This window comes from Quercus lobata, chromosome 2 (assembly GCF_001633185.2).
Source record: "Quercus lobata isolate SW786 chromosome 2, ValleyOak3.0 Primary Assembly, whole genome shotgun sequence".
NCBI lineage: Eukaryota > Viridiplantae > Streptophyta > Magnoliopsida > Fagales > Fagaceae > Quercus > Quercus lobata.
In genome coordinates this window covers 29,740,458-29,812,546 of record NC_044905.1, presented here as the reverse complement: position 1 = coordinate 29,812,546, position 72,089 = coordinate 29,740,458, and the positions used below count along the sequence as shown (strand labels likewise).

Genomic DNA, 72,089 nt, shown 5'->3' with positions numbered 1-72,089 from the left:
GAACTCCATTATTGGTCTTTGCAAAAGCTATCACACAGAGAGAGAGAGAGAGAGAGAGAGCTTTGTCAGAAAATCGTACATGTCAGATCTGTGAGGACGATTTGTTAGTCGAATCGTATGTGATATCGTTGTGATTCGATTATTGTCTGAAGAAAAATTCTAAGACCACCTGAAATGGAACGTGTATCACAACTTTTGACGTGGCAGGCTGCAGTGATGAAAAAAAAAGTAATAGATTTATGTAAAAATGACAAATAATCAATTACAATTTAACACATAAAATAATTGTAACAAAAATTGTGTCAATTTACGTGGTAGTAGAGTTATTCTTGTTTAAAACGGAAGGTCATTGTTTGTCGTCTTTTAAAATGAGTTGTAGAAGCGATATCAAGTTTTTGAGGACAAAATATGTGACATAACAAATGCATTCCATCAGGGTTGGCGTTACTTAATGGCCAGGGTGAAATGAACCCCCGACCTGCGATTTTTTTTTCATATTTAAATTTTTTTACAAAAATTGTTTTGACTCTCATAAAATAAATTTCTGAACACTCTTATCATAAATTTTGTTTAAATCTAGCTAAAATAAACTTGAATAGGATTATTTAAATGTTATTTTCACAATAATTTCACAATAAAAGTTAAGTGATAAGTTGTAACTAGTTTTTATTTTGACTCACAACTAACATCATTTTTTTATATTTCTTTTTTGCTAATATATCACTTTTTTTTTACCTATTTTTAACAACTTGCCACTTATATTTTGTGGTGAAATTTTTGTCAAGTGTTGTGTCAACGGCACTACTCTTAAAAAATTTAATTTTATAATAAAGAAAAAAATGTTTCAAAATTTTGCTCATTTGTTAAAAATAAATAAACCTTCTATCTAGGACTCTAGCTTATTTTTCAGTTGACAACAAAATGAAGTTATTTTTCCCTGCACTTTTCTTCTTCATTAGCAAAAATTTACACTACCATTCCAACCAACTAATTTATATTTATATCCGTGATTTTTTTCTTTATTCTCTCTATCTCTCTTTCTCCAATCTATGTTTTCTGAGCTTTTATCTTTGTTTGATCAAGTAGTTTTCTTAGCTTTTATCTCTGTTTGCTCCAATTCTAAGAGAGTGACCATGTGTATGGTTAAAAAACCGTACACTTCAAAAGCAAAAATTTATATCATTTTATTTTTTTTTCTTAGTTCACATTTACTCCTAGTCCCACTCCTAGGTTTGCTATTATTCTTCTCTATCATATATTTTATTTAATTAATATTACTTATATATATAATAAGTTATTATGCATTCAATGGTTGTTGTCTTACTGATCTTCAAAGTATTAATAAATTTTTTAGACTATTACACGATATGGTTGTATTGTATACTAAATTGTATATAATATGGAAGTTGTATATACAAAATAATAATAATAATAATAATAAATAATCATTTTATTTTTTAATCGCCCCCATGATAAACTCCTAGTTCTGCCACTATTGACCCTCCTAAAAAAAATCCCTAGAGCCGCCACTGCATTCCTTGACAAAAGTTGCCAGTGGTGTTACTAATGAAAGAAAATTTTCAACTTTTTTATAATTGTTGGAGGGGAATTTGAATCCTAAATATCACTATTGAAAACACCCAGAGATATTAACTAATTAAGGTACAAGGCTCTTAATCAAAATTTTTGAACTTAATTTCATTTCTTCTACATAATTTAGAAATGCATTTAAAAAAAAAATACAAGGATATACTTAGATTTCTTCAATAAAAAAACTAGGGATTACCACGGGTCAAGTTTGGGTGGGTTTTTGTTCCAATCACTGTCTAATTCAGAAATTATTAACAATGAGGGAGGGAGATGTTGGGGAGATAAACATCTTTGGGGACTATGTTATATTTATCACTCATTATTCTCATAATTATTCAACGTATAACTTTATTTACATGTATATACCTAATAGGAGAGAGAGTGCACTTCACAAATAGATTGCGGCCTCCCATGACTAGATCTTGAAATTGTCAATAAATATTCGGCTTCTCACGGCCAAATGTTGGCCTAAAAATGTTGGAATGGCCTTCCAAAACAACTATTAAGAGATTTTGCTATGCAATAACAATGGCCACCCACGATATATATATAGGGGATAAAGATTCGGCCTCCCATGGCCAATTTTTGGTTTCACGAATGCTAGAATGCCCTTCCACAACAACGATCAAGGGATTTTGCTATGCAATAACGATGGCCATCCACGTTATACATGTCGAGTTTTTGATCAATCAAAACTGCTAATACCATCTAATATCCAACCAATGAGGATCGAGTTTTATTGCGTGAAATCTAATACCATCTTTCCTTTCCAATAACTCTTATCTTATATAAAATTCTAAATATATGATTCATGATTGTTACATCAAGTGGAACCGGGAGATTTAAACCATAGTTTTTTTTTTTTTTTTGTGTGTGTGTGTGAGAATGACATAGTTCTTTTTCTAAAGAAATTAAGACAATTTTCCCCGAGTTACAAGACTTGTGACATTTATATCAAAACTTATATAATATTAAAAAAAAAAATGCATGATACAGCTACTTTTTTTTTTTTTTTTTAAATCAGTAATTTAGCAATAATTAAATCCTATAGGCCATGACAGTATCAATTGACTAACTGTACATCACTACATCGTATTAGTATATATTCTTTTTTTACATCATTGGTTTTCTTCTACTTTCACTTTTTTATTTTTTAAATTCCTGAGGCTCTAACTATATATTGATTAATCAATTGTTATTACTAATTTACATTTTCCAATCTCTAGAACCTCCGATCTGGAAATCATCTAGCCATCGTGCAATCTACTTCGAACATTATTATGTGGTACCCCCGTTGAACTAATTTATGCACTAAATTCATCAATAATTGGGTTACCATTGGGCATTGGCTAATAGATTTTTAGTAACATGGACTTTGACTTGTTTACTGGTTAGCCTTTCAGCTTGACCAATCTTATGCCATCTATATGACTTGCTTTTGTGAGTTTATTATTCCAAATCTGAGCCGTTAAATTGGGAGGTATCTTGCGTGTTAAAGAATTCTTTTCTTCTTAGATTTCTATTTTTTTTTTAAATTTACATACACATTTCTTTCACGGATCTGACACGTATTCATTTTTTTTACTAAGAATCATATATGTGTCGTGTTCAATGCTCCGCGAACACCAAAAACAAGTCAAACTAACTACTAATTTGCTTTGTACACATGCATGGTGTATTATTATCACAAATTGGAATTGTGGACCTGATAGAGAACTAATATACTTGTCTTGGAATATTTTTTAAGATATTTTTAAAAATTATATATGTTGAGCAAGTTGTGGCTCAAATTCAATGCTAAAATGACATATATTATAACTCTTCATGTAAAGAAGATGGTGTTATATATGGTTAGGTCCCAGATGAATGTGTCCTTTGTCTAATGGTGAATGCCACATTAAAATTGTGTCCTACCTGCAAAGGAAGTATAAAAAAGAAAAGAAAAAGAAGAAGGAAAATGAGGGTCCAGTGGGTCTAAATCTCAACTCTCAAGCTTCATGGAGTAATAACTAGGTCCACATAACCAATAAAAGAAGTCCAAGTCATATAAGATCTAACGGCTAACAAAGCATCAAATGAGTTCAAAATAAAGTATAAGTTGGGGGACCAAAATCCCACTCAGCTTTCCCTCACATTTATTCGAGCTAATACAATAGGCTTACATGGAAGCAATTGTGAATTATATTAGCCTCCAAGGCTATAAGCACTTAGCAGGCTTAAAAAAAATTTCCCGTTTGCCCATGATTGTCCTCACATGGATTCCAACCCAAGATGCTTCATTTAATGCATTTTTTTAAGGTATCCACCTAAAATAAACAAAACCTTAGTTGCATTTCTTTTAGTAATCTAAAGTTAATTGTAGGGTACCCCTCCACATAAAGAATGCTAAATCCTATAAGATTGGTAAAAGAGGCAAAGAATAGGAGTGTGGCTCAACTTCAACTTGTTGGGTCATTTTGTTTGCAAATCTATTTATTTTATTTCTATCTGATGCTAATGATGTCTCTAATTTGTGCAGCCTATATATATAGGCAGCCAAGTAACAATTTGGTGTCCACATGGGGTGTGCATACACATCAATAGCCGTCTAGCCCTGCTGTGTACCAATCATACTACTCTATCTCTTTCTCTCAAACCCAACTTATATTTTAAACAATTCTTGTCTCTTTTATTTTTTACTTTTTAATTTTTTGTTAAAAAAAATTGTTGCCTTTAGTATAGTGACGACAGTAAAAGGAATTCCTGGTTTAAGGGGCTGGTGGGAGAAATCCATGGCATGCTTCATTGGAGATTGTAGAGTAGATCAAGAGGAACCTGTTTATGTTGATGATTATATTAGAGGATTCTAACTTTATCTTTACCTTTCTTTTTTTGCACCACCATTTCTTAATTTCAGCCCAATGTGACCAAATTATTATTTTGGGTGGACAACACAACATCCTCCAAACTCAAAAAATGCTGCATTTCAAATCTAACCCTAACAATGATTATAGTTTAATATTTAAGTTTATAGACATTGCTTAGTAATAAAATCTGTCGCATAATTAAATCTTAAAATAGAGTAGATCTTGTTTAATGGAGTAGAGTGAACAAATATTCAAGTCGCTTTTAGCCAAGCTGATTTCAAGTCAACTTTAAGTATTTCCTGTACTCAAGAGTCATGACAAGTAGTTTTAGAAGGCCCCAGATTTCTTCACTAGTCCTTTGATCCAAGCAGCTGATAGTTGAATAACTATTTAGTACACCAACATCCACTTCTCTAGAACCTTATTTTCAAACAACTTGATGCATTCTTATCGTTTTTGTCGAAATTCTATTCGAAATATATATATATATATATATATATATTTATATAAAACTAAGCCCTATTTTTTATTGGTCTGATCGTGGATTTCTATGAAAATTAATTTCCTTGACAAAGAAATGAATTCTATAAGATGGGTGAGTTTCTGGTTAATTATCTTTCATTTTGATCAAAGAAGAATTTTTGAGATGGATATAATTGTAAATAGTTTTGTACTTGAATTCCACATTCTTCTAAACTACAAATTTATAAGACATCAATTTCACTAGTCTATTTTCTCTTTTAGCACTGCAGTTGGGTCGAATTATCTAGAACTTATTGTGGTAGTCTTTTTCAGTCTTGTAAGAATTCATTTTTAAAGGCTCTTTATTAGAACCCTCCAGTCTCCACTTGTATTTTAGATTTATTCATAAATTTCTTCTTCTTCTTTTTCTTCCTTTTTTTTTTTTTTTTTTTTTTTGTGTTTTCACACTTTGCTAGGTTTCCTTTTTATGTCTAGCGAAAGTTAAACACTTTCTTATTGTTGGGTGGGTTTCCTCTGTACAATCCTCGTGTACTTGAATCTTGTCGTTTTATATTTTCTTAATAATCTTATTTATATAAATGGTTAAGTAAAAGAGAAACACAGATTTATAAAATGTATAACTTGCGTCACAGATTCTTAATCTAAATTTCATAGCTCATATCTTTTGAAAAGATTTCATGAAATACTACTTTATTGAGTCATTTCTCTAATCGAGCTTGGTTATTATTTAAAAAAAAAAAAAAAAAAAAAAAAAACTAGTAATTGTTTTAGGTAAGATTCAATTCTAAAACCCATCTCATCCTTAACTAATATTTAGATAGTCATTATTAATGATATTGTAATAATATCCTAATCTTCAATAATTGTGTTACCGGCTTACCGCTCATTTCCCCATCCTTATTTAATCTAAAATTTCCAAATTATGTTGACAATGAATACTATTACTCTTCCAAAAAGAGCAAGAGTCACTCATAAACATTTCCCATTACCTTAAAGCATGGTTCAATTATATCATAATAATGGACAGGTGTCAAGCAATAAAGTCATGTATAAGAAATCTATTATGGTGCCTAATTATGCACGGGGGACAGACGAACACACACATAACCCAATTGTGATTGGTTTGTCTTTGCTCTCGTCCATGTTCTCTGATTAAAAGCCTAAAAAAGTTTGAACACCTAAGCTAATAATAATGCTTATCCAAACCACTATAATATAAGGTAAAAATTATTAAATAAACCAAGCTCTGACATGGACTCAACGAATTTTCACATTGTCTCTTTGGGGTTTCGAATTCACACCCAAGATTGATTCAATTACAGTTTAACCAAAGAGGGGGGAGAAGAATTTGCCAATTGATAGCTACATGTATTTAACATATATTACCCAAAAGTTCACTATAAGGAAAAGCTAATCAACTTGGCCCATTGGTTCATTTAAAAAACTATAAGCACAGTTTGGTTAATTGAATCGTAAGATGTCAATTACAATGTACCAACAATAAAATAGTATTTACAAGAAGTAACACATTTAGAATATTCTAATATTCTTATATAGCTTCTTCCTTTATCTCTGTTCCAATTTGTTGGAACTGAGAATAAAAACTCTCTATATTCAACGTACAATTAATGTACTGATTTCTGTCCTTAAGTGTATGAATTTTCCCTTTTTTTTGAGAAAAGGAAAGGAAGGCATTGGAGGAGTGGGCTTGAGTACTCATAAAAAGAAGGGATCCAAAATGTGAGATTTTTCCTTTGAAAGTTGAACAATTTCTTAAAGTTTACTCGAAAGAAATGTTATAATATAAGACTTATAAATGTATCAACTTTTAAAGATAAATAATAAAATAATTTAAAATTTTATTTATATGTTGATGTAATACCAATCACGTTCATTATTTTGTTAGTTTATAAATCTTTTGCGGTAAAATTGATAATAACTTTAGTATTTTCCTGTAAAAAACAAACATACAAATATAGACAGTCCTTTAACTATTCTCCAATTTTGTCCTTCCTACTTACTGTGCATGCTTTAGCCTTAGAGTTTTAATTATTAAAAAGGAAAAGTAAAAAGGGCCTTAAGTTTCATATAATTAAACTAGCTGCTAAATTGGCAGTAGCACTGACAATTAGTTATTTGCCATAGCCAATTCAACATAACACTAGAAATAATATATACTTCTTTTTGGTTCCCTTTTAGATCCATGTATGGTACTACTCCTACTACTAGAATTCTAAAAAACGTATTATATATATGTATCAATGTATGCTATTTTAAAAGATAAGTTGATGGATTATAAAATAAAAGATAGGTTGAAACTCTCTAGTGATTAGGGAAGAGCATATAAATTAAAGTGGTGGGGGTAGGCATCCTGTGTGCAAACATATCATATATTCTTAGGGGGCAAAGAGTTGCTTAAGGTGGAAAAGATGCAAAGTAAGGATTGAAATTAGGTCATTTTACTAATTAATTAATCCCAATATGGATTTAACAAATCCTCTTTGCTTTCCTTTATATTGTTCTCGCCAGAAGGAGGCAACAAAAGCGACTTAATCTGACGTAAGGTGATACCATATTTTATTTTATTTTATTTTATTTTATTTTTTGAGAGAGTTTCAACCTATGAAATTCGCTTCTAATAATAGTTCTTTATCATTGGATCAAAACACCAATCAATTTTTGGTGTAAGCAGGGATTGAACCCTAAATCTCTTATTCAACCATCATAAACTTTACCAGTTGAGTTAACTAGAACCCCACACGAATTAAGTTTTAATGAAATCAAAGTTTTTGTTTTTATAGAGAGTTTTAACTTATAATGATTAAACCAATAGACCAATCAGTTTTTGATATAGGTAGGGATTGAATCCTAGATCTTTTATTCAACCATTAGAAACTTTACCAGTAAAGTTAATAAGTGCTTTTTTTAATAATAAGTTCTCTTTTAAAGATCTAAAAATTTTAGATGTATTTAATATTTAATTAAACTAGTCAGTAACACGTGTAATACACTGAATAGTTTAACATAATATAATTTTATTTTTTACTTTTTATGATTGTGTTTATATATGAAATTATATATTCTAATATTTAAAGAAGAAATGAGTGCAAAGATTCTAATTGATGGTTTAAATATAGAATATAATTTTAATTTAATTAAAAAAATTAAATAACCAATGCAATGTATGAGAAAGTTTTAAAATATATAAATTTTTCTTTCCTTTATTTATTTTTCTTTAAATCCTAAATTGATAATTGATAATATCTTTTTAAAAAGTAAAGTCTAAGTGTACACAAATAAACTAATAAATTATTAATAACAAATATATTTTTCTTTGAAACAAGTGTAAATTATAGCTCATAATTAAATATTTATCATTTTTAACTAGTATTTTTAGGATACACTTTAACAAAAAAAAAAAAAAAAAAAAAAATTCTCTAATAAACTATGAAGAGTTTTGTAACTTAACATTATTGATTAGTCTCTTTTACGAGGAAATCAATGATTCAAATCTCCTTCACCACTAATAACAATTATCAAAATTCTTACTCAAGGAAATCCTTCATATAAAAATCTGGTATGTGTGAGCCGAGAGAGCTACACACACTTAATGGAATAGTGAAATATTCATGTTGAAAACAAATGTAAATTATAGCTCATAATTAAATATATATATATATATATATATATAATTTTTAACTAGTATTTTTAGGATACTTTTTAACCAAAAAAAAAAAAAAAACCAATTATTAATTACTCTAATAAACTATCAAGAATTTTAAAACTTAATGGCATTAATTAGTCTCCTTTACAAGGAAATCAGTTTATTCAAATCTACTTCACCACTAATAATAATTATCAAAATTACCACTCAAGGAATTTCTTCATATAATCTGATATGTGTGAGATGAGAGAACTACACACGCTTAATGGAATAGTGAAATATTTGAGTCAAAAAATCTGAATATTCTTGTTTGTATAATACATACTGTGGGGCCCAATAATTTAAGGGCCAGGCCCAGTTGCTCTTGGAAAATCCGAAGGCCCAAGCCGAGGAGAGCTGTGACCCAAGCTCTACAATACAGCACAAAACAGTTTTGGGAGGCAGCCGAGGACTGGACTGTCCTCGGCAGATCCAGAATCCCATCGGAATAAAGGGGTAAAACTGGTATAGGAACGAATTTGTAAGGAGATCCAAAATATCTTGGGGGAAGTTATCCTTACTACCCTTCCAGATAAGACTCTGCACCTGACAGAGCCGTACTCTGCAGCCTTATCAACCATCCCCAACAATTCTGGGATTAGACTGATGGGACAAATATCAGTCCTGTAAAGATTGACCCTACACGTGGACGAAGGACAGTGAACGCAGACGAGTATAAAAGAAGAAAGAAAGTAAATTGAAGGGGGGGGCCGATTCCACCTCCAAAAAAGGGAGACGATCTGGGTGAGAACATCTCAACAACACCTGAGATTACAGAAAAAACCCATCGTCGGGTAACCGGGGTAAGACCCTAATGGTCCATCGGATCAATTACGAGGAGGCCCATCCCATAGGATGCGACGCCGTAGGGCTTAAACGTTCAAGCTCAAATCCTTTTTCTACACGAATTCCTCTAAAACCAGAACCGGGCGCCGCCCCGTGACCAACGGCTAGCTTTTCAAGCCCACTCTCTACAAATCATATTGTGAGGGATCGTTCATGCGTGAGCCCAACATCCTTATTGGGCCGCCAGAGAATTGTGTCCTTACACATACATACATATACATATATATATATATATATATATATATATATATCTACTTCACCACTAATAATAATTATCAAAATTACCACTTAAGGAATTTCTTCATATAATTTGGTATGTGTGAGACAAGAGAACTACACACGCTTAATGGAATAGTGAAATATTTGAGTCAAAAAGATATGAATATTCTTGTTTGTATAATATATATATATATATATATATATATATATAAAATTACACTCGTACGAACTTAGCTATTGTATATAGTCAACTTGTTTCATGAAATGTGTTTAACCTTGTAAAATATTGTTTTTCCTCTTAATTATATAGCTGCTCCCTATAGGCACTCAAGTCTAGAGCAACCACGATTAACATATATATATATATATATATATATATATATAATTACACTCGTACGAACTTAGCTATAGTATATAGTCAACTTGTTTCATGAAATGTGTTTAACCTTGTAAAATATTGTTTTTCCTCTTAATTATTAGCTGCTCCCTATAGGCACTCAAGTCTAGAGCAACCACGATTACCTATGAACCTATCAAGGTGGATGAGTGTGATATATGATATATATGAGTGTAGCAAGTAGCAACACAATTATATGTACGTACGACTTGTTCAACTTCAAGCACAAACACCGACACAAAGCGCGGGTATAATACGATACAAACATGTCGAAATTATAATGTAAAATCTAGGAAACATGAACAAGACGTGGCGAGAGCACGGTGATTATTATTATTATTATTTTTTTATATACATTAATCAAGTTTATTTCATCTATATAAAATGATACTCTTAATAGAATATATATAAATGCTCTAACATCGTACTTCTCATATTTTATGGGGAAAGCTCGAATAAATATGTTTAAATAAACTATTGGGTGCCATTTCTTTAGTAACAAGTAAGGACAATTAATTAATGTTAGAAGTAGTAATAGAAGAAATAACATATGGCAACATGTCTCTTATCAAAAAAAAAAAAAACATATGGCAACATGTCCAACACACATATCTAATTAGGAGAGTTGAAGAAAGGTTGAAGAAGTATTAGGGAAGTTTATAAAATAAAAATCAAATGGGACAGAAAAAATGTATGAGATATAATGTTAAAAAAAGTACTTCAATTTTCAAGTAAAAGTTGGTGTTTCATGATAGAAACTAGAAAGTTAAATATAGATAAAACTTAAGTCCAGTGCACTTATACATTGGATCCAGTAATATTTTAACTGGTGGTAGGTATTGAATATATGTCAGCATTCTATCAGATCTAGTATACAAAAGAATTGTATCTAAGCCATGTCCGCTAAATAGATGGCCAATTACAAGGTAGCATTTTATGTGAAAAGGGAGTTGATCATCATAAATTTCTAGTTAAAAATTAAAAACATCTGCCATTGTTAATAGTTTAAAAATAATTGGGTGAAGAAAATATGCCCTTCTGTTTATCAAAACCACGAAAACTAATATATATGCATGAGCTAATGAACCCGTGGCTTAATTATGTACGTTGTAGCATTTTCAATTTTTAAATAATAAATATTTATGTGTAACTCTCATGTATATATCAAATTTGTAGAATCGCGATTAGTTAAATCTTTTTAACCAAAATGATAAAAAGGCGTAAAGATTTTATTTAATGTGTAAGAAAAAGAGAGATTCAATTTTACAATTAAAATTTTATTTTTGCAATTTAAAAGTAAATAGAATGTCATATCATTTAAAATAACATGATTATAAATTAACACGATTATGGGTGGGTTACAAATTCCCTCTTACAATTATGGAAGGTGTGAATTGTACTTTTTCTCAAATACAATTTTACTGAAGTTGTAAATTTCTATATTTTTCTCAACCAAAAAAAAAAAAAAAAACTAAACTTATACTTAACCTATAGGTGGTCCAAAAATTTACCCACCAAAATAAATAAATAAATAAAAGAGTGGTGGTGGTCCATCATCCAAACTACACTTTTATTTATATTTTTCTTTTGGCTCTAAACCTCCAATTGAAGATTCACCTAATAATGACTGATGAATAGGACATGTCAAGATATAAACCTCATTCATCTTCAATGGGGACCGTTACTTTCATGCATCCGAGAGGGGCATCCAATTTTTTTTCAATTTGCCAAACTCATGAAAATATACGAAATTCGAACTATAGAACTATAAATTCGAGCGATCGACTTTCATTTCATGGGGACCAGCCTTCACACATAGGTTAACTAGCACCCAACTTTTTTCATTACCCAACCCATGAAAATGGTAGGAAAACACCTCGATAATTAAGTATACACTTTCCAAACGACAACTCATTCAAAGCTTTACTCTTTCCAAAAAAAAAAAAAAAAAATTATATATCAATCTAATTACACTCATTTTTTATTTTGATATGAAAAAGACGAGAAATCATCCATTTAGGGATGACAATGGATTGAGATTATAAGTGTTCTGATCATATGATCCTAATAATAAGGATTTGGAATTCTTCTAGGCTTGAGTTCACATTTTAAAACCCTAACTAGTTTTCAGAAGGGTTTAGGCTATATAACTTAGGTATTTGAACCTACCAAGAGCTTTGTAGGTTAATTAACACATTTTCATTCACAAAGTGTTTAGGGATCTAGAGAGAAAATGATTCTAATTGCGGAGTTAGCAGCATATTGTAACTATCTAATAAAAAAATAAAAAGTTGAATCCAACCAAATTAGTAATTTAAAAGAATTTAAAATTTTCTTACCAACCAAAAAAAGAAGTAATTTTTAGTAGTTGAATCCAACCAAAAAAGAAGTAATTTTTAGTCTTCTTTACACAAAAAAAAGTAAGTTTTCTTTTACGAAGGTAGGTGTAATTTTCCTTTACTCTTTAAAATATTATTTAATTTAGTGTAAAAATACACACTAAAGCTCAAATTTTGTTAAATAGTATTTTAGATATTTAATTTTACGTTAACTACTTTTTTATTTTATTTTATAGAATACTAAATATTTTTAACACACATACACATGGAGAGAGGGGAGAAAGTTTTTTAAAGAAACTTACAATGATGTATATCTAAAAGAGTCTAATTCTTGGATACACAACACATGTTTTAAACCTCTTTAACTCACACTCATTTTCCAATGTGGGATTAACCCACTTTTTTTTTTTTTTTTTTTTTTTTTTGAGAATACTAAATATTTTTAACATACACATACACGAGGAGAGGAGAGAAGGTTAAATACTTAATCCGACACATTTGACATAAATGTTGATAAAATAGTTGGGTAAGTTTGGTACATGATTGGATTTATCAAAAATAAATAGGATGGGTTTGGGATATAATTCCAAAAATTTAATAGAATTTGATATATAAATAGATAGGGGGTTTGGGTTTGGAAAAGTTATTTTAGTACCAAATCAACCGTGCCATTCCTAATTGAATGTCCAAAAAAAAAAAAAATTTGATTTTTTACATTTTTAGATAGCTCTCTTTTCTCTTTGATTAAATATGCAAATCTTTGTTAAGTAAGTGAACAAAGAAAATAAATGGAAGAAACATGATCAAACTCACCTTAAAAAGAATTACTTTAATTATCAAAATAACTTAAAACATGTATAAACTCAAATACTTGCTCATTAATAAATCAAACTCATTAACACCTATATACTTAACAGTGTGTTTGGCAATTTAGAGGGGCATGAGAGGAGACTAATTACCCTTTCTCTTTATTTAGATATTTTTTAAAATGAAGTAGAGAGAAGGGGAATAGACATTCCTCCTTTTTATTTGGATGTTTTAGAAATTAAGTAGCAATCATATAAATTGACAATTTTAAATAAATATATATAAATTGACATCATAAGGGTAAAATATATAATTTAATTTTTTAAAAATATAAATGGAATCTCTTCGTTGCCTCTCCTCCTTCCTCCATCCAAACACATTATGAGACTAATATAATGCTAATAGAACAAAAATTAACAATTTATAGAGCATACTTTTTTTTTTTTTCACAACATTTTTCATAACTAGTTAAGATGTTAAATTATAATTAAAGAAACATAATTTAGTATAGACCAATCACTAATATTACTTTATTATATATGGGAACGAATAATTATTCAATACTTTTTTTTATATAAATATGATAAAATTTTAACTTATGACGTATGTTCCATGATAATTGTTGTTATTGTTGTTGTTATTTTCATTAAAAAAAATGGTGATTATTGTTTATTAACAAGCTAAGATACTGATTGGTTTTTGGTATAAGCAAGATTCAAATCTTATAGTTCTTGTTTGAAGATAAGAGATTTTTACCAATTGAGTTAATTGAAACTCACATAATTATTAAGCACTCTAAGAATATAGTGATGTGATACTTCATTTTTTGGTTGCTGTTTATAATCTCAGTCTATAATTACAAAATGTTAGGGCCTTTTGTAGTTGTACTCTGGTTATGTAATATATTATAAACCCGGTTTAAAACACTAATATTACTATTTTCGTATGTGTTCTAATAAGTATTATTGTTTACTAAATTTTTTTTTTTTTTGGTTGCTTGAATGCATAGTATTTATTAAGAGATATATAGGGTCGGTTTGGATACCGTTTATTTTGTTGAAATTGAAAATTTATTACTGAAATCACTGTAGATAAAAGTAAAAGTTAATTGAAATAATACAGTTGAGTCTATAAATAGTACTAAAAAGTGTAATAAGGCTTATAAATAATAACAAAAATATGTTAAATAATAAAATAAATTTAATTTTTAATCCCTTCCCAAATGCACACATAATTTTTAATATATTTTATGTTATGTGTTGCAAAAAGCTCAAAGTTGGTTAATTTAAAAAAAAAAAAAAAAACTAAATTATTACCTAAAAAGGGATTGAGAAAAAACTAAAAAAGCAAAAGAAAAGAAAAAAAAAAAACAATTTCTAGACACTTTATTACAGACTCCAAGAGTATTATTCCCTCTACTCATGTAATAGGTAGACCCAACACATAGGTCCTATCATGAGCCCACCCCTCATCCTGATACGAGAGAGGGGAGATCAATGCTCCCAAAAAACGTAATAACTTCCCTTAAATTCATGACAGTACTAGGCATTTTAAGGCTATTTACGTGATTGTCGTACTCCCAAATTGATTTCTATAAGATAACACAACAGCAGCCATGTCTGTGGTTATTGAACAAAATTAGGTCAAAGAAAAAGGGTGGAAAAGATCGGGGGCTGATAAAAGAGGACATCAACAATACACGTGGAGAAGGGTCCTACAAGACTTAAACACGTGGAATCCCAGAATGAGGACTCAGCTGACGTGTGTCGACCAGGACCACTGAACCGTTCCCAGAGATTGTCTGCGAAAGAAAAGGAAAAGTTGAACATTTACCAAAAATAAAAATAAAAACACTCCCACGTGTCCTATGGTCCCTAACAAATTAACAATGCTATAGTATATACGCAACCATTTTTCTTTTTTCTTTTTTTAAGAAAAATACGCAACAAAGTTTACCATGCAATTTTAAGTTCACAAGGTTTTAATAGTTATTATATTCCCTCATTATTAATATTACTTTCTTACTTATTATTAAAAAAAAAATTGTCAATTTTTTTAGAATAATAATATGTTCACAACATTTTATAACAAATCCAAATCTTAGGTGACATTGTTATTAGAACATTCACACGTATTCTTACAAAAATTTATGTTTATTTTAATATAAAAACTTACTTTTGTATTTTACATAGTCATTTTTCAAAAATATTTACGTTAAATTATCTGTTCTATTGTCTATTTTATTAGAATATCAATTTGTTTTTAGATTTTTTAATTGTTTCTTTCTTCACATGTTACAACTACCATCTACTATTTTCCTCAATTCTCGTGAAACACAATGAATGAATAAAAAATGCATATGCACAACTATAGTAACCATGTAATTACTATAACTAAGCATTTTTTAATGTTGGTGATTTTTAAGGTGGATTGTCAAAATTTTGCTTTTAGGCTATTTTGCATGGACTACTTATGCAAATGCTCTTAGTGGGTAAAAAAACTAATTTTGTGATGACCAAATTAAAACCATAACACCTTATTATCTGGGTTTTGTTGCTTTTTTTTTTTTTTTGGGAGAAAATCTGGGTTTTGTTGCTTATTGTGAACATGAACATTACTCAAAATTTATTTATTATTGATTTGGTCTATACTTTATACTATTTTGCTGGTCCCCACATCCCCAATGGCATACCACCGTAAATACCCACATTACACAAGGTCAAACTCAAACCCAATTTAAATAAAAGAATAAAAGAAAAAAAGAAAAAGAAAAAAGGTTCCAAGAATTCTGCCGGTTTAGCTCAAGCCAACCCTGTTGCCTGCTTCGAAGCAGACAACGATAGGGACGGCAACAACTAACGGTAACGGAAGCCCATCACCTAACGTCTTCCGTTAAATCCCCGTACTTCACTTTTCCCAATTTTTCCGTACACTCCATCAATTAATTTAAAAAAAAAAAATCAAATCCCACCACTATTCCCCAATGCCGACCGTTATCTTTCTCACGGCACTACCACCACCACCTTTCCGTTACTTTTAACCACACTCTCGAGTTAAATCCCAACCACATTTAGTTAAAGTCTCAAAAAACAAAACACAAAAGCAGCAGCTACAACAACAACAACAACAACATACATTGTCACAACTCACAACATAGTCGCGTAGAGAGTATTATAAGACGCGCGCAAAGCGGTTTTGTGGGATTCTCTTCGTAACGCCGTTTTTCTCCACCTGAGATTCTCTAGAGAGAGAGAGAAAGAGAGAGAGAGAGAGAGGGTGGTTTTGCAAGCTTCAAAGGTGGTTTCGTAACGGTCCGAGGTGGTTTTGCGTTACAATTTGGATCGCAGTCGTTACGAGAAAGAGAAAAGTCGGAGCTTTTCTTGTGTGTAATTAACGGTTTTGGTGTTGTTAATCAATAATTACTAATTAGTGTTAGTTATTATCTGTATATAATAAGTTTAAATCAGGGTCTGACTCTGAGAGACTTGAGAGAGAGAAAGAGTTAGGGAGAGAGAGAGAGAGTGTGTGTTTTTGTTGTGTTTTAGTTTTGTTTCTCTTCTGGGATTTTGGTGTACAATGATGGCGAATCGGGGAGGGTCGTTTTCGCAGGCAAATATTGCGGCGGGTGAAGGTGAAATGAAATGGCGGTTGAGCCGTTAAATTTTTTAATTTATTTTTTTCTTTGGAGTGGGGTTTGTTTGGTTAATTTTCCGGGAAAATGTTGAGAAAATTTTGGTTTTTTGAACTTTGTCAGGGTGTTTGAGAGATGAGCTGTACGTGGAGCTATGGAAGGCTTGTGCGGGCCCACTTGTGGACGTGCCTAAGTCCGGCGAGAGAGTCTTCTATTTCCCTCAGGGTCACATGGAACAAGTAAGTGTTTTTTTTGTGTTTTGGGATCAGGTTCTGTTTGTTTTGCTGGAAAGCTTCTGTCTTTCCCGGAAACGTCAGAATGGATGGGTGTTTTTTTTGTTTTGGTGTTGAATGTTTGAATAGAAACCTGGGGGGGTTTTCCATTTTTGGGTGTGTGTTATTTTTGGTGGGAAATGAAGAAGAAATTAAAAAAGTTTCTATTTTTGAGCTTTGTAGTTGGAGGCTTCAACAAATCAAGAGCTGAATCAGAGGATTCCACTGTTTAAGCTTCCTTCGAAGATTCTTTGTCGTGTTATTCACGTTGAGCTTCTGGTATTTGACTCTCTCTCTCTCTCTCTCTCTGATTATTTTGTTGTGTTTAATTTTTAATTTTGGTTAATTTCTGTTTGGTTACTGAGAAAATGGAGGAAAGAAAATAGAGTGGTATGGTTTCTGGGTCTTACTAAATATAGAAAGCCCAGATCAGCTGGACCAATTGATTGAACTAGGCACAGTTGAATTGGGTTTTTTACTTTCAGTGGTTTCCAAATTACTCAAAGTTTGGGACAAAATTTAAGTAATTCTCCCTATTTGTTGCATTGTTTAAACAAGAAAATAGAACATTGGACTTCTAAAAATTGTTTGTTCGGAAGAACTTATTTTGAGCCTTTTTTTTAGGCTGAACAAGATACGGATGAGGTTTATGCACAGATTACTTTGCAGCCAGAATCAGAGGTAAGAACCAAACGTCTTTGTTTCTGATTTCAACATCTTTTAAAGTTATGGGCTGAAAAAAGTTTTGTGCTGTTGCTTTTGGTTTTGGTTTTGGTTTTGCTTGACTTGTATGATTTTCAATTGTGTAGCAAATTGAGCCTACAAGTCCTGATCACTGCCCTCCTGAACCACCAAAACCAACTGTTCACTCTTTTTGTAAAGTTTTGACTGCATCTGATACAAGCACCCATGGCGGGTTTTCTGTTCTCCGCAAACATGCCACTGAATGCCTTCCCCCACTGGTAATGATTTTCTTTTTTTAGATTAGTGGTTTTCGATGTTCTCTCTCTCTGTGTTACTGATTTCCACAACTGAATTTACTTCAGGATATGACCCAGTCAACCCCTACTCAAGAATTGGTTGCCAAGGATCTTCATGGTTATGCGTGGCATTTTAAACATATTTTCAGAGGTAATCAATTTTATCTGCTAGTAAATCTTGTCCTTTGTTATTCGGGTGTGGTTCTACTAATTTAGTAACAGATGGTTTTTATCCCTTTTGAGTTAATTGAACTGTCCCTGGTGAATTAGATTTAGACATGCTGCTTGAAGAAATCAGACAACCTAATCTATACTTTTGTTTTCATTTAAAACAGGTCAACCACGAAGGCACTTGCTTACAACAGGATGGAGTGTGTTTGTGACATCAAAGAGATTAGTTGCCGGGGATACCTTTGTATTTCTGAGGTATATACTGTACTTTGTTTTTTTCTTCTTGTCTCTTTATTATTCTTTTTTGTTAGATGTCTATTTCCAATGTTTCAAAGCTTTAATTCATTAATGAATTGGTTATCTAGAGGAGAAAATGGACAATTGCGTGTTGGGGTAAGGCGCCTTGCCCATCAACAGAGCAGCATGCCATCATCTGTGATTTCAAGTCAGAGCATGCACTTAGGAGTGCTTGCAACTGCATCTCATGCTGTTTCAACCCAAACTCTCTTTGTAGTCTATTATAAGCCAAGGTATTAAATGTTACTTTAAAAAAAAAAAAAAAGGAACTAGAAAAGACGTCTTTGTTTAATAATTCCTGTAAAGTATATCACATCATTGATTTTATTTGCTTTGGCAAAAATGATTAGGACAAGCCAGTTCATAATAAGCCTGAACAAGTATTTGGAAGCTGTTAACAATAAAGTTGGAGTTGGCATGAGATTTAAGATGAACTTTGAGGGGGAGGATTCTCCAGAGAGAAAGTAAGAAAATTCCAAAACATATTACTATTAGATTGTTTGTTGTGCAAGTTTTCTTAGAAAGATTCTTTTTCTGCATTTTTGATTGATCAGGTTTTCGGGCACAATAATTGGGACTGAAGATATTTCTCCTCATTGGGAAAAATCAACATGGCGATCGCTAAAAGTAATTTATTTTTTCCCATTTTCCTCGTTACTTCAAATTAATATGGCCATCCAATTTCATTATTTTCTTCTTTATATTAGGTTCATTGGGATGAACCTGCATCAATTCCAAGACCTGATAGGGTTTCACCATGGGAGATAGAACCCTTTGTGGCTTCTATGCCTGCAAGCCTAACTCAACCTGCCATGGCAAAGAACAAAAGGCCCCGAACACCCATTGAGCTTCCAACTCATGGTGAGATAAACATTTTTTTTCTTTCATTCCATTTGCACTTTTCACCTGATTAATTGGTTACATTCTAAGTACCTCTTCACTCTCTCTCTCTAACTTTTAGATAATACTACTTCGACTACATCAACTCTCTGGAATTCTGGATTGACTCAGACCCATGAAATGACACAACTTATGGCTGAAGGAAAAAGAAGTGAAAACCATGTGTGGCATCACAAGCAGATAGATATTAACAGCAACAGCAACTCTATTTCAAGGACTCAGACTGATGGGAGCCGGTTTTCTTCTCCCCGTACATGTGCTACTCAGCATTTATTTCAGGAGATGGTGGATGATAGCAAAAGTGTCTCTGCTTGGCCTGCTCACCTAGGCTATTCAACTCCACACTCATTAAAACTAAACAATGATCCATTGCCCGACCCTGTAGAAAAAGCGAAGAAAACTGAAACTGCTACTAGTTACCGAATCTTTGGTTTTGAGCTGATTAGTCACTCTACAGGCTCACTTCCTGTAGAGAATGCAACTGTGCAACCAGTCAGTGTGTCTAGTGGCTCCACAGAAGGACATGTCAGTACCCTCTCAGCAATTGATTCGGACCAGAAGTCTGATCTCTCCAAGGGTTCTAAAGATAGGCAACTGGGACAGCTGCAAGTGCCGTCAAAGGAGATTCAGAGCAAGCAAAACTGCTTTGCTTCAACCAGAAGTCGCACCAAGGTGCTGATTGGAAAATGATTTATTATTTAATAACAAGATTTTATGGCCCTTGTACAAAGTTCTGAAAGAATTTTTTTTTGTTTGTTTGGTCTTCAAATTTGCAAAAGGTTCAAATGCAGGGGGTTGCTGTTGGTCGAGCTGTGGACCTAACCATGTTGGAAGGATATGAACAGCTTATAGATGAACTTGAGGAGATGTTTGATATCAAGGGACAGCTTCGCCCTCGTAATAAGTGGGAAATTGTGTATACTGATGATGAAGGGGATATGATGCTCGTGGGAGACGATCCATGGCAGTAAGTTTCTTCAATCCTATCTGTGACAAAATAAAATATGATTCATACTGAAATGTTTGGCAGTTTCTATATGACATGTTCCATAGTTTTATGTCCTTTCTCTATTGCAAAATAAAAAATATGGTTTCATATTAAAGTAGTGAAATTATTTGGAGTTTTCTCTAGGAAATGTTCCTCAGTCCAGTGATTTTAAATTTTTGTTGTAATTGTCTTGCAGGGAATTCTGTAACATGGTGAGAAGAATCTTAATATGTTCTAGCCAGGACGTGAAGAAGCTGAGCCCAGGAAGGAAACTGCCTATGTCTTCCATAGAAGGCGAAGGGACAGTTATAAGCTCGGAGTCAGCAGAAAATTGAAACATGTCTTTGTTTAGTTTATTTGCATCTTTTCTTTTTGGTCAGTCATTGTTGTTTGTTTGTGGGGAGAGAAAGTGGGTTTATTTTTTGTGCTAGGACATGTTTGAAGTTGGAAGGAGAAAAAGACATACTGGCTAATTGATGGCTCATTTTTAAGAGTTAACATCTTGAAACTCAACAAGCTCATTATGCATTAGTGGGGGAATTAGAGAGTCTAGGCTTAGAAAATCTTGTGCATACTTAATGGGAAATTGTGGTGGGGGTGGCAGTGGGGTTGCTAGTGAGTGGGACTCACACTCACTGTGATATAAGGGTACTGAATAATTAGAGGGGTTTGAGTGAGTGGGTGTCGGCATTCAGTCTTTGTTTATTGTGATTGTAAATAGTGTTATTTAACTGTAATCTTGCTCTTTAGCGAGTGGAAATTGGCATGGTTTCTTCTTTAGCTATATTGGCTCTTTTTTTTTGCATGATGTAATTAAATTACTGGATGGCCTAGCCGGCCGTTGTGTTTTTTTTTTTTGATAGGTAGCCGGCTGTTGTTCTTGTCGCCTTATGCATGTTCAATTATATCTTGATTGTACCATGAAAGGAGTGTACTTGTGATGGTTTCAGGAGATGCTCAAAAACTGTGGGAAGGGTATTATGCGTACCTGTTGGTTTTAGGGGACAATCTACCTAGTGGCGAAGCCAGAATCTACATATGATATATGCACTTACACAAAAGAGATTCATTTAAATACTAAGTGATATTTAATGTAATTATAAAAAATTAAAATAAAATAAAAATCTACAAAAGAAGAAGAAGCTTATTCATGATATTGTAGTTATTTATTGAGATATTTATAACATGAGTGATCTATTTTTTAAATTTTTTTTAGAGCCAAAACTCAAGTTATAAATGAAACTATTAGTAGTTAGATAGGTACTAAGTGCAATATATGTGAATTTCTATTATTTTGGTTAATGTGTTCCCATAAAATGTTCAAATTATAATATGATATGAACAAACTAAAAAAAATTCAATACAAGGCATCTAGTGGAGGACTTAAGGTTCCTCAATGATTCATTTAGAAGTTATGTTTTTTTTAAGACCAAAGAAACAAAGTGACATTTAATAAACCCAAAAACAAAAAGTAGACGGGAGTATTTAATGATAAAGGTATTTTTTCACCTTCTAAAAAAACTGTAGGTATTTTTTAGGCGAGCCAGGGAGGACAACTCTCCCCCCCCCCCCCCCCTCTCCCGGGGGCAAGTGGATGGGGGAATCTACACCATGTGTTATGGGCCTTTTGGCTCCTTCTTGCTATTGCCAATGATGAGGATGAGGCAAGTAAAAAGGTCCATAGGCCTAGAACTAGCAACATCGATGAAAATCACAAATTTGGAGTTGGAAGTAGTGAGAATAGTGGAAAAGATTTGAGGTTAGAAAATGGTGGTGATATGAAGGAGGTATAGTGATGGCAATTTTAGGGTTGTATAGTTGGATTAGATTACTCAGTTCTTTGACACCAAAATCGATGACTGATCGATGAGATTTAGGTCTGACATGTCAAAAACTGCCATCGACCAAAGGTTGTTGTTGAAACCTTTTGAACCTTGTTAGTTTGGTTCTATCTGATCAAATTTAGGTAGGATGTCAAATTTGTGGACACCCCTAGTTGCTACCCATTGAAGTAAGGAATCATGACATATATGTTTGAAAATGATTCAATTTTGAGAGAGTTGAAAAAAACCTATTAGGGAAAGGTCCTCTTATTGCTTTTATGCCCACATCGTATATAGTCCAAACTTTCTCATAATGTTCATTATTGAACTCAAGAACCGCTTCAATGGGCTCATAACCTAGCCCTTAGAAAATACTATAGCCCTAGGTGGGTGAACACTACCTCCTTTCAACCCTTTGAGCTAATTTTAGTGCAAATATGCAAATAAACTATATGCTCATTAGTTTCTCTCATCCAATGGTCCAGGTAGCCAAAATTTAACTTCAGGTGGGCCGGGGTTTGTCCCCCTAGGTAATCACTCCTTTTGAGTTACTTAGGACTTGTTTGGTTTAGGGCTTACTTAGTTTTCATAACTCAGTACTCAATTTTTATAATTCAAAATTAAAATCCATAACTCATAACCCAAACCCCACTATCACTAAAAAAATCTAACACTTTTGTTTGGTCACAAAAGTCAGTCATATATCTCAGTTTTTAACTCCACTTTATGCCAAAATGATGGACCCACCCACTAACAGTATACAAAACATTATGGTTGCTACCCACGTCCCTTTTCTTTTTTGCTCTTCATCCTTTTTCATATTCTTCAATCAGAAAACCCATAAAATGCAGAGTAGCCGATACACCCAAACCAAGCTCTACCACCACCAATGACAAACCCAGAATCCACCACCATCAACCAAGCTCCACCACCACCAACGGCAAACCTAGAAACCCACTACCACAACCTCCACCACCAATAGCCCTCAACACAACCACAACCTCAACCAAAAAATCCGAAAGAATAAAAAATCCAAACCCACCAATAACCCTCAACCAAAACCACAACTTCCACTAAAAAATCCAAATGAATGCACAGAAAACCCACAACCAGAAGCTCCACCATAGCCCAAGCCTCAAACCACAACCACAACAAAAAACCCAAACCCAAATCCTTAGATCGGAAACCCAAATCACGAAAATAGAAAATTGAGGAGAGAGATGAATTGATCTAGCAAAAGGGAGGAGTGAGGGAGAGAGAAAATGCTTACCTAAACTCAAGAGAGAGAAAATGATCTAGCAAAGGGGGGGGGGGAGAGAGAGAGAGAGAGAGAGAGGCTGAGCTTGTACTGATCTGGGATGCTTGAATTGAGAGACTCGATTGAGAGCCATCTCACAGTGGCTCATGGTGGTTTATGGAGGAGCAATGGAGGTTTGGTGAGGAGAGAGCTCTAGGTTGAAGGGGAGGAGAGGCAATGGTAATATCACATGAGTTCTGAACTAATGTGACAACACAGGTTATGGGCCCTACAAACTCCTTATATTTACCATTGTTGCCACTGAGAATTAGTTTTTAGTTTTTGAAAACACCCAATTCCTGTTTCTGGTTTCCATCACTCTAACTCAAAATTTTGAGTTAGAGCGATGGAAACAAGTGTTAAAAACCAATCCAAACAGAAAATTTTTTATGGGACCCACACGTTTTGGAAACTTAGTGATGAAAATTGAGTGATATGATCCAAAATCTTGGTAATCCAAATAGGCCCTTAATAATTAATATGATTGTAAATCCTCCAAATTTGCTAAACGATTTAGTCCACAAAGAAGAATTAACCCTGCACTTAGTAATTGTCATTGATTTCCTTCTGGAAATGGAGGAATAGAGTTATTTTTTCAAGGGGAGCTGGTGCATACAAGAGACCTTGCTATTGCTATATCTTAATGTTTTAAGGAGCATAACAAAGCCCAGAGTATATAGAAAAGAGACCTCACATCTAACGACTCTTTGAGATCAATGGTATCAGGTTTCTATTGGGGTTAACTTCGTGCCTGGATGAGAATCATTATAAAGTGCATTCCATGCCAGAGGCAAACGCCATTTGAAATGCACTTCGAGTAGCGAAAAACACACACACACACACACACATGAACCTTTAACTCCCTCCTTATTTTAGAACTCTTGTGGCTAGAATTAGACTGCAATAGCCCACCTATTACCCCAAGGTTTCAGGAAAAAGCCTATCATAGGATCAATGGTTCCAAGATCACTGGCCTAGCATGTAATCTCTTAGTTGCTGAAAAAAATTAGAAAACTCCCTCCTTTTCTTTTCTTATAAAAGCCTTAAGAGATTAATGTTCCTCATGTAGACATTAGCATCTCTACATCTGCTTTCGTGGGTTCATACTTCATAATTGCCTCCATTAAGAAGAATTTAATATGCAAAAATTCAGAAAACTTACAAGTAAATAAATTCACTCTCAAAGGAATGATAATATATATATACTAGTCAATCTAATTGCTATGCTCTCATAAATCATATGTAAGCATTTGTGTGGGCTCCTAGTATACATAGCTCATTCATGCTCCCTTAAAATTCTTGCCACCCCGTTCTTGCTCCTCACACTATCATTATGTCCAATGACTCCAATCTACTTGTTAGGGAAATAACACCTTTGAAAAATTTCAATTGAGACCTTAAATATAACATATAGGGACACAAGGCACTATTTATCCAAAAGTTTAAGCTTTAAATTTGGGCCTAATTATGTTATATTAATTAATTTATCAACTTTTATAGTGTATATCCAACAATAACAAATATAATTTTGCTCAATTATTTATATCTATCATTAATTTTACATTAGTATCCACAATTAATACAAAAGTGACCAATTTTAAAACATGAAAGTGGAGGTAAAAAACGTGTGTAAGTTAATCATTCGCACTTTTACCAAAAAAAGGCTGTGATTAACGTGTGTAAGTTAATCATTACCTTAAGTTAATATTAACACGTTCTTAAGGGTAAGTTAATCATTAACACAAATCAAAACAAGAAATTTGAAAAACTTACTGTCGGGCTTGTGAGAGTGTCTTGAGTGAGATTGAGAGTTCGAGAGAGAGAGGGAGAGACCTAAGGCTTTGTCGACGCCGATTCTTCTCTATCGACAAATGCCTACAAACCCAACTCAAAATCAGTGAATCAAACCCTAAATATGTTATTGCATATAGAGACAGTGTAAAGTGTGTGTGAGAGAGATAGAGAGAGTGTGTGTGTGTTACTGATTGATAAGAACGGAATGGAGAGGAGGGAGGAAGGGGATTCGGAGAGGGTGGAAGTGAGGGAAGGAGGGGAGTGTGTTGAAGCTTTGAGGTTGCTTGAGATCGTTGAGAGTGGTTTGAGAGTGTTTTGTGGAGTTAGCGTTTTTTTCAATTGTGTTTCGTTGAGGGATTTTTTTATTTTATTTTTTATTTATACTAAAAGTTGAAGCCGCGTTTAAAGAAACGCAACTCCAGACATGTAGAAGTTGCGTTTAATCAATGTAGCTCTATAAATGTCTAAGCTGCGTTTATTAAACACAGCTCCAAACTTGTAAACCAGCTGAAATGCAGCTCCAGACATATTGAAAAAAAAAAAAAAAAATCCGGGATGGGACTGAAGCCGCGTTTTTTAAAACGCGGCTTCAGTACTTATTATGATGCAAAGATTTTAGAATCTACTTGGTTCAAAGTGGGATTTACATACAATAATGTTTTGAATTTACATTACACGTGTGATAATATTACAGGTTATATATATATACATAGAGAGAGAGAGAGAATGACGTCCACGTGATTGGCCACAACACCTAAACAAATGGTGTTACTGGTATGCTAGGATTTACAAGTTGGACTGGATATTTTTAAGTTGATGGTTGTGCATGTATAGCATTTTCACTGCATTCAAGACAGTAGGAGCCTCTGATAGCTATTGATCATGATGCGTACAAGTGCATGTTAAACTTGGAGTCTTGCTCACTGCTCAGTGCTCACCCATACCACATTAAACTCTGATAGCATGAAACCTTAGGGAAATATCTCCCAGAGCTTTAAATTAATATGAATATGCCACTGACTTTGTTAATTAATTCATACCAAATCTCTGACGTTGATGCACTGATCTGTAGTTTTAATTGGTAATGAGCAGTAGTGCATGCACAGCCTTCACTTTAAGTTAAAAGTTTTAACCATGATCCGTTTGGACACCAGATTTCATTAAGTGTTTAGTTCGGTAAATGTGCAAACACAACGGGCGCTCTAGGATTTTATTTTTATTTTTATGGTAGTCATTAACATTATTCATATTAAAATGTCACAAATGCCAAATTTTACACAACTAACCACAAAAATTACCCACATCATCTTATTTATTATTGTGCAAAATGTATTTGTAATTACAGTAATCGTGCAAATATACACGTTATTGTTCATATGCATATTTGTTTTTTAATACTTTATTTACTCATATACATACACACACATGGATGATTCGAGAGAGTAGTAAAAAATTATAAAGAAATAATATTTTAATGAAATATAGTGTAACATAGATAATTTATTGTAGATATTTTTGAAAAGTAGTTATGTAAAATAGAAAAATTAGGTTTTTGTACAAAAATATATAGAAAATTTTGCATTAACTGATGCAAATACTTTAATATACTTAAATATATTATATAAAATCTAATAAAAAGAGAACTTAAATATATATAATATATATTGACGTAATAGAAAATAAGACACACACACCAATACATCAAATTTTACATTTTCCTTATATTAAAACGAAAATTCAACTCATCAAGTTACTCAACTCTAATTTTTGTTGTTGCAATATTTTTATCGGGTGCATAGCATTACTCTATTTCAAAAAAATTTCTTAATACTTTAATAATTTTTATTGTATCTATAGTATCACTCTATTAACAATTTAACTCAACTCAAATTTTTTGCTGTTGTTGCATAATTTTTGTTGTGTCCACATCATTATTTTTGTCATTATTACTTATTTTGTAACTGTGTTTATACTTATTGGTTTTTAATAACTGTATCTTAGGGTGTTCGTTTTTATTTATGGTAGACAAAAAAAATATATTACATATAATATTACAAAATATTATATATATATATATATATATATATAGTCATGATCGTTACAAAAAAGTGCTCTTTAGCTCTAAGGGGAAGCTAATTAAACATGTTATCCAATCATTAATTTTCCCTAGTAATTCCTCCATTTTTTTTAGAGAGTTTCAACTTACAAAAGAATGATAATTCTTTATTATCAGACTAAGACAACAATCAGTTTTTGGTGTAGGTGGGAATTGAACCCCAAATCTCTTATTCAACGACCAGAGAATTTACCAGTTGAGCTAACTAAAACTCAATATTAATTACGTTTATATGTATAACCACTCATAAAATGTGGCACGTACATCCCATGTATGTAATTTTTTTTTTTAAATGATCGTTTTCCTCATGTATGTTTGTTTGTTTGTTTTATTTTTATAAGATAATTAACCAAGAAATCATTTAAATGACGGATAATAAAAACCAAGTTAAAATGTGTACTGAGTAATCAATAGAAATTCTCGAATATTTCAGTTTATATTATATTCCACCATACTAGTACATGGTGATAGTGATTGCTTTTGTTTGCTCCCGAAAATCCAAAACCGTAGAATTTAGTCACAAATGTTTTTTTTTTCCAGGCTCGAGCATCATTACAATTATTGGGGCTGGCCACATTCTTGCGCTGTATACATCATAGAAAACCAATAATGTAGAGAGCCTTGCTCTAGTTTTCTACTCATGCATCCCCACATATATACGAGATCTGAGAAAGAAGCCTGCACACGTGTCGTCCCACATGTGCAAAAGAGTAAAAAAAGAGGTCTTATACCTATACCTACCCAATACACAAAACTATCATATATTATCATTTGACGAAAGAGCCTATTTCACAAGTAATATATTATTTTTCAAATTTGATATCAATTACAATTTAAAGTAACGCGGTATAAATAAATATAATCTTAAACTTGTAATCCAAGCATGAAATTAATCAATTTTAATTAAATGAAGAAATTCCTAATACCATTTCTACAGGCTTTAAGAGAGACGATTGGTAGGTACTCTTTCTTTCATTGTGCACACGCCTATAAAATTATAAATTGAGGCCTAACCACTTGTAGCCCATATAATCCATTATCATACAGCAGCACCTAAAAGAATGGAGGTTCTGAAAGGGAGCAGCACAACCAAATCCACAACTCATGGCTCTCCTCTTCACACACTTGAGTTCTCACGCCTCAAATTCTATAACCGTATGTTTGCTACAGTTTACACATGTGCCATCCTAGCCTTGCTCTATCACCATGCACTTACACTCCTCAACTCCACAACCTAATCCTCCTTCTTCATCACCCTCTCCTTACTTATCTCTGATATTGTTCTTGCTTTCATGTGGGCTGCAACACAGTCTTGCCGCTTGAATTCAATCCATCGCAAGGAATTCCCCGAAAACCTCAAAAGGGTTGTGAAAGAATCTGATTTTCCTGCACTGGACGTGTTTATATGCACTGCAGACCCTTACAAGGAACCACCAATGGGTGTAGTGAACGCGGCCTTATCGGTTTTGGCATATGACTATCCAACAGAGAAGATCTCAGTCTATGTATCAGATGATGGGGGCTCGCAGTTGACTCTCTTTGCTTTCATGGAAGCTGCTAAGTTTGCAAGTCACTGGTTACCTTTCTGCCGAAAAAACAACATAGTAGATCAAACCCAGAAGCTTATTTTGCTTCAAATAATTCTTGGCCGTCTGAGGCTGAGAAGATTAAGGTAATAAAGCATAAAGCTTCCTTAAATTTGCATGAAAATTTTTCATATTATTTATACTAACTTTATTGTTGGTATAATAATTTGACCATTATTTCATTTCGTGATCATAATTGTTTCTTTTTTTTTATCATAACAAAGATGATGTTATGATTATTATAAATTTATAAATCTTATAAACTAATATATTAATTTTTTAAATCTCATTAGTTTAAGAATGAGGCTCTGCTCTCAGAGTGGCCGCGGCGTTTTGAGGGTGGTTGCCCTTCTCTGAATGCTGCCGGAGCCGATGATTATCTTATCTAGCCTCTGTTACGAAACCGCCCTCCTCTCACATATATTAATTTTTTAAAAATAAACTAAAAACAGAACTTAAAAATTTATTTATTATTTTATCACAATTGCATTTATCAATTATTGGTCAATTTGCAAGTATAGATTATAACAACTTTAACATTATTTTTTATTTTTAAGCTTTGATTTTCTCTATATTCCTTGAACATTTTTACTTTGAAGGGTTTTTGGGTTTGTGATAATAATTATCATTCACACATAATTAGGATTGCATCGTGTGTAATTACCCTCAGAAACACAAGTACTCATCTACTCATTTGATTTTTTTTTTTTAATTATTAGAAACAAACGTACACATCCAAAGAAAAGGAAAAAGAGTTATAAGTTCTAATACAAAAGTACACTACAATTTCATTCAAAAGTCATAGTAACCTTTAAGGAAGGGTGAGGCTCATATTGACACATCTACGTACACACATATAAGTACTCATCTTCCCATCTGATTGGTGGCTGATATTGACTCATCTAGTCATCTGATTATTGGGCTCCTACCAAAAAAATAAAATTTAGGCTATTTGTACAAAAAATATTGACAAATAAGAGTTACAGAGTTGTCCTGTCCTTGACAACATGGGTTGGCACAATTCGACCATTCAGCACTAGGAAATGGAATATCTAGGAATATATATAGAGAGTGCCCACAAAGATTTAACTCGTTTGTGTATGTTTCATTTGGGTTTTCATTTTAACACCTCCAATCTATTACTTGTATATATTTTCATGCGTTAAAATGCTGACATTCCTACGTTAATTATGGATATAAATATATATATATATATATATATATATATGAGAAATAGTAAACGTGAAGGAATATGAAAGAATATTTTTCCGTTTTATATTTCATTTGTGGAAAGTTAATAGTAGATGAATCGATATGAATAGCATATTTACATCCTTTAAAACTTTCCCCTATAAGAAAGGTGATTTGATTCCAAATCTTTGATACTACAAAAAAGAACTTCTACCGCACAAAAGCAAGTTTTAGTTGATTACTTATATTCGTCTAAACTTTTTTCATTTAAAGCATCATATTTTCAATAAGCAACTGTAGCTTTATACAATAATAAAAAATATGGGTTTATCAAAAAATAATAAAAAAATATGAAAATATATTAATAAAATAAATTCATCCGAACACACAAAATATTTAGAGAAATTATTTAAGGTAGCATCCTTTAATATAATCACATGGTCATATCATACTATATCAATTTGAATTTGATTTCATGGTGGCTAAATCTTGTAATGGACAAATTGGCTGTAAATGAGATTAGTCATCCGAGTACTAAAATTTTAAAATTGTTTCATTCTTTAATATTAGCTGACTTGAACTCATCATCAAACAATATTACATATTTAAACTTAATTCATTTTCTTTATGAACAAGCTCAATCTTATTCACAAACTACTTGATTAACTTATTCTTTTCTTAATTATATACAATAAGCATTGTGGGGGCCAATTATCTAGAAAGTACTATTGAAACTGTATGAATTGGGCCTATGGCCCAATCCGAGGATATCAACCAATCCGAGGATGGTCAAATAAGGTTATAATGGGAATGGTATAAGAAGAAGAAATAAAAATTGTATGTGATAGTCCAAAATGAGTTCGAAGATAAAAGTCATCCCGGAAACGGAGATTTGAGGTCAGTAAGAATGTCTTATCATCCCGGATATCCTTCAAGGTTGCATCACAACTAAGAGTCAGACATTAGATAAGGGATGAGCAAAAGGAAGCAACAAATATCTTCAAAAGCTACTACATTCACATTAAATGCCTTCCAACTAACTCTCTGGTCGCATTAATGTGAATGTGATACTTGAACAGTGGTCAAGCAACCTTACAGTTACTAGTTGATGGTTCTAGGAGGTGTTGGATGGAACAAGAAGGAGTTCCTGGAATCTAACCTACACGTGTATGGTAGGAATGATACCAAGATTGTAATATATAGCATGGGAAGGTGGCCTAAAGGAGGAGGATTATGGGAAAAAATCAAGAAATTTTTGTAATAATACTGTGAACTCTTGTAACTTTGTTCATCAACAAAACATTATAATATAAGCTCTTCAGGCCATGTCGAGGACAGATTTTCTTATCTTATTTGTGTTTAATGATCTTAAATCAGCAAATTTTATTGTTTTTCTTCTAAAGTAGATCTAGGTCTTTCATCTACGCTCTACAAATTCATTGTTTGGGCTTGTTGGGCTAAAACTCAATCCTATACTGGGTCCAATCCAAATTCAATCCTTACAATTGGCGCCGTCTGTGGGGAGGACTTGATCTATTCTGAAAAAGATTCGGGTACAACGTTTAAGATGGCAAAAGCAGGTTCACACCAGGCAGCGACAGGACCACACCAGGTGGATGCTAATTTACACCAAGCAGAATCAAGGGGTTCTCAACATAGCAATCCACGTAGGAGCCTCGAACAGAGAGGAGATCGTGAGGGAAGTGTGCACATAGCTCATACTAGTAAAAGCCAGTCTCGAGAGAAGAGCCGTGTTTCCCATGCAAAGAATGATAGGGACATGCAACGTGAAATCGTGGAATTGAAGAGGGAATTGCGCCATGCACGGTGAAGACATTCATCGCCCAACTCCGAGCTGTCCTTTGAGGAGACAGATGGCGCTAGTTATAGATGGAGATCCAGAATACCGTCCAGCGAGACTTTCTCCTACGACGAGGAGTATCACTATAGACGTAGATATAAGAGTCCGCCTTGCAGAGGCCTAGGGAACGATGTCATGAACAAGGAGTTGAGTCAGGTTTCCAAGTCACCCTTCACGCGAATTATAGAAGGTGCGAGTCTTCCTCGGCGATTCCATCAACCTACATTCACCATTTATAATGGTCGAACAGATCCAGTGGAACATGTCAGTCATTTCAATCAAAAGATGGCTGTTCATTCTAAAGATGAGGCCTTGATGTGCAAGGTCTTTCCATCTAGCTTGAGCCTAGTGGCGATTAAGTGGTTTAATGGTTTAAGGGCGAATTCTATTGACTCTTTTAAGAAACTTACTCGGGCCTTTGGTGCTCGCTTTATCACTTGCAGCAGGGTTCCTCGGCCTTTGGGATCCTTATTATCTATGTCCATGTGGGAGGGGGAAACTCTGAAGGCCTATTCAGATAGATACTGGGAGATGTTTAATGAAATAGACGGAGACTATGACGATGTGGCCATTAGTACCTTCAAGGCTAGCCTCCCAATCGAGCATGACTTAAGAAAATCTCTGACTGGTAAGCCTGTTACCAGTGTGCACCAACTTATGGATCGGATCGACAAGTACAAAAGGGTAGAGAAAGACCAGATGCAGGGGAAAGGAAAGACTAAGGTGATCCCTCAAGAAAGGAGGGATTTCAGGTCGGACCGGTATAATAATAACCAACCTCGGAAAGATTTTGTTGGGTAGCCAGGATCTGTCAACACCTAGGTGGTTAATGCCATATTCCGAGAACCAATACAACAGGTTCTGGAGAAGATTAAAAACGAGCCGTTCTTTAAGTGGCCGAACAAGATAACAGGAGATCCTATGAGGTGCAATCAAAACCTTTATTGCCAATATCATCAGGATCATGGACACACTACCGAGGATTGCGGAAACTTGTGGGACCATCTAAACCAACTAGTCTAGGAAGGGAAGTTAAAGTAACTCTTGCATCATTCCAGTGGTTGGGGAAGCCAAACGGGTTCAGAATTTCGGGGAGATGCTTCTTCAAGACTCCCTCTTGGCATAATAAATGTCATTTTTGCTATCCTAGAGAGGATCAGATCTTGTCCTTCCAGAGTAATGTCAGTATCTTGTTACCCAGCTGAGGAATCTAGCTCAATGCCTAAGAGAGTCAAGATAGGCATCCCACTGGTGTTAGGTTTTTCAGATGAGGATAAACTTGGAACCATGCAGCCCCATGATGATGCTCTAGTGGTTACACTTAGAATTGGTGGGTACGATATGAAAAGGGTGATGATTGACCAAGGCAACGGAGCTGAGATAATGTACCCTGACTTATATAAGGGGCTAAATTTGAAACTTGAAAACTTAACAGCCTATAGTTCTCCTTTGGTGAATTTTGAAGGTAAAATGGTCGTACCAAAAGGTCAGATCAGATTACCTGTGCAGATCGGCCCGGATGTGGTGGAGGTGGACTTCATTATTATAGATGCTTTCTCTCCATACACGGTCATTATGGGCAGACCCTGGCTTTATACCCTGGGGGCCGTCCTCTACTCTTCACCAAAAGATGAAATACCCATTCGGAGGTCAGGTTTTGGAAATATTAGGAAATCAGTCTACAGCCAGACAATGCCTAGTAGCGGCCATCCAACATCAGCCTGAGACTGAAATCTCGGCCACCGTTGATAATGGCTTATAGTAATCAGAAACTACGGTGTTGCCCTTCAATAGACCAGCCGATGAAGCGAAATGTGAAGATCTAGATAGGGTAATTGTTGGCGATGATTCGGAGAAGTTTTTTTTTCAGGTTGAAGCTTAATTGCCTTTGCAGGAGATGGAACAATTGGTTGAATTCCTTAGAAAAAATGTTGATGTGTTTGCATGGAGCGCATATGAAGCCCCAGGTGTAGATCCAAGTTTCATTTGACATCATCTGAATGTTAACCCTTCCATCACTCCAAAGAGATAGCCACCTAAGCGTCAGTCAAAAGAGCATGCCGAGGCTATCAAAAATGAGGTAGTAAAGCTCAAACAGGCAGGGGCTATCAAGGAAGTTTTCTATCCTCAGTGGTTAGCTAATACGGTGGTGGTGAAAAAGAAAACTGGGAAATGGCGTGTGTGTGTGGACTTCACGAACCTCAATAAGGCTTGTCCCAAAGATCATTTCCCTATGCCTCAGATAGATCAGTTGGTGGATGCGACGGTAGGCCATCCTCGGATGAGTTTTTTGGATGCCTTTCAAGGGTATCACCAAATACCATTAGCGCTGGATGATCAGGAAAATACATCTTTTGTCACCCCCACTGGAAACTATCACTACAAAGTGATGCCTTTTGGTTTGAAAAATGCAGGGTCTACTTATCAACGAATGATGACTAAAATGTTCGAACCACAGTTGGGCAGGAGCATTGAAGTCTATATTGATGATATGGTTGTAAAGAGTAAGGTGGTGTTCAAGCATATGGGAGACCTCACAAACATTTTTGAAGTTCTAAGGAAGCATAAGTTGCATCTGAATGCATCCAAGTGTTTGTTTAGTGTAGGTTCGGGAAAGTTTTTGGGTTACATGGTGACTCACAGGGGAATTGAGGAAAATCTAGATCAGATTAAGGCCATTAATGGCTTGCAAGCACCTCGAAATCCTAAGGAAGTCCAGAAACTGACCGGGATGACTGCTGCTTTGAATCGATTTATTTCCAGGTCAGCAGATAGGTGCGAACCCTTTTCCTTTTGCTGCATAAATGGAAAAGATTTGAATGGAATGAGGAGTGTGTTGTAGCATTTCAACAACTTAAAGAGTACCTATCTCGGCCGCCCATCATGTCCAATCTTGAGGTGGACGAGGTTCTGTTTGCCTACCTAGCGGTAGCCTTTCATACAGTGAGCTTTGTTTTGATACAAGTAGACAGTGGCATACAACGACTAGTTTACTACGTAAGCAAGTCACTTCATGAAGCCGAAGTGCGGTATTTACCATTGGAAAAGGCCATCTTGGCGGTAGTGCATGCTACACGAAAACTCCCCCATTATTTCCAAGCACACATCGTGGTTGTCCTAACTCAGTTTCTGCTCAAATCAATACTTTGGAGCGCGGATTATACCGGAAGGATTGCCAAATGGGGCACAGTTCTAGAAGCTTTTGATATCAAGTATATGTCTTATACCTCTGTAAAGGGCCAGGTCCTCGCTGACCTAGTAGCCGAGTTTACTGAATTTCCTGAAGAAATAGATGTGAAGCAGCATGACATGGATGAAAAATCAGTTGGCTTAATCTCCATACAATATCCCTCACCCTGGAAAGTATATGTGAATGGAGTAGCAAACCAGCGGGGATTCGAAGTGGGGCTGGTTCTGGTATCCCCTGAAAAGATCACCATTGAAAAGTCTTTAAGGTTGGGGTTCTCAATTACAAACAACGAAGTAGAATACGAAACTTTATTGATGGGAATGACGATGGTCCAGAAAATGGGTGGAAAGACAATGGAAATGTTCTCAGATTCAAGACTGGTCGTAGGCTAGGTAAAAGGGGAATTGGAAGCTCAGGATATAAGAATGCAGGAATATTTGGGTCAAGTTAGGTGTATACAAAAAAAATTTGAATTCTTTGACTTATCACATATCCCCAGAAGTGGAAATACCCATGCAGACTCTTTGGCTACCCTTGCCACTTCCTCGGCATAGGATTTGCCCCGAGTGATACTTGTTGAAGACTTATGCACCCCTACCCCAACAAAGAAAGACTTGCTCTAGGTCCATCAAATCAAGTTAGGGCCGAGCTGGATGGATCCTATACTGCTATTCCTTGAAAGGGATATATTGCCTGAAGAAAAGTCAGAAGCTGAGAAAGTACGAAGGAAAGCTCCTCGATTTTGGTTGTCCGAGGATAAAAAGTTGTACAAACGTTCTTTTTCTGGACCATATCTGCTTTGTGTACATCCCGAGGCATCAAAGTCACTCCTAGAAGAAGTACATGAAGGAATCTACGGAAGTCGCACAGGGGGAAGATCCTTATCTCACCGGGCCATTACTCAAGGATACTGGTGGCCGGGCATGCAAAAGGAAGCACAAGAATATGTTAGAAAATGTGATCAGTGTCAGAGATTCGTGCCAAATATTCACCAGCCTAGAGGAGTTCTTAATCCTCTTTCCAGCCCTTGGCCTTTTACTCAATGGGGTTTAGATATTGTAGGCATTTTCCCTAAAACACTAGGAAATAAAAAATATCTGCTAGTCGGCACAGATTATTTTACGAAGTGGGTCGAAGCTGAACCTTTGGCTAATATCAGAGATGTGGATGTCAAAAGGTTTATCTGGAAGAATATCGTTACTCGATTCAGAGTTCCTCATACCCTCATCTCGGATAATGGCCTTCAATTTGATAGCAAAGCCTTCAGGCAGTATTGTTCTGATATGGGGATAAAGAATATATATTCCACTCCAGCCTATCCGCAAGGAAATGGGGAAGCTGAAGTTGTCAACAAGGTTATAGTGAATGGACTTAAAAAGAGGTTTGACGATGCAAAGGGAAAATGGGTGGAGGAATTACCACATGTCCTTTGGACATATCGAACAATGCCTCGACGGTCAACAGGAGAGACCCCTTTCTCAATGACATATGGGACCGAGGCTGTAATCCCTCTGGAAACAGGTTTCCCAACGTTAAGAAAAAATGCATTTACCCCGGATGGTAATGATGGGTTGCTGGAAAAAAGTCTAGACTTGATCGAAGAGCGAAGAGAGAATGCAATGGTCCAACTGGCCTACTACTAGTATAAGCTCAAGCAAGGTTATGATACTAATGTAAAGCTAAGACCATTGACCCCAGGAGATTTGGTGTTGAGAAAAGTTTTGGAGACTACCAAGAATCCAGCCTGGGGAAAATTAGGGCCTAACTGGGAAGGGCCGTATCAAATCACTTTGGTGGCAGGAATAGGTGCGTACTATTTGGAGGATCTAGACGAAAAAACTGTACTCCATCCTTGGAATGTAAACAACCTAAAGAGGTATTATTATTAATAAAAATAGTCCTGTTTAGTTCTTCTTTAATTCGTCCTAACCATGCATCATGTGTTCCCCAATCTATTGAAGTATTAAACAGAAATTAAGTCATGTCAGGTTCCTCGGACCACAGACTTAGTGGAAATTAATACCCTTTGACATCTATTGAAGTATTAAACAGAAACTAAGTCATGTCAAGTTTCTCGGACCACGGACTTAGTGGAAATTAATACCCTTTGACATCTATTGAAGTATTAAACAAAAACTAAGTCATGTCAGGTTCCTCGGACCACAGATTTAGTGGAAATTAATACCCTTTGATATCTATTGAAGTATTAAACGGAAACTAAGTTATGTCAGGTTCCTTGGACCACAGACTTGATGGAAATTAATGCACTATGGTACCTATTAAAATGCCAGTCCAACATAAACTTAAGCATTTGAAGGAAATGAACCCCTGATTCTCTTTCTCGGATCACAAGGTTTGTTATCACCTAATAAAGATATATCCTGCAGTAAGCCCATAAGCATCACTTAAACTATTCTGGGGTGCCCTGGACTTACCCTTATTTGATCAAACATTAGAACATTTTCTTGAAGTTAAACTTGTTAGAATTGATAGATTCAAAATATGTCTTAACAGCACTACGGATTCAATGGTTACAATCCACTCTTATTACCAATTAGAAACATGTGTAAATTTTGTTTTTCTCTCGTGTAAATAACTTTGTATTTTCCTGGCATATGATTATGTTCAAACAATGGACAGTCAAAATGAGAATTACTTTATATATATATATATATATATATATATATATATATATATATAAATAATAAAACAAAAAATAAATAAATGACAACTCATACGAATTTGAGAAAGTAAAAATGCATATTTCATTAAAACATGTCCTGGAGAAAACAAATTCCATTACAAAATCATAATTACATTACAAAATGAAGATTCAATGTTTCAATTTTATCTGAAGCTTGTCCTTGGAGGTTTTGTTAGCTAGTTTGTCCATTTCAATAGGAATTGCTTTCTCCTTTCCTTTGGGGGCTCCCTTGGCAGACATAGTAATTGAAGCTAAGGCCTGTTCAAAACCTTGGGAAGCTGCCCCGTCTTGTGGAACCTCTGTGGCCTTGTCCGAGGATGTTTCCTTTGAAACTTCAGATTCCTTTGGCTACTCCTGCTGATTGGGAGGAAGAGGATCCTGAGGTTGTGCTTCCTCGACCGGGTCAGCAACTGTAGAGGCCACCTCCCCTTGAGTGGAAGGAAGGTCCGAGGTTCGTATGGCTAGTGGGAAGTAGATGTTTTCTGGCCTTCTCAGCTCAGAAGAAGCCTCAACCCTGGCTCGGTTGAGAGCTTCCTCCCAAGTCTGAGCACAGTAGGTTCGACATACAGCAGGGACCTCTGCCCGGAAGGTATCCTCGGTCTTGGCTACGCCGACGTCGTAACCATGCTATTCAACCTCATCCCTAGCCTTTTCGGCCTCTATTTTTGTCTTCTTAGCCTCAACTCTCAATTTTTCAGCCTGATCTTTGAGCTTCTGGGCTTCTTCCAATTTCTTCTTGAGGGTTGCTATTTGCTCCTTGAAAGAAGCCAGCTGGTCATTGGCCTCACGAAAGCGCTGCCTCTGATCCTCGGCCTGTTTCTCAGCACTCTCCAAAGCCGAGTCAGCACTTCTCCGGGCCTTTTCCTCCTCAGTCAGCTTCTTCCTTAAGTTTGCATTGCTTTGATCAGCAATGTTGAACGACTACATAGCCGCTACACGCCTTTTCCACTCGTCATCCAACTGTTGATAGCAAGAGTTGGTTATCTCCTTAACCTTGAAAGTGGCTTGGAAAGCCTAAAAGAAAAGGGTTAGTAACATAATAAATAACCAAAAAAAAAAAAAGGGTAGCATCATACCATACCCAAATATCTTTTGAGGTTGAGGAAAACCTCATTCTTCCTGATGTTCCTCAGCTCGACCATATCATTAGGGAGTAATAGAGCCCCCTCCAAAGCTGAGGCAACATGGCATCCAATACCCCCATTGAAATCCCTGAGTGATGCATCATCCCTCAGGAGTTCACCATTTAGCATGGGTGTTGGAGGCTGGGCCCGAGGCTTTGGGGGCTGATTATCCCCCCTCTCCAGACCTCTCTACAATGTTTGGCTGGTCCTTTGCTATTTTGTAGCTCTCTAGGTCTTGTCCTCATGAGCAGGACGGGACCTCCAAGCGTCCATTACATCTTTTCCCTTCTGCTCTCTCTTCCTCTTCGGATCAGCAAGATTAGGTCTGGATGGCAAAGACGGCTGAGGAAGAGGAAGAGGTGATTTGGGAGGAGGAGGAGGAAGTTTTGGCTATGTAGATTTCCCTGGTGCACCCTTTCCTAGCTGGGATTCTATTAATTCCATAAAACTCCTTTGGGATTTCCTCTGGATACCCATCTCGTCCGAAGTGGTGACTTCTACTTGATGCTGGAAGTCAATGTCAGCCGATATACCTTCAAAGGATGAGGCTTGGTTAAACACTTCAAAGTCCTCTGAGGAATCTAACAAATCTACAACCCCCTCTAGACCTTTTTATTCTTCTTCTTCTTCTTCTTCTTCTTCTTCTTCAAGAATGAATTGGGATGAGGATGCTCCTACTGAAGGGGTGGCTATGAAGAGTGGCTAAGTAAGGGGTGTACCTTCAGGAATGGGAATACCCTCTGGAACAACGAATCCTTCATAGGCAACACTAATATGGTGGAGCTGAGGATTGTTGGCTTTTATCACGTACTTAGGGGCTTGAAATGCGAGAGAAATGGGTGTGTACCCAAGAATTAGGTGCGCCGCTCGCAGTTGACCGTCGGCTTCGTTTACATAGACCTTGGACCGTAAAATTCTATCTAAGCTCTCTTTGTTGACTAGGCTAAGCCAGGGTTTAGTAGAACGCTTATCTGCAAAATCATTAAAATGGAAGAAAATTTTGTCAGAAGCAGGGATATTGGGAAAAAAAAAAGAAATACAAGCCAAGACACATAAATCTACGACTATACCCCCACCTGGTTCTCCCTCTTTAGTCGGACAGGGTAGGCCATCATGCCATTCCCCAGAAAAGATTAAAAAGTCTTCCTTTAAGCCTTTGTTTGATGTGGGGAGGCACTGGATTAACCTTACTGCGAGATACCTAGACTTAAGGTAATATCCCTGTCCTGTCAGATGGTGCAAATTGTATACCCAATTTACATCATGGTGGGTCAAATTTAGGTTCATTCTGTCGTTTAGAGCTTCTATACTCCCCAATACTCTAAACATATTTGGGGCGCACTGTGTGAGAGATAGTCTAAAGAGCCTAAGATAGTTCCTAGTGATAGTGCCCATGGGAATGGTCATCCCTCCCTCTATGAAGGCAATCATGGGAATGACCACTTCTCCGGTTTTCCTAGCACCTACCCATTCCCCCTAGGCAGCGTATCTCATGCCCACTGTTGGTGGGATTCTATACTTAGCCCTAAATCTTTCCATACTCTCCTTGGACTCAACTAAACGCTTGAACTTACCCATTTTCTAAGAAGTTTTGAAGAAAAATTAACAAGTTTGAAATGAAAACTAAGAGGATTCAAGGAAACTTACAGGTTTGAAAAGAAGGTCCTTGGACAAATTTTTAGTATTTGTAGATGTACAGGGAGGTGAGAGAGAGTGACAAGTTCAGTGTATGAGCCAGGCCCAAAAGGAAAAAAACAAGCTAAGTCCAAAGAAGCAGGTGCAAGGGGACCACGAAAGAATAAAAAGGCCCAGGAGGCTTGAGGCCCAGACGAAGAAACATCGAGAAGAAAAAGAAACCCACGGCAAGAGGTTAAGTAGCCAGGATCCTCAGCAACCATCAAGAGGCGCGGATCCTTCCAGGCGCACAGTCAAAAGAAGATTAGGATAGCTCGAAAGAAAAGGACAGGAAAAGAAAATAAGAAACAGAGCAAAAAAACACAAGCGCCAAAAGATCCAGCGACTTCTCATGGCACAAGCAAAAAGAGTCTCAGGGAACCAGAACAGAGAAATACGAAAAAGAGAATGGCAACAGGCGACCTTTCAAGTTGGCAGAATGGGATTCCGCCCAGATTGGAAAAAAAAGGGAAAAGTGGAACTGTCAAACGGTGAGGCCGAGAAGGGCATACCTCAGCACATCCCAAAGAAGGTAACCAACCAGGACTTTCAAAGGAATCAAAACTGAAAGAAGGAAAGAATGAGAAAAACGGGAAATAGAACCTGCCGAGTGATAGGCACGGAACAGGCTCTGTTCATAAGAAGGCAAAACAGGGGAACCAATGGTTCCCCTGGAAGGCCAGAACTTCATTATAAAAGGAAGGGGTAGGTTACGAAGACAAACCAGCGAAAAAGAGAGAAAAAAGAGATTTTTTTAGAGAAAAGAACTATCAGTAAAGTTGTGGTGAAAAGAAAGAAAACACTAAGGGAAAAATGAATATTGCTTCCCAGTATCCTGTAAAAGCCACTATTGCACATACTCGGATTCAAAGAGAATCAAACTTTGCAAGTTTTGAAGGCTGAAATAGCCATTCAAGACTGTAATTTTTGAGCTTCATTGAACCTTGTATCACGTCTTAGTGAGCCTTCTGTAACCATAATAGAGAACATATTAATGAAATACGTCTCAGTAATTTAAGGATCCTTTTAGCATTATTTTGTTGCCTCTTTGTTGATCTTTTTTTTACCTTGTTGTTTTGGCATGTCTTTCAATACGAATATCCTTACTTGTCATTTTACTTGTATTGTAGGAAGCATCCCCTTTACATTACTTGACTCTTAAACAGCCTGTTAGCTGCGGTGGGTCAAGGCCCGGTTCACCAAACCACTTATTAGGCCCGGGATCCTTGGGCCTGAGTGTCACAAAAAAAGGCACTCTCACACCATTTTTATGTGATTCAGTTCTAGCTTCAACACTCCCCCTCAAGTCCTGAACCTCAAGTTCTGAGACTTGACCTTCTTGAACTGAAACTTGATTTGTGATTTGTGCCTTTACAATCCTGGGAACAAAAATGTCCTTCAAATCCAACTTTCCAGAAAGTCTTGTAAAAGTTGAGAAACCAAGTGCTTTGGTAAAAATATCTGCCACTTGTGAATTAGTAGCAACATGAAATGTTTTAATCATACCCTCCATGATCTTATCCCTTATCAAATGACAATCCACCTCGATATGCTTTGTCCTTTCATGGAAGACTGGATTTGCAGCTATATGCAAGGCTGCTTGATTATCACAGAACAACATAGTTGGTCTTGTATGATTCACCCTTAAATCTTTAAGTATTTGCAGCACCCAAGTAATCTCACACGCCACACTTGCCATTGCTCTGTACTCAGCCTTTGCTGAGGACCTTGAAACAATACCTTGCTTTTTAGACCTCCATGAAATTAATGATTCCCCTAAGAAAACAGCATAACCCGTTAAGGACCTCCCAGTGTCAGGGCATCCAACCTAATTCACATCACAAAAGCTCTTAATATGCAGATCAGATTGGCTTGGTAAGAAAATGCCTTTTCTTGGTGAGCCTTTTATATATTGGAGTACTCTATTGGCAGCTAGTAAATGGGGCTCTCTTGGCTGTGATACATATTGACTCAGCCTGTGCACATCATATGTGATGTCCGGTCTTGTCAAAGTAAGGTATAAGAGTCTCCCAATGAGCCTTCTAAACTGAGCAGGATCTGTCAATGGCTTTCCCTCATACTTAGACAACTTTAAGTTTTGCTTCATGGGAAACTTGACTGGTTTGGAACCTAGAAAGCCTGTATCTTCCAAAATTTCCAGGGCATACTTTCTCTGGTTCAAGCTTATACCTACATCAGTTCTAGCCAGTTCAAGTCCTAAGAAATACCTTAAGGACCCCAAATCCTTCAAACCAAATCTGTCATCAAGAACCTTCTTCAAATGTTGAACACAAGTTGGATTATTACCAGTCAACAATATATCATCTACATAAACCAAGAGAACTGTGAATGAAGCTCCTTGTGTGTGTGTAAACAAAGAATAATCTGATTTTGATTGAATGAAGCCCATTTGCAAAATGGTGGATGAAAACTTCTCAAACCATTTTCTAGAGGCTTGTTTCAATCCATAAAGGCTCTTATTCAATTTACATACCAAATGCTCCCCCTTGTTGTGAAAACCAGGTGGTAAACACATGTAAACATCCTCAACCAACTCACCATGGATAAAAGCATTATTGACATCCATTTGGTGAAGAAACCACCCATTCACAGTAGCCAAAGATAAGACAATCCTGACTGAAACTGACTTAGCAACAGGACTAAAGGTTTCTAAATAATCCAAACCAAGCTTTTAGGTAAAACCCTTGGCAACCAAACGAGCTTTGTACCTCTCTATAGAACCATCTGAGTGATACTTAACCCTATAGACCCATTTACATCCAATGGGAGACTTACCTACAGGTAAAGGGGTTAGTGTCCAAGTAATATTGAGCTCCAAAGCTGCAATTTCCTTATCCATGGCAGCTTTCCACTCAGGAAACTAAACTGCCGGAGAGAATGAAATAGGTTCTGATGGGACAGAACTAACAGCCATGACAAAGGATGCAAACTGAGGTCCAAGATATGAGTAACTGAGAACATTTGAAATGTCATAAGGCAAACCAGAAGCAGGCTTAGTACTAACTACTTTACAAGAATAATAAGCAAGGTAAGAAGGTGGGTGATGGGTTCTGGTTGATCTCCTTAAGGCAGGTAAGGAAGAGGATGAGGAAATAAGCAAAGATTGATCAAGGGAAGGTGGTGAGGGAGGAACAACAGGGTCCAAAGCAGAAGGTAAAGACACATCAGGTTGGTAATCACAATGGGAAGTATTAGAAGCAGAAGGAGTAGGATCAATGGTTGAATCAGGTTGGGAAGTGGCCAAGATTGAATCAACCAAAGGAAGGTTAGGAGGATCAGAAACATAAGGTGCATCAGAAATGAGATGCATCAAAAACACAATGGGGAAACACAAAAGAATCAAGATAAGAAGTGGAAGGATGATCTGATGAGACAAAAGGAAAAATATGTTCATAGAAGATGATGTCCCTGGAAAAATGAATAGAATTGGATTCAAGGTCAAGAACCTTGTATCCTTTAATGCCATGAGGATAGCCTAAGAAGACACATTATCTAGCCCTAGGTGCAAATTTGTGCCTATTATGTGGTAAAGTGGATATGTAACACAAACAACCAAAACACTTTAAATGTTTATAAGATGGAGAAGACTTAAAATGCAATTCATATGGACTTTTGTTATTTAGAAGTTTGGAAGGCAATCTATTAATAAGATAGACAGCAGTGAGAATGCAATCACCCCATAAGCACAAAGGCACATTGGATTGAAATTTTAGTGCTCTTGCAATATTGAGAATGTGTTGATGCTTCCTTTCAACAATTGCATTTTGTTAAGGAGTATCAACACATGACAATTGATGCAAGATGCCTTTGGAATGAAAAAATTCCCTCAAGAAAAATTATGTACCATTGTCACTCCTAATAGTCTTAATAGAAGCATGAAATTGAGTATGAACCATGTTAACAAAATTAGGAATGAAAAACTGAGTATCAGATTTATTCTTAAGAAGATAAACCCAAGTACAATGAGAGAAATCATCAACAATTGTTAAAAAATACCTAAAACCTTCAACAGTACAAGTGGAAAAAGGACCCCACAAGTCACAATGAACAAGCTCAAAAGGCTGAACAGATACATACTGCTAGAAGGAAAAGGTAACCTCTTTTGCTTAGAAAGGTGACAAACTTCACAAAAATCTGGATTATTGAAAGCTTCAGAACTTACAATCTTATTTAACAAAGAAAGCTTTGAAAAATAAGGGTGTCCCAATCTGCTGTGCCATAAAGTGGAAGAAGAATGGCCAGCAGAAGCAACCAAGGCAGTAGGAGCAATCTGAGAAGCAGGAGCTTGCAGCAGATACAGCCCTTGACACTCTTTACCCAGACCAATCATGCTCCATTGAGCAAGGTCCTAGATAAAACACCAATGTCCAAGAAAAATAAGGCAACAAGAAGATTGTTGTGTAAGTTTGCTAATGGAAATAAGATTGAAACTAAAAGTAGGAACACATAAAACATTTGTGAGTGTCAAAGTGGGTGAAATCTGCACAATGCCTATATGTGTTACTAAGGCCTGATCCCCATTTGGCAAGAAAACATAGGAATGGACAGTGGAAGTGATGGTAGTAAGTTGTGACACTAAGTGGACCATATGGTCAATAGCACCAGTGTCCAAAATCCAAGCTTTAGACTTAAAATTAGGTCTATCAACATTATGGGTAGAGAAAACAGAATGTGTGAAATTGGGAGGAATCCAAAAAAGATTACCTGAAAAATTTGAAGCATTAGCAGTAGAAGAGGAAGCTGAGTTAGGTGGTAAGGCAGGTTGAATAATGGGAGCAGATGCCATGACAATAGCAACTTAATGAGCAGTAGAAGTACCAATACCTGAACCAGAAGCTGTGACTGCTTTCAAATAGTTAAGGAGTTGCTCACATTGAACCTGAGAGATGGGACATTGAGGCTGAAAACTTTGAACAAAAGTTTGTGGAGAAGCAAACCTAGCACCAAAGTAAGGCTATGGAAGAAAACCAGCTTCAGATTGAAAGCTGTGATTAGGAAGACCAACATTATTTTGGATCAAATTTGGATTGGCTGAGGCAAAACCATCCATATTGCCAAAATGTCCAGAAGGCAAAATTGCTGAAACTTGATTTGCCATAGCTTGATTGCTTCCCTTGTGCTTGTAGCCTGGAGGATACCCATGTAACTTATAACACTTGTCTGCAATATGACCACTAAGGCCACAGTAAGTACAAATGGGTTTATCCTTCTTGAAATGACCTTGTTACCATGATTGCCTTGATTCTGTCCTTGATTGCCATTAAAACCCTTAGCATGATTAGCAAACATAGCAATAGCCTCAGTAGGATAAACTATATTGACTCCATGCCCAAAACTCCTTCTCTTTTCTTCTTGCAAGATCAAGGAGCAGACCTTGCTAATAGATGGAAAAGGCTCAAGCAATAAGATCTGACCTATTATGTTCCCATAATTGTCATTTAATCCCATCAAGAAACGGAAAACATGCTCCTTATGCTGTGCTTCCAATTGAGAAGCCTTAGAACCACATGTGCAAGTACAATTGCATACAGTGAAAGGTTGAAAATTGATGAACTCATCCCATAGAGTCTTAAACCTAGTGAAGTCTGAACTTACTGTGAGTGTACCTTGAGAAAGGCGAGCAATTTCCTTTTGCAGCTCAAATTGCCTTGGAGTATTGCCCTGTGAAAGTTTGTCCCTGAGGTCACTCCATAAATCCCTTGCAGTGTTGATGTACATCACACTTGCCTTGAGATCCTTGCTAAGAGAGTTGGTCAGCCATGAAAGCACAGTGGTATTACACCTACTCCAAGAATTGTACAATGGAGAGGTAAGATCTGGTTGTGGAATCGAACCGTTCACAAAACCAAACTTGTTTCGTGAACTTAGAGCCAAGAACACTGATCTCGCCCAACTCAAATAGTTCTCTGGACCTGTTAAAGTTTATTAATTATTATTTTATTAGTCATGTAAGCTTCAAGCATGCTAGTAATGCATACCAAGATATTAATGAAAAAATGGAACTATAATTTTATCATTTGGGGGTCAAAGTATGAAAAAATTGTGTCATTCTAGGATAAGAAATCAACGAAAATTTCAAATAAAAATTAATACCTTAAAAATAAAACTAGTATCTATTTAATATTATTGAGCGAGGGAAAGTTAGTGATGAGTACATTGCTAGAGATCAAGAGCATGAAGCTTTCAACAAATGGAATGATAGATTTACACGTAAAGATCATCCAATTGTGATTCAGGTTTGAACTTTCAATGCAACCAATGTCTCTAATGCTCTATCTTATTTCAAATGAAAAATGATAAAGCTACAATTTTTTTTACAAATTTTTGATGTTATGAGTGATTATTAGTAAATAAAAATGTGATGTTAATGATAAGCCCAGATGAGAACCAAAAAGATTTTGCCACATCAATAGTGTGTAAATAAGTTTGTGGCCGTAGCATTTTGCATTGATTCGGTCCATTCCGATTACTTGTAAACAACATACATGTGCAGGCAAATATTTATTGCAAATAGTACAATGCTAATAATCTTGAGCATTGTATAATACTAAAATTTAAAAGAAAAATCTAAAATCAAGTCCCAGGTTTTCAATTCCTAGTGAATGAGATATTTTGTAAATGAAGAAATAATTACGCCCCAAAAAATAGCTGGTGTTAGTTGGCTATCTAGAACTTTCAACAAATTTTATTTAAAGAGTGACAAGGACAAAGATATCATTGGCAATGTAATGCCAAATCTCATCTATGTCTCCAGAGAAAAGAGCAGGACTTCAACCCCACCATTTTAAGGCAGGTGCCCTTAATGTCTAGGTAAGTATCCTGTCCTACAAGCTGATTGACTATACCTATGCACATGTCTCCTTGCACAATAATTTATTCTTTTCATTTTAGATAATTTGCACAATAAATTTTAATTTTCTTGACTACTGAATTCGCATATTGTAATTCATGTACAATAAAATTAGTGTAAGTTGGGGTCAATATAAAAGTGATATTACATGAATCATAATTTATCAACTCAATAAGTTGAGAAGAACATTGTAAAATTTGTTATGTATCTGATTAGTATTATTAAAATTTGGGAATCAATTCTTTTTTATATACTATATTTAAATTTTAAATAATATAATTTTAATGTAGCTTTGAGTATCAGCTATCATGACTAATGCACCAATTATCTTGACCCAAGATTGTGACATGTGCACCAATGATCCCAAACACCTTTTCAAATATTGTGAAGACTTTCTAGGTCAAGAAGATTGATCAAAATAGCTTAAAGTTGTTACTTTTTATCAAAGCATTTTGTATATTAAGAAAGTTCTTAAATTCTTGCCCTTTAACTTTTCAAACTAAGCATTTTTAAAGAGAGTTCAAATCTATAGTGTTCACTCCTAATGATAGCTCTTTATCATTAGATCATGGCACCAATCAGTTTTTCATGTAGGTAGGGATTAAACCCCAGATCTCTTATTCAATCATCAGAGACTTTACCGGTTGAGCTAATAGGTGTATTAAATTGAAATTAATGTGCTAAATCAGAGCAAGTAGGGGGCTATTGTCCTAGCTCTTTAGCCTTGAGAATTGCTTCAAAAAAAAGCTTCCTAAATCGCAAGATAGTGAGGTTTCCTTCCACAGCTAGCTCCTCTTGTGAATAGAGTACTCCCATCTAGATCTATGGCTTCAAAGGCATAGTCACTTCTCTTGGATTTTTTGTTCCTATATGCTACCACATTGATGATAATCTGCCAATCCTAGTTAGTGAATGGTTGTGGAGGATGCTGTCTAGAGTTATGTTCCTATTCTTGTTCTTGATTTTCTTGAAAAGCTTCCTGGTATTTGCGAATGAGAGATTGAGATGTGAGAATAACTTCCATGGGGTAAGGAAATTTCCCTCGATGAAGGACCAGATTTCTATAGTTCCATATTGACCAAAGGATGGTGAAGAGGGAATGTAGGAAACTTTTTATGTTTTGCTCCATGGATTTGCTTGTACTGATACGATTTGATATCCATTGTTTAATTGTGCTGTGACTTAAATCAGAGGTTCTAATCTCAAGGATAGAACCATGCCAAACAGCTCTTGCAAATGGACATTGTAGGAAAAGGTGAGTTATGATTTCCTCTTTTTCATTGCATAAAAGACATCTATTAGTAGTGGCGTTCATAAAATTCCATGCCATTATAGGCCCTTATTTATTTATTTTTAAAGGACTTATAGAAACACCACTATAGGTTTTAGTCTTACAAGGGCCTAGTGGTGTTTGTAAAATGCTACTATAGCCCAACCAAAAAAAAAAACATTTGAGGGACCTATAGCAGCGTTTTATAAAAGCCATTATAGGTCCTTCAAAAAAATAACCAAAAAAAAAAAAAAAGGACATATAGCAGTGTTTCATAGAACGCCACTATAGGTTTTGTTCTTGTCATACAATGGCCTACAGTGGCATTTTATGAACACCACTATAACTCCTTTAAATAAAAAAAAAAAATCCCAACCGAATTTTTAAATAGTTGTATATTCCTAAAATATTCAGTTATAAATTTTTTAAAAATGACCTATAGTGGCATTTTTAAAACGCTGTTATAAGCCCTTGGAAACACTGCTATAGACCTAGTGTTTTAAAACACCACTATAGAGCCCTCTAAACGTGGCTATAGATATTCCTATAGTAGCGTTTTTAGAAAACGCTATAGGTTATATAGCCTCTATAGTGTGAAACACTGCTATAGCCACGTTTAGAGGGCTCTAGTGTTTTAAAACACCACTATAGAGCCCTCTAAACGTGGCTATAGATATTCCTATAGTAGCGTTTTTAGAAAACGCCACTATAGGGTACCTATAGTGGCATTTTCTGCAAAAGCCACTAAAAAAAATACTACTATAGGCAGCTTTTTTTGTAGTGTGTTATGGGCACTCCTGCCTTTGGTGCCTCAAGCACTCCTGCACTTTGTTCCTCTACTTCTGACAGTTCTTCCTCCCCACTGACTCCCATGGGTGAGATATTTGGTGACCATCTTCATTGTTTCTGTAACTACTCTTGTTAGATCATGCATCTAGGTTATTTTAATGTCTCCTTATGAGTTTTATGCACTCCAACAACAGAAGTAGATGGTGATGCACAAGCTAGTGGCAATGTGATACTCTTGTAATTAGTTGTGCTCTCATTACAGTTGGTGCAGGGGTGGGAGAACTATCAATTGAGATTTAGATACATTTTTGAAAATGTGTCAAAATTTAAAATTTCCTATGGTGCTTTCTGCCAGCGATAATAACTAACATTTAAATTTTGATATTTTAGGTGGACCACTCCCTGCTGGTCAGCCTCCTATTAAGATAATCCAATCAACTGCAAATCATTTCTCTTCCTCAATGCCTTCCAATCCATTTGCACCAAAAATTCCCTTTCATTGTTGATTACAATGTAGTCCCAGCCACTCCTTTATTTAGTTCACCTTTTAGCACGTCAACTTCATCTCCACCATCGCTCTTCATTTCTGGTCTAGCATCAACTACAAACAATCAGGCAGTTGCAAACCCATTTGGAACACTCCCTCCACTGCCTTAATTGTCAATAGGTCGACATTTGAATGTAATATGACTTGCTTTGTTTGTTTTTTTTTTTTGATAAGTTACTTTGCTTTGTTTATGATAAGAATTGGAATGTTTATAATTTTGAGATGAGTATGAATATTGATAACATTTTCTTTCAGGTTGTTGATAAACCTGCTGCAGTACGAATTTCATCCTTATTGACTCCAAGATAGCCGTCACGAAGGTCAATTAGGTATAAGAATCATAGTTTGAAGATTAGTCAGAAACCAAATGGAGTTCATGAAGATCATTCTTTTCAAAAAGATGATTTTTATATGACACTTGGTGGACACAGAGCTAGTGAGGCTGTCATTGTGTCTGCCTGTCCCTCTCTCCTATGCTTCAGTTTTCAATATGGAAGTCGTGTGGTTCTTATGCGCATTATTGCAATGATAGTCATGACTTGTATAAGAAAGATATAATATTGTATGAATTACTGATTAATGTCTATTAAAGTTTATTAATTATTATTTTATTAGTCATGTAAGTTTCAAGCATGCCAGCAATGCATACCAAGAAATTAATGAAAGAATGGAATGGTAATTTTATCATTTGGGGGGTCAAAGTATGAAAAAACTTTGTCATTCTAGGATAAGAAATCTATGAAAATTTCAAATAAAAATTGTAAGGTTGAATTTAATCAACCATCTTGTTGGCTTTAGTCCGTGCTAAATTTGCTTGTATTTCAGCATTTACTAACCCTGTATTTAGGTGGGATTGTTGTAAGGGTAGTGAGTGAGATAGAGTGTTGAAATGCTCAAGAGTGTGCAAGAAAACAGAAACTCACGACTGGATCTCGCGGGTGACTCGTGGCTTCAAGCTGCCAGAAGCAGCACGTGCCAAGAATGCCAAAAGTTGAAGCGTCATGCTAACTGGAGCACTACAGGACAAAATAGGACAACTGGCCATTCTGTTATCTCACGGCTGGATCTCGCGACTCAGTCAAGCTGCAAGGCCAAGCCGCGAGCCAACCCTGTTTTGAAAAACCTGACTCTTCACATTCCATTCTCACCCCAGTATAAATACCCCTTATACCCACAAAAGAAAGAGAGTTTCTAGAGAGAATTTTGTGAGAGAAACCCTAGAGTTATACAAGATTGATTCATCCACAATCTTCACATAAGAGACTCTTCAAATTCCTCAACTTTCTTCCTCTCCATTGTTAAACCCTTGAGAGGTCTTTTTACCAAAACCTTTTCTCACCATATCCATTACTGTGAGAGGGCTGTTTAGTATTCTGGAAAGCAGTTAGGAAGGAACCAATTTACATTGGTTAATACTATGGTCAAGTAGCGGAATCCGGGAAGCTAGAAAAGAAATAGGTTCGGCGCAACCTCGTTGGAGCAAGAAGCTTGGAGAGCTTAGGTACACTGGGTAGATTAGGCTTGGAGGGTCTATTGCTGTTCATGTATCCCAACTACATTTTCTAGTGGATTACTTATCGCTTGGAGGGCGGCAGAGATGTTTTACGCCGAGGGCTTCAGTTTCCTCTTCGATAACACATCGTGTTGTCCTTGTGTTTTCATCTTCCTTCCCTTTTATCTTTGCCTTTTATTATCTGTTGTGATTGTGATTTTAATTGGTTTAGATTGTTTACCAGTTCTGTTTATAGCTTTCGTTCATTTTCCGCACACTAGTTGTTTGTCATAAAGCTTGAATTTGTTATTTTGTAATTGGGGGTCTAAACGTTCAAGGGTGTTTTATACACTATTTGAACTTTCAATCCCCTTTGTTATGGATGCTGTTATGGAAAAGGCCATGTTGAATTTTAGTTTAAGTTTTTGTGATAATGACTCTATGAGTATGTTTGAAGGGTGTCCTAACAATGAACTCTTAGAGTTGTTAAAAACAAAGAAACATGCTAGGATATTTGTTCACATGTTGAAATATTTTGAAAATAAGAATCACATCTTACACAATAACATATCTGAATCTAAATCTTTGATTAAGAAGTACAAAAGAAAAAATAGAATGTTGTGTGAGATGATTGATAATCTAAAAATGAAATGTCAATCTAACAGAAGCATGAAAACTGAAGATAAAATTATGTTTGAAGGTCAAGAATGTTTGTCTCATGTGAGCTTATTTGTGCATACCTCATTGAAGGTATTTAATTCATGCTTGTGGTATCTTAACAGCGGGTGTTCTCGTCACATGACAGGAGATAAATCACTGTTTAAGACACTTAAAGAGAAGGTTGGTGACTATGTGACGTTTGGTGATGAAATTCATGCTCAAGTTCTCGGTAAAGGGACTATCGAGATACCTAGATTACCTCTGTTGAAAAATGTATTATACATCAAAGGGCTGAAGGCAAATCTTTTGAGCATCACTCAAATATGTGATGAGGATTTCCTTGTCCAATTCTCTAAGAAGAGATGCTTAATCATCAATGAAGAAGGGATTCAAGTCTTGGAGGGAAATCGAACTACAGACAACTGCTATGGAGTAGTTCCTACAGCACCCATTTCGTGTAGAAGTGCTCGTGTTGACATGTTGGAACTTTGGCATCACAGATTTGGGCATGTGAATTTCAAACAAGTAGCTAAAGTGTCTAAACTTGAAGCAGTTGAGGGACTTCCAAAGTTTGGAAAGGTGAAAAAGACTATTTGTGGTGCATGCCAAATGGGAAAGCAAACAAAGGCAAGTCATCACAAGATGAATGTGATTGCTACTTCACGGTGTTTAGAGTTACTTCATGTTGATCTAATGGGGCTTACAAGAAATGAAAGTCTAGGAGGAAAGAGGTACATTATGGTCATTATGGATGATTACTCAAGATAAACTTGGGTTGAATTTCTTAGAGAAAAATCAGAAGCATGTGAAAGGTTGGAAATTCTTTGCAAGAAACTACAAAACGAGAAAGGGGTTCCTATTGCCAAGATAAGAAGTGATCATGGGAAGGAATTTGAGAATGCAAGATTTGAGTCTTTTTGTGAAAAGAATGGAATCAAAAGGGAATTTTCAGCCCCAAAACTCCTCAACAAAATGGAGTGGTAGAGAGAAAGAATCGGGTGATTCAAGAAATGACAAGAGTCATGTTACTTAACAAGCAAATACATCAAAAGTTTTAGCAATAGAATATTCTTCCGAGTAGGAACAAAGAAGACCGCCTATGAGATTTGGAATGAAAAGAAGCCCAGAGTAAAGTATTTCTGAGTGTTTGGAAGCAAGTGTTATATCCTAAATGATCGGGAGAATCTTGGGAAATTTGATGCAAAAAGTGATGAAGGTATTTTCCTTAGGTACTCTACTACTAGCCGGGCGTATAGAGTTTTTAATAAGAGAACTAAGACAGTGATGGAGCCCATCAATGTCAAGATTGATGATGCCTTAACAAAGGTAGAGATGATTGATGATGGAGAAGGGCCGAGCACCAAAGAACCCGATGTTGAGGTCGAAGCTCTTGACATAGAAGTTAAAGGATCTACACCGGAAGAAGAATCAACTCCCATGAACCCAAGAATGGAAACAAGATCGATGTCTAGAACATCAAGTCCTTTCACTCCTCCGGAAGTTCATCCTCCCATCTCACGGAGTAATGAAGTCTCCACATCAAAGAAGCCATCATCAAGCGTGATTAAGAACCATCTAGAAAGCAACATTTTAGGGTCTCTAGATGAAGGTCTTCACCTCAGAAAAGGAAACATCCTTTTGGCCAATCATGTAACATACCATTGCTACCTTGCTCAATTTAAGCCAAAAAGGGTAGAAGAAGCTCTTCAAGATGAGAATTGGGTTGAGTCAATGCATGAAGAGCTGAATCAGTTTGTGAGGAATGATGTGTGAGAACTTGCTTCAAGGCCTGAAAATGTTCATGTAATAGGCACAAAATGGATATTAAAAAACAAAACCGATGAAGATGGAGAGATAATACGGAATAAATCTCGGTTAGTAGCTCAAGGATACACTCAAATAGAAGAAGTAGACTTTGATGAATCCTTCGCTCCTATGGCAAGACTTGAGTCTATTCGAATTCTCATGTCCATTGCATGCACTATGAACTTCAAACTCTATCAAATGGATGTAAAATGTGCATTTCTAAATGGATACCTAAATGAAGAAGTGTTTGTTGAGCAACCAAAAGGCTTTGAGGATCCTCACTTTCCTGATCATGTGTTGAGATTGAAGAAAGCCCTTTATGGCTTAAAACAAGCACCTAGAGCTTGGTATGATCGGCTTACACATTACCTCCTAGATAGAGGATTCAAAAGGGGATATGCCGACTGGACTTTGTTTGTCAAAAATGATGAAGATTATCTCCTTGTGGCATAAGTATGTGTTGATGACATAGTGTTTGGGGCTACCATTGAAAATCGAGTTATTGAATTCTCTGAGGAGATGAAGAAAGAATTTGAGATGAGTATGGTGGGGGAACTCACATTTTTCTTAGGCCTTCAAGTCAAACAACAGAAAGAATGTATATTCGTTTAAAAAAAAAAGTATGCTAGAAACATTGTCAAGAAGTTTGGACTAGACTCCAAAAAACATGCCTCCACTCCTATGAACTCGTCTACTAAACTGAATGTTGATTCTTCCGAAGTGGAAGTGAGTCCTACCTTGTATAGGAGTATCATTGGGAGTTTACTCTATCTTACAGCTAGTAGACCGGACATTACATTCAGCGTTGGTGTTTGTGCCAGATATCAAGCTGCTCCAAAGGAATCACACCTGACTGCGGTTAATCGAATTATTCGATATATCAATGGAACTTCAGACTATGGTCTGGGGTATTCAAAAGACTCAAATGCTTGCCCTGCCGGGTATTCAGATGCTGACTGGGCTAGTAGTGTGGACGATCAGAAGAGTACTTCAGGAGGCTGCTTCTACCTTGGTAACAATCTTGTCTTGTGGATGAGTAAGAAACAAAATTCAGTGTCTCTCTCTACTGTTGAAGCAGAGTACATAGCCGCTGGAAGTTGCTGCATCTAGCTTCTTTGGATGAAGAAATTACTCCATAACTATGGAATTCCTCAAGAGACGATGTGTGTCTTCTGTGACAACACCAATGCCATCAATCTTTCTAAGAACCCTGTCCAGCATTCAAAATCTAAACACATAGAGATACGTTATTATTTCATTCGAGATTTGGTAGAGGAAAGAGTTGTGTGTCTTGAATTCATACACACCGACATTCAAAAGGCGGACATCTTCACCAAACCTCTCGATGGTCCACGGTTTGAATCCCTCCGTAAGACCATTGGTGTTAGTACAATTCCTTGAATCTCTTGTGTGATGTGTGCTTCACATATTTTCAATGTGTTATTTTTTTTGTTGGGGCACACACTACTTTGTTGGCTATTTGTATAGCATGATTCTGTTGGCTGTTAATTGCTTTGTTTGTTTTTTTTGGTTTTACATTGTTGCTTTTGATCAATGTTTTCCTTCTTATGTGTCAAATATCCAAAAAAAAAAAAAAAAAAAAACCACATAAAAAGTAGAAAATCAAAAAGTTTGATCAACATTATTGAGTTTTGTCTCAAAACTTGTTTTACCTTGTACCTTTGTGCTAATGGCTTTGTGCATTTACGAACGTAGCTTGTTCCTTTGCACTCTTATCACTGTGGAAGAAATCTTAAAATCTATGTGACTGTTGTCATGAATGATTAGTGAATGGTTATGTTGATCTTGAGACATGTATAGACTTGTGCCTCTATATTTTCCCACTCTTTATTTTTGTTTTTGCTGAAAAAAGCTCACCAAATATAAATCTCTAAATGAAAAGAGATATTGAGCTACAAAAGTCTGTCGCACATACTAGTATTCGACTTGGAAAAAGGGAAAGCGACCAAAAATTAAAGTGAATGATTATTCAAAAAACCAAAGGCTATCTCATCAAGGTGAAATATCAAATATCACTCTCACAATGAGAGGTAATTGTCTTAAAAGGATAAAAAAGATCAAATGTTATGATTGAAAGTGGAGTCAAATGTAAAGCTCCAAATTATGTAATCAAGTCTTGTGGGAGGTCATATATGCATACTTCTATAATTGAGATGAGTCACATGATCTAGTGCTAATTGTGTATGTTTTGGTTAAATTGATCATTGAAACTTCACATTAGATGAAGGACTATCTCATTGTTGATACCCACACACAACACACAAGTTTATGTTCAATGAATGTCATATTCATTTGTGTGATTGTACTTGATAAAATGTGTTTTCACATGCTTAATCTTTGTTGATTCAAACACAAAAAGATTTTTGAGTGTTTTAGGTGTTTTTGGAAAGTATTTTATTCTTCAAAAACTGAAAAATTCAAAAACAGCGTTGCCCTGTTTTGGCGACTTAGTCACGGGTAAGTCAAGTTGCGTGCTACAGTCGCGTTCTCGCAGGTCAGTTTTGGCGACTTGTTAGCGAGTAGAAGGTCTAGTCACGAGGGGTACACAGAGATTTTCGCGGCTCAGCTCGCAACTCTCTCGCGAGTGAGACTTCTAGTCACGAAAAATACTTAGAAATTTTTCAAAACTTTTGGCTTAACGTGTTTTGGTGGGTGAAACTGGCGACTTACTGGTAACTTACCTCAGTCGCGAAAATGGTGTTGTTTGCAAAATGTAGCTCATTTTCATCACTATTCTAAAAAAGGGTCTTAATTTGCTTTTCTTGCATCCTGTGACTGTTCATTTTCTGGTCTTAATCTTCCACTATTTGGTCACCATTTTCTCAATCTTCAAGGAAAGGTATGGGTTTTGTTCTCTACTCTTCCTTTTTTTTTTTCACAGTTATAGCCTTTTCCTCATGGATTTTGTGCTTTCTATGATATGTGTATATCACTTGACTGTGTTTGGATATTTGATTGTCTGGTATCTTCATTGTGTGTTTTTCGGAGATTATTCTCTGATCTACTCTATATTGTGACAACATTGGGTAATTATTGTCTCTCATTATCTTTTTTTGGACATTTCCATCTAGTTCTTAGGGTTTTCTTCATTATCCATACTTTGAAACTAACCCACTGCTAATAATATCTCTTGGATTGTGTTCTTTCTTTTCCTATATTACATGATGCAGACTGGAAATGTCTCCATTCAAAAAGGCAGCTGTGAAAGGAGGTAGTTCCAACGGAAAGGAGCATGTCATTGATGTTGATGACTACTCACCTCAAACAAAAAGGACTCATTCTTCATTAGGAGTGTTCGATCCCAACAAGTTCAGATCCTATGCTACCTTTCAGACTCATGAGAATTATTTCTGAAATGCTACACCATTACTGGAAAGACCTGTTGACCAATCGTCACTTAATGACACTGACATTCCAAAATGGTTTGCTCACAAGGATTGGAATTACCTTCTCTCCGATCTGGATGAAGCTTATGAGAATTTGGTAAAGGAATTTTATGCCAATGCAATTGTGGAGGGAGAAGAACTCAAGTGCTGGGTTAGGATAAAGAGTTTTTCAATCTCTCCTGCATATTTGGCAGAGGTCCTTCACATCAACCGACTAATGCTTAAACACTCACCGGTTTATGATGATCTTTGCCCAGATGAGAAACTCTTTAAGGATGGTCTTGGACAAGACTTGGAATTCCCATCCAATGGAAACTCAGTCAACGCTTCCTCTCTTCCTCCGAAATTGAGAGTGCTTACAATTGTGATGTTTCACAACTTGTACCCCCTATCCAGCACTGGGTATATGAACCTTGGACATGCATTGTTTCTTCATGACCTAATCTCTGATGTAGAGATTGACATCCGTGCTCATATCTTTCATGTTCTGCGCAAAACGGTTCTACGAACTAAGTCCTGAATATGTGTTCCTTTTTGCTGTCTCATTTTAAGAATCTTGAAGCTCAAAGGAATTTACCCAATAGCAGATGAATCTCTTTGCCCAAAACCGAGTCCAATCAACATGCGTACATTCAACGCAAGCATTGGTTATAGTCGGAAGAGAGTCAAACCGGAATCTTCCACATCTCACAGTGGTTCGCATTTCAGCACTTTCTCCCTTGACGAAAAACTCGACCACATTGTGATATCTATCCATGAGTTGAGTACTAAGATGTCCGGACTCACATCTACTCTACACCATCACAGCACTCGATGGGATATGAAGTTTACCTCCCTACAAACTCAATTGGATCAGATTCAGAGGAAGCTAGAAGAGGATATGTAGCTATTCCATGACAAAAAGGGGGAAATGATGTCATAAGGGGAGTACAATGAAAAGGGGAGTGATAACTTGATCAGAGGGGAGAAAATTACCTAAGGGGGAGTGTTTCTGCAAGCAGTTTCAATACTTTACTTTAAGTTGTTTTTCAGTTTATAATGTGTTTGTACCCATGTTGCTTTTGTAAGCTTTTAGGGTTTATGTCTTTATCTGTAGGCTTTATGGTCTGTACCATGCTTTATGCAACCTTTTATACTTTGTTAAATTAGTACTTTTAACTAAATGTCATGTATTTTCTTGTTAAGTACTGTCACTCTTGTGCCCTTGTAGGATTGTTCCTAGATGCATATACTTAGTGTATTGTGCATTGGTTAAGTGTTGGGCATGCAAGTGACTTACATTGAGCTTCTTAGCTTGTTTGTTCAAGTGTTCATTCCAAGTGTGAATGAGCATTGTGGTCACTACCTTGTAGTGATCGCTTGGTTGATCAAGCCATGGTTTGTTTCTGAACTCCATCTTTGCTTGATCACATATTGTTTGCTTCATATGCATTTCATGTTTTTCTGCATACAATGATCATGGTGTATTGTTGTGTTTCAGGAGTTTCATGTTCATATGATTCAAGTGCTTCACAGTTTCTAGAGTTAGATGTGAGTGAGTTTTGCTCAACTGTTCCTAACTCACACGTTAAGTCTAGAGTCTGTTTTAGGGTTTTGTCATGGAATAGCCAAAGAGGGAGATTGTAAGGTTGAATTTAATCAACCATCTTGTTGACTTTATTCTGTGCCAAATTTGCTTGTATTTCAGCATTTAGTAACCCTGTTTTTAGGTGGGATTGTTGTAAGGGTAGTGAGTGAGATATAGTGTTGAAATGCTCAAGAGTGTACAAGAAAACAGAGACTCGTGACTGGATCTCACGGGTGACTCGCGACTTCAAGCCGCTAGAAGCAGCACACGTGCCAAGCATGCCAAAAGTTGAAGCGTCATGCTAGCTGGAGCACTACAGGACAGGACAAAATAGGACAACTGGTCGTTCTATTATCTCGCGGCTAGATCTCGCAACTCAGTCAAGCCACAAGGCCAAGCTGCGAGCCAGCCCTGTTTTGAAAAACCTGACTCTTCACATTCCATTCTCACCCCAGTATAAATACCCCTTATACCCACAAAAGAAAGAGAGCTTCCAGAGAGAATTTTGTGAGCGAAACCTTAGAGTTATACAAGATTGATTCATCCACAATCTTCACATAAGAGACTCTTCAAATTCCTCAACTCTCTTCCTCTCCATTGTTAAACCCTTGAGAGATCTTTTTACAAAAACATTTTCTCACCATATCCATTACTGTGAGAGGGCTGTTTGGTGTTCTAGGAAGCAGTTAGGAATGAACCAATCTATATTGGTTGATGCTATGGTCAAGTAGCGGAATCCGGGAAGCTAGAAAAGAAATAGGTTCGACGCAACCTCGTTGGAGTAAGAAGCTTGGAGGGCTTAGGTACACTGGGTAGATTAGGCTTGGAAGGCGGCGGAGAGGTTTTACGCCAAGGGTTTCGGTTTCCTCTTCGATAACACATTGTGTGTTGTCCTTGTGTTTGCATCTTTCTTCCCTTTTATCTTTACCTTTTATTATCTGCTGTGGTTGTGATTTTAATTGGCTTAGATTGTTTACCAATTCTATTTATAGCTTTTGTTCATTTTCCGCACACTAGTTGTTTGTCATAAAACTTGAATTGGTTATTTTGTAATTGGAGGTCTAAACGTTCAAGGGTGTTTTATACACTATTTGAACTTTCAAAAATTATCTATTTAACATTATTGAGAAAGGGAAAGTTAATGATGAGTACAATGCTAGAGATCAAAAGCGCGAAGCTTTCAACAAATGGAATGATGGATTTACAAGTAAAGATCATCCAATTGTGATTCAATTTTGAACTTTCAATACAACCAATGTCTCTAATGCTCTATCTTATTTCAAATGAAAAATGATAAAACTACAATTTTCTTTTATACAAATTATTGATGTTGTGAGTGATTATTAGTAAATAAAAAAGTGAATTTAATGATAAACCCAGATGAGAACCAAAAAGATTTTGCCACATCAATGATGTGTAAATAAGTTTGTGGCCGAATTCGGTCCATTCGAATTACTTGTAAAAAACATACATGTGCAGGCAAATATATATTGCAAACAGTACAATGCTAATAATCTTGAACATTGTACAATACTAAAATTTAAAAGAAAAATCTTAAATTAAGTCCCAGGTTGTTAATTCCTAGTGAATGAGATATTTTGTAAATGAAGAAATAATTATGCCCCAACAAATAGCTAGAGTTGGTTGGCTATCTAAAACTTTCAGTAAATTTTATTTAAAGAGTGACAAGGACAAAGATATCATTCGCAATGTGATGCCAAATCTCATCTATGCCTCTAGAGAAAAAAGCAGGACTTCACCCCACCATTTCAACTTTGAGTTCTTCGTCTCTAAGAGCCATGTCTGATCAGGAAACCTTTCATCTTCTGATGGTCATCATAACACGTCATGACGACCACAGAACCTGGGGGGCAACTGATGGGACTGACGAACTCATCTTGCTTGGACGATCTCAACATATACTTCGTTGATGGACTGACGAACTCAACCTCCCTGAACGATCCCTTCAAGACCGACGAGGCTGTCCTCTAAGACGAACTAACCACATGTCCGTATCACTGACGAAAGTAACAAAGCCATTCAATGCAGCCAATAATGTCCCGAGCGGTTACAAGACCAGCTGTACAAACCGTTGGATGCCTCATTAAGGCACACATTATTGAGCATGAGGCATTACCAAGAGAGACATTAAAGCCACATTAACTACCATAACGGCTAGGGGCTGTGGAAGCATATATAAAGCCCTCACAGCACCAATACAAGGTACACAGACACACCTCAAAGCATTACTAGTTATTCTGATACTTTGTTATTTCCTCAAAGTTCTCTTATACTGACTTTGGCATCGAAGACGTTGTGGCAGACACCACACCGGTGTCCACCTTAAGGGAGCTATCTCACCATTTTCACAGTGACACCGATGAAGATACAGCTCCATCTGGACGAACCTACAAGACTGACGATTTGCACTTCATCATAAATAATATAATTTTTTTTAAATGTGGCTTTGAGTGTCAGCTACAATGACTAATGCACCAATTTTCTTGGCCCAAGATTGTGATATGTGCACCAATGATCCCAAACACCTTTTCAAATATTGTAAAGACTTTCTAGATCAAGAAGATTGATCAAAATAGCTTAAAGTTGTTACTTTTTAACAAAGCATTTTTGTATATTAAGAAAGTTCTTAAATTCATGCCCTTTAACTTTTCAAAGTGAACATTATTTTAGGACAATTCAACTTAAAATACTATATTTAGGTGTATTAAATTGAAATTAATGTGCTAAATCAAAATAAGCAATGGGCTATTGGCCTTCTTGTAGTGGGCTTCTCAAAATATAATCCTACAATTAACCTTCATCTCACAGGCCATGGGACCTCTGATGGGCCTTACTTCTGTACGCTGGATATTGGGCCATATGGTCCATTCCAATTATTATATATGCCTTCATCTCCTGTTAGCTCTTTTTAATAAGATTACTACTTTCCCAAAGATATGTAGTATGTATGTTTTCTTACAATAAGTTTGTTGTATCTATTTTTTGGTTGGGTCATAAATGTGCATTTGGATTATATTTATAAAAAAAAAAAAAAAATTTATCTTAATTATTTATAAAAAAAAATTGTTTTAAAAGCTTTTACCTTTTTCAGTACAATGAATTTTTATCTATTTTCAGCAAATCGGTAATGATCCGTTTAGATTGAGGGAGAGGAAGAAGGAGTAGAATAGAATTGGCCTAAAATTAGTCTATTTTCAATCAACTCTACTCTACTCTCCTTCACTCCCCCTCCCTTCCCCCTCTCTTGTATATGTTTCTTTTCTTGGGGGCCTATGTGCAAGATTTCCTAGACTTTTTCTTAGCTGGAGGAACCATGCAAAGTTGGTGGAATGATCAAAGAATGTGGATCACAAGTTGACCCTTGTGTTACTCGTTTGGTTTAGTTGAGTACTTGGTCTCATTTTTTGTGGGGTTCAAAGAAATTTTTAGAGGCAGCAATTGGGAAGGATTGTTTGTGCAAATGTTCATAACAGGTTTTGTCACCTTGAACTGTTGGCCAATTTATGAAGCAATGGCTTTGAGGAGTGACAAAGGAAGGATTCCTACTAAACTTACTTCAATATCAACACTTGCGACTTGTTTTACCCCCAAGGAATTGAGATAGTGACTTTGTTTTTTGTATTTCTTTACCATTAAAATTTTATTGTTGCACTTGATGAAGAATTTGGTATTTGCCTTTGAACTTGTGAATCATTATGGTTATTAAAAAACTTATGTTCTTACAGTTTATTGTGAAGATCTTAGTGTGGGTTGCATTGGCCATCTGTATAGGTTTGTAGACAATTAAGTTAAAATAATAAGATTGTGAAGAGTCTTGGCAGCTCAACTAATTGATACTTGTTGGTGTTTTTAAGACATCCTATGTTCAAATTCTCCCTTTCCACTGTACTAGGTACAGTTTCAGTATTTTATCTTTATTTTTTTATTTAACAATTAAATTCAGCTATGAAATTTATTGGCCCAACAACTATATTGCTTATTTTCAATAAATTTTTTGCATAGTATTTATCTAAATATATAAGTTTTGGCAATTTTTATGTTAAATTTATTTTGAAAAATTAAAAAAAAAAAAGATTTTGTAAAAAAACAATAAGGTGTGTTTGTTTGGAGGGATTTTAGGGAGGATGAAAAATTTAGGAGAGAAAAGTGAAGAGATAGCATTAAGTGATTGTTTGGTTAAGAGGGGGAGAGGAAAAATAAATGGTGGGACCCGGGTGTTTTCTCCCCGATTCCACCAAAAAGTTTTCATCCTAAAAATAGGAAGAAAACTAGGAGGAGAAGCTTAATTTGAGCTGACCAAAATGCCCACATGCACAATGCACATGGGCGTTGTTCTTGCCTTTTTTTTTCTTTTCCTTCTTCTTCTAGGCCTGTTCTTTCCATTTGCTTTTTTTTTTTTCTTCTTTTTCTTTTATTCTTTTTTTTTCTACTTCTTTTTTTTTTTTGTGGCTTTTCTTGTAATTCTTAGGTTTTTTTTTTTTTTTTTTTTTGCTCATCTTCCTTTGGCTTGTGCGATTGAAAAAAAAAATTTTGAAGTGTCCATACACAATTTTTTAAATAAAAAATGTGTTACTTTTTTTGTTTTATTTAAGGGTCCAATTAATGTATGCTTTTAGGGCACAGATTAGAGCATTAATATTGGTGGTGCTAAAAAGCTAAATTTTAGCACCACCATATACAAAAAATGTGCAACATTGGGGGTGGTATTGATAAAAAATTCACTTACTAAGCTACAATGCACAACCATCTTAAAGCTAAACCCAAATAATATTTTTTATTCTCATCTTTCATTAAAATAATATTTCTTTGTTTCTTTCTATTTCTTTTTTTCCTCTGCCTGTTTCACTCATTCTTTCTCAAAAACAAAACTCTCACCTCTCTCTCATCCTCCTTATCAAACTCTCACCTTGGCCAATTCATCATACTCCTAACCACCGCCACCGAAGCTCACGCACCATCGCCGACCTGATTCATTATCCTCCTCACCCATTTTCGAAGCCCAGCTCCGATCATCCATCATCCTCCTCACCATTGACCCGATTCTTCATCGCCAACCCGATCTACCTCGCTGACCCATCTTAGAAAATCCTCTGCCTCCAGCCACCTCTACCTTCGCATTGAGTTTGGCTCCAACTGTGACTTCGATCTGCCCCTTTCTCTGCTATCTTATTTTCTCTACCGTAGGTGTGGTGGGTTTGTGTTTGTGTTTCTGGGTGTAGTGGGTCTATGTTTGGCTGATTTAGGGTTGCTGGGTTTGTGTTTGTGTTTGTATTTGTGTTTGTGTTATGGCTAATTTAGAGCATTCTCATCAGGTGTGCCAAATACCAAATATTTGGTATTTGACACACCAAACACCAAAAACAACCCCTCATGAGGTGTGCTAAATGTCTCAAAATTTTGAGACATGCTACAATACGCTCTCAAATATGAGAGCGTATGGAGCAGAATGCCATTTACATTTATTATTATTTTATTCATCTTTCTCTCTCATCCGATTAAAATATTACTTCATCTTCACGATCAGCCACTCCGTTTCTGCTTCACCATCTCCAGATTCTCCACTCTCCCATACTCTTTTCTTCTCCCTTTTGCTCTTTTCTGCTTCACGGTGCCATCTTTCTCTCATATTCAGTCTGACTCTCTCTCATATATTCAGTCCGACTCTCTCTTTCTCTTTTATCTCATCTTTTCTCTCTGCATCTAAGTTCTTCTCTCTTGCCGATCTCGCCGAAGCTGCCAATCTCGCCGCCAATCTCGCCGAAGCTGCCAATCTCGCCGAAGCCATAGTCGTCCTCCACAGCTCCCTCTTCACTCTCATTCTCTTCCTCTCTCATCCTCAAGCCGCCTAAAGCCAATCTCGCCTAAAGCCACCTCAAGCCGTTGAAACCGATCTCGCTTGAAGCCGATCTCACTACCTGAGCTGTGGGTTTGATTGATTTGGGATGGGTTTTAAGGTTTGTGAATGTGGTGGGTTGTGGGTTAGTTGTGACAGTGATACTGTGGTTGTGGCGGCAATTTGGTGGTTGTGGTGGTGATTATTAGGTAGTTGTGGTGGTTATTTTTTGGGTTGTTGTGGATTTTTTTTTTTTTTTTTTAAGGTGCTATTGGTGGATGTGGGTTTATGCCGGTGGTGGCTGTCGGTATTGTTGCGACAGTGGTTGTTGGTGGCCGTTGTTGTGGCAGTGGTGGAGGAGTTGTTGTTGTTGTTGTTGTTGTTGGAGTTTAATATATTATTTTAATATGGTATAAATATTATTTTAATGTATAGAAGGGAAGAATAAAACATCTGATAAATGAGATGTTGTAAAATAATGTGCTAAAATGATAAAGTAGATTTTTGGTGTGTCAAAATGGCATTTTTTATGAGAGAACTGATGAGAATGCTCTTAGGATGGGGTTGCTAGCTTTTTGGTTTTTTTTTTTTCCCCATAAGAGTTTCACACTAGTGTCGTGAGTGCTTATAGATAGTGAAGAATAGAAAAATAATGATAATAAATAAATGAATTGTTTATTGTAGTAGATATAATATTTTATTGTGTTATTTATGTTATTTTATGGTGTTAAAAACTAAAATAAAACCATTAATGTTGGGTATTTTGTTAAGTGAGAAGATAAAGTAGGCGTAGCTTCTGGTGGAGCTAAATAGCTAAAACTATGGCTCCACCAATATGGATGCTCTTAATCATCCATTTTAGGAAACTTTTTATAAGAAATTGAAAAAACTGTCAAAATAGTTAAACACTTTTTTCGTTTTCCCATAAAAAAAAATTCCTAAAATGATTTATTAACATATGCCCTAAGGGCATACATTAGTAATACTCTTTATTTAATAGAGGACATAATTGTAAATTTATACCGATTTCATTTTTCATCATCTCATTTTTCTTCTCAAACAAACAATAAGTTTTTTATCTCTACTTTTTCATCCTCTCAACTAAAGAGAAAACTAAATCTCTTCTATTTTCTCACTTTTCTATCTTCTCTTCATTTTCTATCCTCCCTAAAAATTAAAATTTTAAAAATATATATATTGAGACAAAAAAAAAAAAAAAAAACAAAAATCAAAACTTTTTTTTAACCATTCTAAAGCTCATAGTTTACATGGCTGGACAAGTCAACATTACGCATCCGTTCGAGTTCATAATTTCATACGCACTGCATGACTATTTTGTTCAAAAATTGATATTTTATACACACTAGATGATTATTTATTCTTTTTATTCTTACTAGGTATGGAAATCATTCTGTACATTTATCTAAAATGTGACTGGCACTCCAGTAAGCGTTTATTAGAGACCAATTTTACAAGTCAGTTGCAATCTAAATTGCTTCCTGGTTATTCAGCAGCTGTAGCATAGCTTAAAAAGCTGTTTGTTTGATAATTATACTACCACTATATAACAAATATAATCCCTCTGCCTAAAAGCCCTGAAAGTTGAAATATTGGAAAAGATGTATGGTTCCAAGGGCAAGTGCAACCCTACAAACTCAGCTAAAATATATGGTTCATATACGTGTATTGAAATATATGGTTCATGTAAAAGATGTATGCAATATCTAGTCATATAAAAGCTGAGAAACACGATAGCAGACTTCTTGGTAAAGACCACAAGTAAAATTCTTTATCATTCCAAATTGTCTCCATAACAGCAAATTGTTTGTTTCAATAAATAGTATTTTTGCTCTTTTCCATTTTGTTATCAGAACAATGCCCACTACAAGCACACAGATATAGACATATCTAACCCTCAACTCCCCAGCAGCACACATAAATAGACACCAAAATCTGTCAAACTCAGAGGGGCACCTTGCATAGAGAGGATACACAAACACTATACTGGAAGTGCATTTACAATACCCATTAAGCTTTGTATCACTAAAGAATGTTAAAAGTTAAATTTTGATCAAAAGCCTATAAACATTCCTGATTCTTGAATGAGAAACATAATAAAGAAAACTCCTTTATCAATTTATTCCCAACCCACCAAAAAAAAAAACACAGGGGTCTGATTCCAACGATATCTATGTGTCTACAAATAAAGCAATAATTATAATCAAAACCCAAAATGAGCAAGTCTCAAAAGCAGCCAAAAACCCTAATAAATCTACAACCCAGAAACAAAAACAATGGCAACAACAAATCTTTCAGTCAAAATAAGTTCTAGCATTTAGGTTTCCAACAATGTGTAACCCACCATGCAAAAATCCCAAATCAATAACATAAATTCAGCAAAAGAGGAATGGAGAATTGTTACCTGGCAAGCGAGATGAAAAATGAAGACCAGAAACAAAGCAGAAGAGAGCTCATGGAGACTGAGAGAACAGGGTAGCATATATACATGGAGGAGTATAGACTGACTGAGAAAATAGAGCAAGAGATATACATGGGGAAGGGATAAAGCTGGTATTTTGGTAAAACCAATTATCGTTTTGGCGATATTTTGATTTTCTGAAGAAAAAAATAGCGGTAACCCAATTTGCATTTTTGAAACAGTAGAGTTTTGTAATGTTTTGTAAAAACAAAAAATATGGGGTTTGAAAACGCAAACGTGCTGATTTTTGTGGAGCCAAAGAGTTTATAAAATCACATTTTGTCTAAAATGTGCATTAAGGCTTTGCAAACAGCCTATCTAGAAGGGCTCTAAATATTTTTTTGGGATAATTACACTTTATCCATATGTGGTTTGCCTCTAATTCTATGTGCCTACTTGTGGTTTCAATTTTGACACTTTACCCACCTGTGATTCTCACCGTGAGTGTGCCGTAACCCACCTCTCCACTTTCCGTTACTCTAACACAGAATAAGTAAAAAACAAACCCCAAAACCGATCAAAACACTCTCACTCAAATTTTGAACATGAAGAACATTCCCAAAAATCTGAAGAACATAATATGTCTTGTGCTTTATCTTTTTTTATTTGTCTCTTCAGTTGGCTCACTAGAGCAAGCCCAGGCATTGTTATTTTCTTTATATTTGTATACGGTTACTCTTTTACATTAATATAGTTCTGTCTATTATCTCAAAAAAAAAAAGTGAAACCCAGAATTTTTGAACATAAACCCAAACCAAAAACTAAACCCAGAAATCTTGAAGATTAACCAAAAATTAAACCCATAAATTTTGAACATAACCCATAAAATTTTAATAGATTATCGTTTACTTTTGAGTTTTCTCAACTGGGACTTTGCTCAAGCACTTCGTGATCTGGACTTTGCTTTTGGAACTTATATCTCATATGGGTTTTGCATTTAGAAGTTACTGGTAATATGGGTTATGCCCAAAATCTGGTTGGTCATCTGAGTTTTTTTTTTAAATAAATAAAAAACTTAGATGTGAACCCTTTTTAAACTTGGAGGCGCTTTCGATTAAGGAGGTCTTTCACCGAAGTGGTGGAGCTGTATGGTCTAGGTAGTGCTTGAGTAGCACAATGAAGGAGCTTACGTTTCAGATCTGAAACCCAATCCCTTCCCTATAGCCAACTAGTTTTAGACCTCTTGAAGGAAGGCTGTGGTTTGTGCAACAAAATTATGGGTTAATGAACAAAAGTGCAAACCTTTTGAATTTTGTTACCATGGATATAATGTTAAACCAAACGAAAAGCTTAGGAAATTTCGTTGTCTTCCCACACCACATCTAAAATTAATCTCTCCATTTTAAAGGTATGGGCTCCACTCACCCTAAAATGCATCACCAAATCCACTAATCCAGCAAATAAAATAATACAATAATGAAATCAATTGGATACAGAAATTAACCTAGAAAAAAAAAAGGGTACATAAAGAGTAAGACAATTGGAGAAATATAATTTGCACGGAGCTATGATTATTCCGGCGTTGAGATCTTGCCGAAGACAAGTGCAGTGCATTGATGCGATGGTGAGATTGGTGTTCAGATCTGAGTTTTTAAAAATTTTTAACACTAAAATAAAATTAAAATCTGATGTGTCGATTTTAAAGAGTTGTGACATGCTAATCTTATAGCTTAATGATTTTTTGAAGATGTTTCATTAAGTCAGTGATAGGTTGATCTTTTTTTTTTTTTTTTTTTTTTTTTTTTTTTTTTTTTTTTTTTTTTTTATGTTCATCATGTTCAAGATTTGTGTGAAGGGAAAGAGAGACAAATAGCACTTTTTGATCTTCTTTCTCTTGCATTTTTGTGCTATTTTTTGTTTTGGGAGGAGAGAGACATAAAACTTGTACAAAAATACCTATTTACCCTTAATTTTAACAGAGGTGGGTTATAGCACACTCACGGTGAGAATCACAGGTGGGTAAAGTGTCAAAATTGAAATCACAGGTAGCACATAGAATTAGAGGCAAACCACAGGTGGGCAAAGTGTAATTATCCCTATTTTTTTATTGGAGGTGAGTTGTAACCTTAGGTTACAACCTTACTCAATAAAATAAATATTACTGTATATTTTGAAAATCTAACCGTTGAATTTCATATTCTTTACGCTCTTAATACGCATATCAAATTTCGTGTCAATTGGATATTATTTACTATATGATCTATAAACTTATATTTTATGCATAATTTTAAACTACAAAAATTTACAATTTAAACAATTTATTGATGGCATAGCTATTGATCTTTAATTTTTTTAAATTTTGCAAGTATGGAGGATATAAGAATAAGATATAATCCAATGGTGGATTTGTCAAAATTCACCTCCAATATAAAATATATATATATATATATATATATTGAATAAGGTTGTAGCTTAAAGCTACAACCAATTTTGTAACTAAATTTTGTCCTAAAAAAATACAAAAAGTTAATTTAAGAAAATTGTATGTGTAATAGTGAATTTTGGCTAAACAAAGTTGACTAAACCAATTTTTTTTTTCTAGAAACACTACATAATGGTACAACATTTTCGTAATACTATAATTTTGTTATATTTTATTTTGATTTGTAAAGAATTAATACTTTAGTAGTTTTAAAAATATTATGACGACAACAAATTGTCTTAATATTTTTATAAGAGAAATACTATGTCCACAACATTTTCATAACAAATCATAAATAGTATGTTGTTACGGGTTGTTATTGGTGATTAAAAAAGTAATTTCATTAGTAAATTTAAATTAGAATTAATAACAATTTACCTCCTATACTTTGTTATGAAAGTGTTGTGAAAAATGTTATGGATGTCGCACTTTTTTTTATAATACCTTTTATTTTTAGCTGTGATTGGTTCCAGTATAATATTTTATTATTTTATTTTGACCTATTAGGAATTAACACCTCAACAATTGTGGAAATATTGTAACAATTTATTGTGTTAATATTTTATTTTTTTTAGAGTAGCTCATATGTATATAAAAGAATAAAAAATAAAAAGCGTGTTCAATAGGCCAATTTACCAACCAAATTTGAAAATGAAAAAAAAAAAAAAAAAAAAAAAAAAAAAGGTGAAAGCGGAAAGAGTTGAATAAACCAAATTCACTGTTTCTTTGGCATTGACACTTTTTCCAAAAACACAACATAACGGTACAACATCTTCATAATACCATGATTTTGTTATATTTTATTTTAATTCGTAAAGAATTGATACTTTAGTAGTTGTAAAAATATTATGACGACAACAAATTGTCTTAATATTTTCACAAGAGAAATGTTATGTTTACAATATTTTCACAACAAATCATAAGTAGTATGTTGTTACGGGTTGCTATTGGTGAGCAAAAAAATAATTTCATTGGTAAATTTAAATTAGAACTAATAACGATTTACCTCCTATGCTTTGTTATATAAGTGTTGTGAAAAATGTTATGGATGTCGCATTTTTTTTTTTTTTACAATACCTTTATTTTTAAATGTAATTAGTTCCAATATGATATTTTATTATTTTATTTTGGCCTATAAGGAATTAACACCTTAACAATTGTGAAAATATTGTAACAATTTATTGTGTTAATATTTTATTTTTTTAGAGTAGCTTATATGTATATAAAAGAATAAAAAATAAAAAGTGTGTTCAATAGGCCAATTTACCAACCAAATTTAAAAATAAAAAAATAAAAAATAAAAATAAAAAGTGAAGAAGAAGAAGAAGCAAGTGAAAGCAGAAAGAGTTAAATAAACCAAATTGACAGTTACTTCGACATTGACAGTTTCTTTTTAGAGTAGCTCATATGTATATAAAAGAATAAAAAATAAAAAGCATGTTCAATAGGCCAATTTACCAACCAAATTAATTTGAAAATTAAACAAAAAGAAAAAAAATGAAGTAAGTGAAAGCGAAAAGAGTTGAATAATCTAAATTTACTTCTTCAGACCTTGACACTTTTTATATATAGATGTGAGTCAGCCACGTGGTTGACTACTGGCTAATGGTTTTTTTGTCTTTGTCTGCCAGTGGTGGTTCTTGTTTCTCTTAGGTCATGATAACCACCAACTGGCATTGACTGGTTCTTTTATTTCGTTTATTGATGATTAAATGTTTCTTGGTATATACATTGGCAAATTTTATGTCAAAATTCACATAAAACAGGTATTGAGTGGAGTAGCTTTAGTTTACAATTAAATTTGTTGTTAAACTTTGTCCTTAAAAAAAAATAGCTAAACTAAAAAATGCTGAGTGTTTTTTTTTTTTTTGGGGATGGTTTAACTAAAAATCTGAGAAGACCGGAGTAAATACTCTTAGTAGAGAATGAGAGAAAATTCTAGAGACAAAGGTGCTGCAACTTGTTGAAAATGGGAAACGTGTTAAGTGGAGTTGGGACCTACAAAGTTGAAAAATGAAAAATGTTAATTTAGAGAGAGAGAGAAAAAAAAAAAGTCTAAAATTGTACCACGTGACAAGAAAATGCTTCTGTTTTAT

The 72,089-nt window shown here is 35.3% G+C and overlaps 1 protein-coding gene and 1 pseudogene across 1 annotated transcript; both read left to right on the top strand.

Annotated features, from left to right (window-relative positions):
* Positions 1-16,337: 16,337 nt before the first annotated feature.
* Positions 16,338-21,270, top strand: LOC115975252 (auxin response factor 9). The gene is made up of 14 exons (XM_031095964.1): positions 16,338-16,861; positions 16,985-17,100; positions 17,317-17,412; positions 17,758-17,814; positions 17,943-18,095; positions 18,180-18,264; positions 18,449-18,539; positions 18,650-18,814; positions 18,932-19,045; positions 19,136-19,208; positions 19,289-19,442; positions 19,543-20,153; positions 20,261-20,448; positions 20,666-21,270. The coding sequence occupies exons 1-14, from the start codon at positions 16,807-16,809 to the stop codon at positions 20,802-20,804; spliced, it is 2,097 nt and encodes a 698-aa protein (XP_030951824.1). The 5' UTR covers positions 16,338-16,806; the 3' UTR covers positions 20,805-21,270.
* A 7,290-nt stretch (positions 21,271-28,560) lies between these two features.
* Positions 28,561-57,639, top strand: LOC115962714 (annotated as a pseudogene).
* Positions 57,640-72,089: the final 14,450 nt, after the last annotated feature.

What these genes read in the sequence shown, in the direction of transcription:
- LOC115975252 (XM_031095964.1), top strand. Translation starts at nt 16,807, where the DNA reads ATGATGGCGAATCGGGGAGGGTCGTTTTCGCAGGCAAATATTGCGGCG. An exon ending in GATACCTTTGTATTTCTGAG is followed by an intron (nt 18,540 to 18,649) that starts GTATATACTGTA and finishes TTGGTTATCTAG; the next exon opens with AGGAGAAAATGGACAATTGC. An exon ending in GTGGGAGACGATCCATGGCA is followed by an intron (nt 20,449 to 20,665) that starts GTAAGTTTCTTC and finishes ATTGTCTTGCAG; the next exon opens with GGAATTCTGTAACATGGTGA.